Consider the following 72,089-nt stretch of genomic DNA (forward strand, 5'->3'; position numbering starts at 1 on the left):
TGCACAAATGGTTAGAATCCGACTCCATGAGGATGGTCTGAGTGCCCAATGTCCACAGATGGGGGTTGTGCTTACAGCCCAACACCGTGCAGGACGCTTGGCATTTGCCACAGAACACAAAGATTGGCAAATTTGCCACTGGCGCCCAGTGCTCCTCACACATGAAAGCAGGTTCACACTGAGCATATGTTACTGAGTCTGGAGACGCAGTGGAGAGCGATCTGCTGCCTGCAAGATCCTTCAGCATGACCACTTTGGCAGTGGGTCAGTAATGGTGTGGGGTGGCATTTCTTTGGAGGGTCGCACAGCCCTCCATGTGCTCACCAGAGGTATCCTGATTGCCATTAGGAACCGAGATGAGATCCTCAGACCCTTTGTAAGACCATATGCTGGTACGGTTGGCCCTGGGTTCCTCCTAATGCAGGACAATGCCAAACGTCATGTGGCTGGAGTGTATCAGCAGTTCCTGCAAGGTGAAGGCATTGAAGCTATGGACTGGCCCGCCCGTTCCCCAGACCTGAATCCGATTGAACACATCTGGGACATCATGTCTCGCACCATCCACCAATGTCACGTTGCACCACAGCCTGTCCAGGAATTGGCAGATGCTTTAGTCCAGGTCTGGGAGATCATTCAGGAGACCATCCGCCACCTCATCAGGAGCATGCCCAGGCGTTGTCGGGAGATTATACAGGCACATGGAGGCCACACACACTACTGAGCATCATTTCCTTGTCTTGAGGCATTTCCACTGAAGTTGGATCAGCCTGTAACTTCATTTTCCACTTTGATTTTGAATATCATTCCAAATCCAGACCTCCATGAGATATTAATTTTGATTTATATTGACAATTGTTATGTTTTATTCTTCTGAACACATTCCACTATGTAATGAATAAGGATTTACAACTGGAATATTTCATTCAGTGAAATCTAGGATGTGGGCTTTTAGTGTTTCCGTTATTTTTTTTGAGCAGTGTATATCTATTCTATTGTAACCTGTTAGTGTGATTTTAAACAGTAGTGGCATATGAATTGTCGATTTTTCAAAGGACACTGGTGCGTAAAAATCGGAGAGCACTCGTGCGGTGCGATTTTTTTCTCGCACCCATTGACTTGCATTGGCAAAAAAAAAAAAAAAAAACCTGATGTGAGTTACCCCATAGATTAATACTGGTCCGAGTGCTATGCGATGTTCTCGCATAGCACTCGTCCGTATTCCTCGCTAGTGTGACTCCGGCTTTAGGATTATTTAGTCTGGAAATAAGACGACTGAGGGGCGATCTAATAACCATGTATAAGTATATAAGATGACAATACAAATATCTCTCCGAGGATCTGTTTATACCAAGGAAAGTGACGATCTCAAGGGGGCATTCTCTGCGTCTAGAGGAGAGAAGGTTTTTTTTCACCAATATAGAAGATGATTATTTACTGTTAGGGCAGTGAGAATCTGGAATTCCTTGCCTTAGGAGGTGGTGATGGCGAACTCAGTCGGGGGTTCAAGAGAGGCCTGGATGTCTTCCTGGAGTGTAACAATATTGTATCTTACAGTTATTAGGTTTTTTGGAAGGACGTAGATCTGGGGATTTATTCTGACGGAATATAGGCTGAACTGGATGGACAAATGGCTTTTTTTCGGCCTTGCTAACTATGTTACTATGAAAAGCTGTATGACCTGGGTTAGAAGGAAACCATTACCGGCCCATCTGTTAAGATAGAAACAAGGGACCCAGGAGGCTCGTAGACAGAATGTAGAAAGAGTGGAAGGGAGAGAAGAAAGAGCGGGGAAAGTATCAGAAGGACTCAATGCCAACTTAATCAATAAGGCTGAGAAGGAGACTGTCTACAAGTATTCCAGCATTCCTTTCTCTCGCTTGTGTAGAAGACTTGAAGTGGCTCTTCATTTACCGTGTCTCAGGAATGGCAGTGTTCTCAAGGTTAGGAAGCATATAGCTACACAGCAGAATACGTTGGCGATAGAAAAAAGCAAGACAATCTAGTATTTGGCATTATTAATACAGTAATGCGGTTTTACTGCATTTCTACCACGGAATTTACTGCAAATTTATAGGGAAAATCCACACATGAAGTGCAGGACACCCGCAAGCGAAATGTACTTGTTGCAGGTTTAAAACCCGCATTGCATGTCAGATTACACATTTAAGCAAAAGTGGCCGAGAGATTTCTAGAAATCCCATCTACTTTGCTGGAATTGTAAGACGCTATGCAGCAAAAACATGCAGCGCCTAAAACTCACTGTGGGAACTTTCCCGACAGGAATAAGTATGGTAGACGTCTTTACACCAGAGCTCCAGCGATACGCCAACCGATATACTACAGTATAACTACGGGCATGAGACGGGCTGTAAAGAAAGCAGTCACTGCTATACACAAGAAGTGGATTACATGATGGACCATGTGACGCCAAGCAATGAGGGACACCTGGAAGTAGACAAATAGACTAACAATAGTAAGAGATATTTCACTATTTTATTATAAGAAATGGTTAACTTAAAAAAAAATATATATATATATATGAATAATGTAAGAGCATCACTTGGCAAATCTCCCTCGAACGATGCTTAGTAAACATCATATCCCCTTTAAATCACTCTGCCCAAAGGTCTTAAAAGGGATCCTGTCATGTCCCCCAATGCCATTAACCTGCAGATATATATGGTTAACATGCAGGTCAATAGCGCTACAAAACTGCCCAATAGCCTTTCATAAAGCACGGTTACTGGACTATCCCTTCCAGAAGCCGCCAGCTTTCAGTCATAGGGGCAGTGTAGAGTTCTGCCTCAATCACCACTAAGTGGTGCACGGGGCAGCTATAAGCACACCCCAGCATTTTCATTGACAGCTTGCTCTGCAGATCACTCAGAGTGCTGTGGTGTGCTTATGGCTGCCCCTTCACTGCTGTGAGTGGTGAGTGATGCGGATCTCTTCACCGCCCCTATAACTGAAAGCCAGCGGCTTTTATTTGCTCCTTTATCCATGTTTTCAGTGCAGTGGCCAGACAGTATTGTAACGCTATTCATTTCCAGATTGACCCCATATGTACAGGTTAATAGAGTTTGGGGGCACAACAGGTTCCTTTTAGGAGTTTATTAATGAATATGGACTGAAAGCACTTTTTCTGGAGAAGTAAACCAAGAAAGACAAGATAAATGCTTGATGAGCATCCGGATCAGACAGTGAAAATAGAACCACAGAAGAGCCAGCTTTATTAAATAACAAACCTCAAATAGTTGTATCGTCGCCTTCATGCACAAAGTGGCAATTATTAATCAAGTTCATTAAAATATGCAACAAATAAAATGACCGACGACTCTTCATGCTTCCGATGCAGCAGCACCTGATAAAAGGGTCTCTTCAGCAGAGCCAACACTTCACATTTATCTCCTTGCATATGGGGCATCGAGGTGAGAGAAGGATCAGCAGACTACACCCAGCCAGGTGCACATGAGGTTACATAAAACACAAAAACCACTACTGAGTGACGACGCTATAAAGGAACATGGCTAAACAGGTAGGAGACAGACTCCCCGTTGTGTGTCCGGCGAATGGCTTCGGCCAATATCATAGAGATATCAATAACCTGTTCATAAAAACACATAAAAGATGGTCGTTAGATATACGGACAATTCATGTAGTCACATCACTAAAACAACAAAAATCAAAGCATTAAGGAAGAGGAGTTACACAAGTGACAACGCAGCCACAGGGGAATTCTGCTATATCAGGTCTTTGTGAGAACCACTATACCAGGACAAAGCAGAAGAAAACAGCCAAGATGTCTGAAAATACTGCATATATGAAATTTCAGCCGTATTACTAATATACTGAATATACTTAGAAAATGAAGGTTCATGGCGGACCAATTGGACAATTCAAGAGTGCCCATCAGCCACAACAAGGCAAGTACTCAGCAGTAGTGGCGTTTTATCAATCATACGTGCCTCTCAGGGCTAAAACCTATAACTGTAAACGGCTTTTATTCCAGGAGAGACACGTATAATGAATATTGGGCTTGGACAGTGATCGTCTTGGAACAGCGGATTAACCACTGCACTGCTGGTAAATATTACAGAAGTGTGGGGATGGTAAATCTTGAAGTTTACATTTTCTACACATTTCAAATTGTATGGACCTTTTCATCAGGAAAAGCTATAAGTGATCACACATTCAGGTATTAAATTTATATATAAAAAAGTTCTAATCACGACACTCTCCCCAAATGGGAGATAGAGAAATTACAATTATACACGTGGCATCGTCGCTTTCACAAAAGCCGGATCAAAATCTCAAATAAATTAACCTCAGTCATAAATTCTTTAGAAGAAAAACTAAATACAAGGGTCTTTTGGTTACTAAAAACCTACAACTTGTCCAGCAAAAAACAAGCAATAAGGCAAGGAGAAAAAGAACTACGCAATAGATGTGCACAATATAGGAAAGAATGACACGGATTAATGTGGATACAACACACAAGTAATCTTATAAAGTAAAAGAACATTGGTGTCCTAGGCCCGGGTAGTCTTGATTCATTTCCTATGTGGAGGCTTTGATCCATTTCCTAATTTCCTATGTGCGAGGCCTCGATCCATTTCCTATGTGCGAGGCCCTGAACCATTTACTATCTGCGAGGCCTTGATTCATTTCCTATCTGCGAGGCCTCGATCCATTTCCTATGTGCGAGGCCTTGAACCATTTACTATGTGCGAGGCCTTGAACCATTTACTATCTGCGAGGCTTCGATACATTTCCTATGTGCGAGGCCTCGATTCATTTCCTATGTGCGAGGCCTCGATCCATTTCCTATGTGCGAGGCCTCGATCCATTTTCTATGTGCGAGGCCTTGAACCATTTACTATCTGCGAGGCTTCTATACATTTCCTATGTGTGAGGCCTCGATCCATTTCCTATGTGCGAGGCCTCGATAAATTTACTATCTGCGAGGCTTCAATCCATTTCCTATGTGCGAGGCCTCAGTCCATTTCCTATCTGCGAGGCCTTGATACATTTAATTATTGGACTTTAGCAGGATTTCGGTACCTAAGACTATGTTGTCTGATGCAATGTTCTGCTGCTATACTGTAAATTGATCTTATTACCTGGCACTGCTTCATTGCATTAGATCGCCTTCTTTGCACCTTATTTTGTAAGTGTAATACTTTCCAGATACCCAGGCCTGGGACACCATTGTTCTTGTTACTTTATATATTCACTTGTGTGCTGTGTCTCTTACATTGTGCACATCTATAGTTATTTTTCTCCTTGCCTTCATTGATTATTACCACTGCCCTTGTGGTAAACAAGCAGTCATACAGATTCGTTAATTAAAAAAAAATGTTTACGGCTTATGAAGAAAGGGGAAGAAATAAAAGTGCAAAAATTAGCTTTGTAGGGAGGTTAGGGGAAAAAAAAAAAAAAAAAAAAAAACACTTTGCAAAAAATGTGTAAGAATTACAAGTAATGAAAAACCTGATAAAACAGTAGGTCTCTTTATGATGATAGTGTCCCATTAAAGGCAATGCTATTGTGGTGCTCTCAAGTACTTACACACCAGATCCCTGCACTTCAACCTCATCAAAAACCTTTGGCTTGATCTTTAGGGCTTGTTCACACGATGCGGTTTTCGCTGCGGATCCGCAGCGGATTTGCAGCTGCGGATCCGCATCCTTTTTCCATGCAGGGTACAGTACAATGTTACCCTATGGAAAAAGAAAACCGCTGTTCCCACGTTCCTTTTTTCCGCTGGAAAATCCGCGCTGATTTTCTGCAGAAAAAAAGAAGTACCATGTCAATTCTTTCTGCGGATTCCGCTGCGGGTTTCCACCTGCACCAATAGGAAAATGCAGCTGGAAACCCGCAGTGGAATCCGCAGTAGAAAAAGGACTGAAAACCGCAGTGAAAACCACCGCAGGTTTTGCACTGCGGTTTTCCCAAATCAGGACCTGAAAATTCCGCAGCGAAAAAAGGATCATGTGAACATAGCCTTAATGGAGCTCATGAGCCAGCATCTCCTCCATCAGGGTATGACTCACAAATGCTCTTGTGGAGGAACGGACAAAGTCCCACAGACACAGCCAAAGTCTTGTAAAAAGCCTTCATAGAAGAAACGTTCTATCTGCAGAGCGGCTGTACACCATAAATAATGGGATGTCATGAAAACACCTGTAGAGGTCATACTAGAAGCACAAAAGTACTGGGACAGCCACACACAATGATGGCAAATCCCAGGGACAGGCCAGAAATGTAGAAAATGTGACAACCCATGTGTAAAGGGGAGGACTAGTCAAGATGGTCTGTTTTCTGTACAATGGGATTACAAACTTTGTTCTGAGTACCTGGATTTTCTGACAATGCCTGATCTTCTCCTCTTGAGGTATAGTATTCGTCACTACCACAGCTTCAAAACATGCGTTATTAATCCGAGAAATGGCCGGACCAGAGAAGATCCCGTGTGTCAGGATAGCATACACTTTGACGGCTCCAGCAGATAGAAGTCTACAAAGAAAAAGTCAACCACAAATGCCTGAGTAATAAAGAAAACAAATTAGAGGAAAAAAAAAAAAAAAGTCCATCCCCACAGCAAGAAATAAAGAAGAGCTCATTCATCACGATGGCAGCTTGTATGTGGAGAGCAGCATATCGACCTATGGCTGCTCTAAGTAACGCTAGACCAAGGGCCATAATTCAACCTGGAACCACAGAAGAGCACACCATTCATGTATATGAGGAGGAGGAGAGGAGACCCCTCCAAGCACATTATATGACTAACGTAGGTAAGAAAGGGTCCATTAGAAGAGTAACATCTCCTCAGCCTGGGATCTGGTCTCCCGTATTATATACAAAAGCCCACAAAGACAAAATGAAACTGGAAGAAAAATAAAAGAAAGATACACTAACGGTGCAGGTAATGCAAATTGGGAAAGTAAGTTACTTACGGGATTTTTTGGAACCCATGACCTCACCACGAGTCATCGGGAAGTTAATGAGACTTTATTCAATCACAGATGACAACACCACAACAGAATTACAGAGATCAGAAAATAATCTAGGGAGGGACCACAGCTTGGAGCACCCTTCTATTAAAGGGGAGATCGGCAGAAGCACCGATATCTAGTCTATTGGGACTAGACTGAGACTGAGAACGTAGACTAAGGCTACTTTCACACTAGCGTTAACTGCATTCCGTCACAATGCGTCGTTTTGCCGAAAAAACGCATCCTGCAAAAGTGTTTGCAGGATGCGTTTTTTCCCCATAGACTAACATTAGACGACGCATTGTGACGGATTGCCACACGTCGCACCCGTCGTGCGACGGATGCGTCGTGCAGTGGCGGACCGTCGGGAGCAAAAAACGTTGCTTGCAACGTTTTTTGCTCCGTCGTAAACGTCTTTTCCGACCGCGCATGCGCGGCCAGAACTCCGCCCCCACCTCCCCGCACCTCACAATGGAGCAGCGGATGCGCTGGAAAAATGCATCCGCTGCCCCCGTTGTGCGGCGGAGACAATGCTAGCGTCGGGAACGTCGGCCCGACGCACAGCGACGGGCCGAGCCCGACGCTAGTGTGAAAGTAGCCTAAGAAGACCAGGTAGCAGCCTTACAAATCTCTTCTATTAAAGACACTAGCTTTCTCCGCCCAGGAGGTTGCAGGGCCTGAGTGGAGAGAGTCTTTAAACCTTCCAGCAGTTCCTTGCTGCTTGATGAGTAGCAGAAGTACAGAAATGGTGTCCTTAACGCATCTAGCAATAGTAGGTTTTGAGGCTGTGCATCCCATTCTAGAGCCCTGGAAGGATACGAAAAAAACCAAAACAAAAAAAAAAAAAAAAACATCCTTTCTACACTCCTGTTAGCTGAAAGGTACCCAACTACTTATCTCCTAACGTCTAAAGTATACGATCTCTCCTTCTGGTGCTTCAGATTGGGACTAAAGGAGGGAACAATGGCTTTCTGTAGCTTATGGAACAGACTCACCACCTTAGGAAGGTAGGCTGATCTGGCTTAAAGACTACCCTATCATCTAGGATCTGGGTAAATGGTGTGGCTTTAGAAAAGGCCTGAATATCATTAACTCTCTCGGCAGAACGTAATGCTACTAGAAGGCTGTTTTGAAGGAAAGAAACTTAAGGGTTGTGGACTATGGGTTCAAACAGTGCGTTAGTTAAGGCTGTCAGGACCAAATTCAAATCCCATGGTACCAAATTTACTTTAAAAATGGGTCTAGATCTTAAAGAAGCTTTAATGAATCTTGATACCCAAATAGTTACCTGCCAAGTCACAACTTTACAGGGCCACGAGAGCTGACACCTGTACCTTTAAGGTACTGATGGATAACCCCAATTCAAGGCCACCTGCAGAAACTCCAAAATCTTTCCTATTAGAGTCCCCTTCTCTACTCTAGAACCTGAGAAGGATAAAAAGTTATTCCAAGTTCTAGCATATATCCAAGTAGTGACTGGTTTTCTACTCTGAAGCAAAGTGGACATGACATTGGTGGAAAAACCCTCTCTTTTCTAAGTGTCCTTTGAAGTTCCACACAGTCAAATGGAGGCTGGTTACTTGTAGATGGAAGATCAGCCCTTGCACAAGGAGGTTCATTATTTCCGGTAAAACCCACGAATCGGACATTGACATCCTGCTCAGACATGAGAACCAAGATATATCTTTGACCAGAAAGGGAAAAACAAGATGATCCTCACCTTGTCCTCTCCGATTATTCTTACAACCAGGGGAATCAGTGAAACTGGAGGGAAGGCTTACACCAGTATGAAATCCCAGGGAATCAGGAGAGCACCTACCACCAAGGGATTCTCCCTGAGGTACAGGGAACAGAACTTCCTCACTTTCCAGTTTAGTTTTGTGACAAACAGATCTACCACCGGAAGGCCCAACATTAAAACTATCTCTGCGAAGATATCGATCAAGCTCCTACTCCCCTTGTCTCAAGAGGGTTGGGAATTAGAAATCCGCCTTGGTATTTTCCTTCCCCCTTATATGTAGGGCTGTCAGTGAAAGGAGATGCTTCTCCACTATTCGAAATAGACAGTATGTCACTCTCGTCATTGTTTTTGACAGACTGTCCGAAAGAATCTTGACACTTTGGCCCAGTAGGGGGTGTCCCTCTTCCTTCTGAGAAGAAAGACACCGAAACGCGAGTCAAGTGATTACACTGGGACCTCCGAAACTCTGGGTAATTATTCATCCCCCTAGCTCCTCATTATATGTTTATGATTGATTTTTCAATTCTGCACATCAAGCCATGGTATGCATTTTTCTTTTGTCTCTGGCTTTCCCTATAAGATGTTTACTTACTGCAATTTTTTTTCATAAACCCTCTGTTAGCCTCTTTAGGGGCAGCCAGGGACATAACCCCAGTAGGGTCCAGGTATATCAATTTATTTACTTATTTTGTATTCTATTGTTGCACTTTAACTTTCTGCGTTTTGCAATTTATGTATTTTCACAAATAATTATTACTTATTTATTATATGTGCACTTTATAACTAGAGTCTATTATGCAGGTATTTGCAAATTGCATATAATCATGGTTGCAATATAATTACTTTTTTGGGTACTATCCATCCATTTTTGAGGTCAGTGTTTGCTTGCTTTTTTCTGTATGGTCTGTATAAATCTCCTAAACACTTCCTTTTAATATTTTTAAGTGTATGTTTCAATAAAAATTATTTATGCATTATTATGTTTGGAGGACTCTTTTCTGATCTGCATAAGTGTCTGGGACTTCTACAAGGACAGCTTTCTGGAATAAGTCCAGAAAATGACTGCTCTCTCAGGGAAGAACGAGAAGGGGTCACAACAAACTTTTCATGAGGAATCAATTGGAAGTCTAAAGTCAGACCTGATCTAATAAAGTTGAGGATTCAGTGACTGGCTGCAATGCTTTCCCAGACAGGCGAGAAGTAGGAAAGTCTTCCCCCTACCTGGGCTGGGAGTCATTGACTCGATTTTCAGGGCCCGAGAGGATGACCCAAATAAGAGCGATCTACCCATTGGTCCTGATACTTAGAAGGCTTTCTTCTGACATTTTTTTTCTCCAGAAAGATCGCCTATAGGTAGACTAGGAAATAGTGATGAGCGAGTATACTCGTTGTTCGGGTTTTCCAGAGCACACTCGGGTGGTCTCCAAGTATTTGTGACTGCTCGGAGATTTAGTTTTCGTCTCTGCAGCTGCATGATTTACGGCTGCTAGACTGGCTGAATACATGTGAGGAATGCCTGTTTGTTAGGGAATTCCCACATGTATTCAAGCTGTCCAGCCGCCGTAAATCATGCAGCTGAGGTGAAAAAAAAACTAAATCTCCGAGCACTAACAAAATACTCAGATCACCCAAGCATGCTCAGGGAGACCCGAACAACAATGCTATTCGCTCATCACTGCTAGGGAATCTTTTCGCAGGAACAATATCTATCAACGCAGCCAGTCGCTGCAAAGACTCCCAACTGTGAAATAGCGTAATTCATTTCAGAGGACGTGACCGTACATTATAGAGCAAGGAGAGATAAGCTAGTAATTTTATATTTTACTCAAAAAGATAGGCAGTGTTTACAGAGGTATAAAAAGATTAAAAGACAATTATCGCATATACAATACAATTACAAATAAAATAGGATTAAAAGTTGAAAAACACTAACATTTCTTTTTGTCATATTTCATGGCTGACCGTGGGCTGCGGGGGATGAGCGAGCATATATCCAGATGCATCACACCCCTGTCTGTCAGCTAGACCCCAGAAAAAAAAACACATGAAGACTGCTGCTTCACTCACTAATTTCCTAGCCTAAAACCAAGCCACTCCCCCTGTGGTGACCTCACTTAGAGGTTGAATCCTCTCCTTTTCTTAGAGTTATGGAACCCAGTTTTTATGCCTAGCTCGCTGTACAAACCTCGTATATGAAAGACACAATGATCAGGAGGTGTACCACGTCGGGGCGATTCTTTTAAGTGTAAACACGGCATAGTTACACAACCCGCTTACAGAGAAACCCGCTCTTTGCACTCATTGGGTTTAACTACTAGTGATTTCAGGGAGTTATAGATCTGTCGATGGACATCTGGGATATATAATTCTTATATCTCTAGCCCTGATCGGTGGCACTATATAGAATATTAAAAGAACAATAGAAACTCATGGTTTACATACCAGTTTTAACCAGTACCAGGTGGGAGTAGGGTAGGGAGACTTGTCTGCCCACAGCATTGAGCAATATAAATTCTTGAGGGAGGGGGAAAAAGAGGGGTTTAGAATTACATACACAAGCAGAGGGAGAAAGAGTGGCTCAGAATTCCAGCCAGCCTTGTGTTGGCAGAGGAATCAGCAGCTGTGAGCTCTGTATGTGTAACTGAAGTGGTCAGAACTTCTTCCTATTTCCTGACAGTCATGAACCACAGGGGGGATATTTTTATCATCCCCACCGATGACACCAATATGTCATGAACCGGGGTTGTTTCGCTGCCCCCAGTTCTTTTCTGTAGGGGATTAATCTATATCCCACTTCCCAGTTCCGGCTTGAAACTTGCAGGTCTCTTGGGCCCCCCTTACCTACAGGTCAGTCAGGGAACTGCACCTAGAATAATTAGTCACCAGAAAGGCTGCCTGCTATGTACTGGCTATTGGGCACACACTGCAATGAGGGCGATATAATAATTCCCAGATGCAGCTGAGCAATACACTTATATACCCGTTCTGTCACTGCTAGCTTTACCCAACAAGCTCAGTACGGTCCGCTGCCACCAGCTCCTATTTCTTAATCAATAATGGGTCAGGAGCCAACCCAATCAGTAGTGTAATTTACTTCAGAGGACGTGAAAGTACGTTATAGAGCAAGGAAAAATGAAGCTAGTAATTTTATATTTTAATCCAAAAGGTAGGCAGTGTTTACAAAAGTATAACAAGATATTATAAAATGAGACAATTATATATGTACAGAACGATTACAAATAAAAAGGGATACTAGCTGAAGAGCCCGGCGTTGCCTGGGCATAGTAAATATCTGTGGTTAGTTATAGCACCTCACTTCTCTTATTTTCCCATCACGCCTCTCATTTTCCCCATCACATCTCTCATTTTCCCCCTCACATCTCTCATTTTCCCCCTCACACCTCTCATTTTCCCCCTCACTCCTCTCATTCCCCCCTAACACTTGTCATTTCGACCTCACATCTGTCATTTTCCGATCACTCCACTATTTTCCCTCACTCCTCATTTTGCACTCACACCTTTTCATTTTCACCTCACACCTCTCATTTTCACCTCAGTATATACATGTTTGTCATCTCCCTTATATATAGTATACACCTGTATGTCATCTCCTGTATATAGTATATACCTAGTATGTCATCTCCCCTGTATATAGTATATACCTGCTGTGTGTCATGTCCCCTGTATATAGTATATACCTGTATGTCATCTCCTCCTATATATAGTATATACCTGTATGTAATCTCCTCCTGTATATAGTATATACCTGTGTGTCATCTCACCTATATATAGTATATATCTGTGTCATCTCCTCCTGTATATAGTATATACCTGTATGTCATCTCCTCCTATACATAGCATATACCTGTATGTCATCTCCTCCTGTATATACTATATACCTGTAGGTAATCTGCTCCTGTATATAGTATATACCTGTATGTCATCTCCTCCTGTATATAGTATATACCTGTGTGTCATCTCCCCTGTAAATAGTATATACCTGTGTCATCTCCTCCTGTATATAGTATATATCTGTATGTCATCTCCTCCTGTATTAGACCTCGTTCACACGTTATTTGGTCAGTATTTTTACATCAGTATTTGTAAGCTAAATTGGCAGCCTGATAAATCCCCAGCCAACAGTAAGCCCACCCCCTGGCAGTATATATTAGCTCACACATACACATAATAGACTGGTCATGTGACTGACAGCTGCCGGATTCCTATATAGTACATTTGTTGCTCTTGTAGTTTGTCTGCTTATTAATCAGATTTTTATTTTTGAAGGATAATACCAGACTTGTGTGTGTTTTAGGGCGAGTTTCGTTTGTCAAGTTGTGTGTGTTGAGTTGCGTGTGGCGACATGCATGTAGGGACTTTTGTGAGATGAGTTTTGTGTGGCGACATGCGTGTAGCAACTTTTTGTGTGTCGAGTTGCATGTGACAGGTTAGTGTAGCAAGTTGTGTGCAGCAAGTTTTGCGCATGGCGAGTTTTGCGCGTGGCGAGTTTTATGTGTGGTGCCTTTTGAGTATTTGAGTATGTGCAAGTTTTGTGTGAGGCAACTTTTGCATGTGTTGCAACTTTTGTGCATGTGGCAATTTTTCCGCGCATGCAAGTTTTGCATGTGTGGCGAATTTTGCATGTGGAGAGTTTTGCGCGGCGACTTTTGTGTTTCGACTTTTATGTGGCGAGGTTGGTGTATGTGTGGTGAAATGTGCGCTGAGGGTGGTATGTGTGTTCGAGCACGTGGTAGTGTGTGGCGCATTTTGTGTGTGTGTTCATATCCCCGTGTTGGTGTGGTGATTATCCCATGTCGGGGCCCCACCTTAGCAACTGTACAGTATATACTGTTTGGCGCCATCGCTCTCATTCTTTAAGTCCCCCTTGTTCACATCTGGCAGCTGTCAATTTGCCTCCAACACTTTTCCTTTCATTTTTTTCCCCATTATGTAGATAGGGGCAAAATTGTTTGGTGAATTGGAAAGCGCGGGGTTAAAGGGAACCTGTCACCACGTTTTTGGAAGATGGGATAAAAATAGCGTTAAATAGTGGCAGAGGTGGGCGTTACATTAGTGTGTGTGTTATGCGTTTATTACCCACCTAAGTTGCCGAAATAACTTTGCAAAGTCTCCGTTTTCGCCTGTCAATCAGGCTGGTCAGGTCGCATGGGCGTGGTGTCTTCCCCCAGATTTGGCGTAGTTTTCCGTTGGTGGCGTAGTGGTGTGCGCATGCCCAAAGTCCGGAATCCTCTTCCAGGGGATTTAAAATAGCGCGGTGTTCGTTATTGCATTGGTGATCGGTGGGCGCGGCCATCTTCCTTTGGCCGCGCGTGCGCAGAAGCGGCGCTCTGCTGGCCGCGGCTTCAGGAAAATGGCCGCCGCGATATCCATCTGCGCACGCGCGGCATCCCGCGGCCATTTTCCTGAAGCCGCGGCCAGCAGAGCGCCGCTTCTGCGCACGCGCGGCCAAAGGAAGATGGCCGCGCCCACCGATCACCAATGCAATAACGAACACCGCGCTATTTTAAATCCCCTGGAAGAGGATTCCGGACTTTGGGCATGCGCACACCACTACGCCACCAACGGAAAACTACGCCAAATCTGGGTGAAGACACCACGCCCATGTGACCTGACCAGCCTGATTGACAGGCGAAAACGGAGACTTTGCAAAGTTATTTCGGCAACTTAGGTGGGTAATAAACGCATAACACACACACTAATGTAACGCCCACCTCTGCCCCTATTTAACGCTATTTTTATCCCATCTTCCAAAAACGTGGTGACAGGTTCCCTTTAAAATTTCACCTCACAACATAGCCTATGAAGCTCTCGGGGTCCAAACGTGTGACTGTGCAAAATTTTGTGGCTGTAGCTGCGACGGTTCAGATGCCAATCCCGGACATACACACACACCTTTATATATACACATATACATACATATATAATCTCTATCAGGGAGACATTATATATATATATATATAGTATTAAGCTTACCGTTAATTATGTTTCCAGGAGTCCATCCTGACAGCACTATGGAGGACGTCCTCCTCCCCCTTGCTGGGACAGGAAACACACGAGAGTTCAAAAGGTCCGGTCCCACCCCCATTCCTCAGTGTTGTAACAAGAACCGCCTCAAGGGTGATGCAAACAAAAATAATATTTAATGGTAAAGAACATAACACCATATATTAGGAACATATTACATCATATGTTAGGAACATAATACAGACATGTCAGGTTCATATTACAAAAGCATAGTTATATTAACAGGGAGGGAATTACCCGTGCTGTCAGGATGGACTCCTGGAAACATAATTAACGGTAAGCTTAATACCTATTTTCCAGGACGTCATCCTGACAGCACTATGGAGAGTACCAAAGCACCTCCTCAGGGCGGGATTACCGCTTGGAGAACTTTTCTCCTGAATGCAGTATGCTGGCCGGACAACACATCAAGCTTATGTTTGCAAAAGGTATTCGCACTAGCCCATGTAGCGGCCTTACAAATCTGCTCTAGAGAGGCGCCTGCCCTCTCGGCCCAAGAAGTAGCCATCCCTCTAGTAGAGTGTGCATGAAGACCTTTTGGAGGAGGGATGCCCTCTGACTGATAGGCCTCGGAGATCACAGATGTGATCCATCGAGCAATGGAGGCCTTAGAGGCCTTCTTTCCCCTATTTTTACCGCCGAACAAAATAAACAGATTTGGGTCGATGCGCCATGGGTTGGTGGCTGACAGGTAGTCGATGACCGCCTGTCTGACAACCAAGGAATGCAGAGCTTCCTCTTTAGAATTGGAAGGGTTACAGCAAAAGGATGGTAACACTATCTCCTGATTCCTATTTTTTAGAGTTCCCACTTTTGGAACGAACGAGGGATCTAGTTTAAGGACCGCACTATCGTCTCTAATCTGGAGGTACGGGTCCCGTGTGCACAGGGCTTGGATTTCCCCCACCCTCTTAGCCGTGGTGATCGCCACTAGGAATGCAGTTTTACGTGTCAGGGCTGAAATGGACATGTTATCTGCCGAGGCGTAATTATTTTTGCAGAGGAATTTCAGGACAAGGTTAAGATCCCAAGGAGGAGATAACTGTCTAATGGTGGGGCGCAACCTTTGGGTGGCTCTGATAAATCTAACTATCCAGGGGTGTGTTGCCAGGGGATAGTCTAGAAAGGAGCTAAGTGCCGAGATCTGCACCTTCAAGGTGCTCGGCCTAAGCCCCTTATCGAACCCAGCCTGCAGAAAATCCAGAATTCTGGGTAAGTCGGGAGTGCCTGCCGCAACCTCAGACCTGCCACCCTCCAGACAGAAGCGCCTCCAGATCTTCAAGTAGATTGTTGACGTGACCGGCTTCCTACTAGCCTTGATAGTGGATATGACCTGGTCGGACAGGCCTCTTGCCTTCAGGATGTTCCTTTCAGGATCCAGGCTGAGAGATGTAGCTTCTCTGGGTCCGGATGGTACACTGGGCCCTGGTGGATTACATCTGGTCTGTGAGGGAGCTCCACTGGACTCTCTATCGCCAGGTCTACCAGCAGGGAGAACCAACACCTTCTTGGCCAGTATGGAACTACCAAAATTACTCGAGCCTGTTCTTCCTTGATCTTCCTGAGAACAGCCGGGATTAGTGCTAGAGGAGGGAAAGCATATGAGAGGGGCTCCGTCCAACTCTGACTTAGACCATCTATCCCTTCCGGCAGATCCCGAGGGTTCAGCGAGAAGAACCTTGATACCTTCGAGTTTCTCCTGTTTGCGAAGAGGTCTATACTGGGAGTGCCCCAACGCCGGCACAGCTCCTGGAAGATGTCCTGGTTGAGTTCCCACTCTGTTGCAAACACTCTTCTTCTGCTCAAGTAGTCCGCTATGACGTTTTGGGAGCCTTCTAAGTGGATTGCCGAGATGGAGAGGATCGACCTTTCTGCCCAGCGAAATATTCTCCCCGCCAGCTCCTGGAGAAGATGGTGTCTTGGGCCACCTTGGTGTTTTAAAAAGGAAACGGTTGTCACGTTGTCGGACAATACCCTGACGTGACGATTCTCCAGAGTGCGACGATTCCTTCTCAGGGCTTCCCAGACAGCATACAGCTCTCTGAAGTTGGATGAGTTGCGAGCGACGTCTGGAGGCCATCGTCCCTGGAGGATCCTCCCTTCTAAGTGAGCTCCCCAGCCCCAGGCGCTGGCGTCTGTAGTAACTACTACATAGGGATCGGTAGTCCATAGTACTCCAGTTCTTAGTTTCTCTGGGTCTGTCCACCACAGGAGAGATCTTCGTACTGGATCTGGTAGATACAAAGTACTGTCCAGAGAAGACTGACTACGGTCCCACTTGGAGAGGATTAAGCTCTGTAGTGGTCTTGAATGGAACTGTGCCCATCTTACGCATGGTATGCATGCCGTCATTAGGCCTAGCACTCTCATGGCCATCCTTATTGAGACTCTGCGTTCTAGTAGGAGTCTGATCTGAATCTGTATTGCCTCCAGCTTGGATTCGGGTAGTAGGGATATTCTGTTTGCAGAATCCAGACAGACACCCAGGAAGACCTTTTTGTGCTCCGGAATCAGGTCTGATTTCTGCCAGTTTATGATCCATCCCAGGTGTTCCATTATCGCGACGGTTCGGGTTCTGTGAACCGATAAGATCTCTGGTGTTCTTGCTATCAGGAGAAAGTCGTCGCGATATGGGACTATTATAATCCCCTGGTTTCTTAGGAAAGCCACTATCTCCGACACCAGCTTTGTAAATACGCGAGGTGCTGAGGCAAGTCCAAACGGCAGGCACTGGAACTGGTAGTAACAGGTCCCGGACGGCAGAACTACCGCGAACCTCAGAAGCCTCTGATAGGTGGTGGACAGGGACCTGATAATAGGCACTCTTCAAGTCGAGAGTGCACATTACCGCATTCTGATCTATTAGAAGGATTGCAGAACGGATGGACTCCATACGAAACCTCTTGTACCTGACCCAGGCATTCAGAGGTTTCAAATTTACGATTGTGCGAGAGTCGCCTGACGGTTTTGTTATGGAGAACAGGGAGGAGTAGTGACCCTGGCCTACCTCTAGCGGTGGTACTGGTATTATGACTTCTGAGGAAAGCATGTCCATTAAGTCTTTTAACATGGGAGAGTCATGCATAACCACCGTAGGTACGATGTACCTGTCTGGTGGAGGGGAGTAGATCTCTATACTGTATCCTTCGGAGATAGTACGAAGGACCCATCGGTTCTGAGTGACTCTGCTCCAGTTTACCGCGAAATGGCGATGCCTTCCCCCTATAAGAGTGGCGTCATTGCTATTTGGATTTAGAGGAGGGGCTGAAGAAGAAACTTCTGTTCTTACTACCGTGGCCACAGGAACCCCTATTAAAACCTCTATTGGACCTTCCCTCTCTGAAGTCGGACCTGTAGTCAGACTGTCTTCTAAAGGGAAACCCTCTCCGAAAGGACTGAGGCCTCTTATGTTTGTCCTCTGGGACCCCTTTTTTCTTGTCTGAAGCCGACTCTAGGATAGTATCGAGGGAAGGACCAAACACCCTTGCACCTGAGAAGGGGATTGAACACAACTTTGTCTTGGACGCATTATCCCCCGACCAAGACCTTAGCCAGACCGCCCTTCTAGCCGCATTAGACAATGATCCGTTTCTGGCTGAGAATCTGACTGACTCAGCCGTCATGTCAGATAGAAAAGCAGTAGCGGATTTCATTATGGGGAGAGAGTTTAGGATCTCAGACCTTGGGGTCTTATTAGAGAGATGCTCCTCTAATTGACCCATCCAAAAGGTAAATAGACCGGGCTACCGAGGTAGCTGCAATGTTGGTCTTAATTAGAGCCGCCGAAGACTCCCAGGCTCTCTTTAGCAATATGTCCGCCTTTCTATCCATCGGATCGCGCAAACTTGATGAGTCCTCGAATGGAATAGCTGTCTTTTTTGCGACCTTCGCCACCGGGAAATCCACCTTGGGTATCTCGTCCCATAGTTTTACGTCATCCAGCTCAAAGGGTATGCGCGCCTTAAAATCTTTAGACAGAGTCAGCCGACGTTCTGCCTCCTTCCACTCTTCAAGCACCATAGCCTTGATATGTTCGCTAACTGGGAAGACGGTCTGCCGACGCGACATAAGTCCCCCAAACATCAGGTCCTGCCTGGATTGCGGTTTAGATGCCTCCTCTACTTGCATGGTGCATCGCACTGCCTGCACCAGTTCGTTCGTGTCCTCCGCCTGGAAAAGGTACTTCCTTTGATGGTCCTGGCTTCCAGATGGAAGCTCGCCCTCTTCCTCAGAGACAAGATCTTCAGAGTCAGACTTGTCGTCAGAACTATAATCCAGCTCCCGTCTGGCCCTTTTTCGGCTGGGCATAGGGCTGGACTTTTCCACCATGGTGGCCAGAGAAGCTTGGACCTCTTCTCTTATTAAGGACCTCATCTCAGACAATAGGGAGGGCTGCTCGTCTCTCATAACCTTTGATGTGCAATCTGCACATAAGGTCTTGCCATGAGTGTCCGGGAGCTTTGCGCTGCATATCGGACATCTACTGGACTTCCAAGAAGCCTTTCCAGATTTCTTAACTTGACCAGGGGGGGACCGCTGGAGTTCCCTTATCCTTAAACAATATAAGATAGGGAAAGTAACAGGGTGGCTCTTACTACCAGGGTGCAGGGGGAGTTTGCGCTCTGCGCACTTACCCCATCCTCAGGTGGCATGCTTTCCATGGCTCCGGAGTATCGGTGCTCCTTGCGGTTGTCAGCGTCTGAGCGCTGTAATTCCTGAGTTCTCGCTGGAGCGCACGCCTCCCCTGTATCTCCAGCGTTACCGGAAGTGCCGGCAACGAATGGCGCAAACCGGAAGTGACACGGTCCCCGGAACTTCAGCCGGAAGAGTCAGAGCCCGGCGTTCCACGCCGCATAGAGGCTGCCGACCTCGGGGACCGCGTCCGCAGCCGAGAGCCCCCCCACCGGGAGGAGCGGCCGCTGGTCTTTGGAGCAGAGGGACCCCCCTCTGGAGGGTTTCTGCCCTGAGCCTCTTGACAGGGGGAAGGATCTGGCAAGCCGCACGATCCCCCTGAGCTCCGGTAAGCTGCGCAGCTTCTCTCATGTGTCCCTTGCAGGGACAGGAAAAAACACAGAGGAATAGGGGTGGGACCGGACCTTTTGAACTCTCGTGTGTTTCCTGTCCCAGCAAGGGGGAGGAGGACGTCCTCCATAGTGCTGTCAGGATGACGTCCTGGAAATTTATATATATATATATATATATATATATATATATATATATATTATTTTAATAATTCAGCGCAAGTTAGCATAAAAAGCCGGTAATTCAATTGCCGGCTTTTGCTCTCTCCTTCACAAACCCGACAGGATATGAGACATGATTTACATACAGTAAACCATCTCTTATCCCTTTTCTATTACATATTCCTCTTTAGTAATGTAACAAGTGTCTGTGTGTAAAATTTTGAAGCTCTAGCTATTAAAGGGGTTGTCCACTACTTTCAATTAACCCCCCAATGTATCCCCACGGGGCCCCTAATGAATTGTGCAAACACCTTCCGTTGCCGTTTTCGCCTGCGAGCGGCGCTATTCCAATGGCTGAGTCCGGGTCACGTGACCCCCTAGCTGCAGCCGCCGCTTATTTCCGCCGACATCACGTCAATTTTCAGACTCTGGAAATTGACGTGATGTCAGGAGCAGGCGTGACCCAGCCTCCACAGGAAGCAGTCACTCAAGAGTGACTGGGCTGTGGACGGGGCTGTGCTGGGGGCGGGCGGGGCTAGGCAGGGATGATTGTGCGGGCGTCGGGGGTCTGCGTGCCCGCGCCCGTATGTGCGGGCGCCGGTACAAGTCCCATCAGGCTCTGCCTGCTACAATGGCAGTGAGTGACACATTAGCCAATGATGGGACAGTAGTAGTCCCATCATCCGGCTAATGTGTTGAATGTAAAAAAAAAACAACAATAAAAAAAAACACACACACACACACACATATATATATATAATACATACATACATACAACACACCATGTCACATGCAACATGTGACATCATGCAGCATGCGACATCATGCAGCATGCGACATCATGCAGCATGCGACATCATGCAGCATGCGACATCATGCAGCATGCGACGACATGCAGCATGCGACATCATGCAGCATGCGACGACATGCAGCATGCGACGACATGCAGCATGCGACGACATGCAGCATGCGACGACATGCAGCATGCGACGACATGCAGCATGCGACGACATGCAGCATGCGACGACATGCAGCATGCGACGACATGCAGCATGCGACGACATGCAGCATGCGACGACATGCAGCATGCGACGACATGCAGCATGCGACGACATGCAGCATGCGACGACATGCAGCATGCGACGACATGCAGCATGCGACGACATGCAGCATGCGACGACATGCAGCATGCGACGACATGCAGCATGCGACGACATGCAGCATGCGACGACATGCAGCATGCGACGACATGCAGCATGCGACGACATGCAGCATGCGACGACATGCAGCATGCGACGACATGCAGCATGCGACGACATGCAGCATGCGACGACATGCAGCATGCGACGACATGCAGCATGCGACGACATGCAGCATGCGACGACATGCAGCATGCGACGACATGCAGCATGCGACGACATGCAGCATGCGACGACATGCAGCATGCGACGACATGCAGCATGCGACGACATGCAGCATGCGACGACATGCAGCATGCGACGACATGCAGCATGCGACGACATGCAGCATGCGACGACATGCAGCATGCGACGACATGCAGCATGCGACGACATGCAGCATGCGACGACATGCAGCATGTGACATGCAACGACATGCAACATGCGATGACATGCGACGACATGCACCATGCGACGACACGCACCATGCGACACGCACCATGCAATGACATGCAGCATGCACCATGCGACGACATGCAACATATAACATGCGATGACATGCAGCATGCAACGACATGCAACATGTGACATGCAACATACGACGACATGCAACATGCGATGACATGCAGCATGCGACGACATGCAATATGCAACATACAGTACATACAACATACATATAGACATATACAGTACATATAACAGATTACATACTCCCCATCACTTGTCACCTTGATCCCCGAAGCCAGTGTTATCTGTAAAAAAATTTAAAATAATAAACAAACACTATACTCCCTGATCCGCACAAATCCAATTAAAACGAGTGTCCCTCGACGATCTCCCGTGGAGAGCAGGAGCATCAGCTGATGCGACCGCTCTCCAGGGGCTCCAGGAATACAATGATGGAAGGTATCCTTCCACAATGTATTCCTCACTAGGGTTGAGCGAAACGGGTCGTTCATTTTCAAAAGTCGCCGACTTTTGGCAAAGTCGGCGTCTCATGAAACCCGACCCCTGTGGGGGTCGGCCATGCGGTACGCGATCTTGGCGCCAAAGTCGCGTTTCGCGCCATTTTTTCAGCCAATGAATGAGCGTGGGCAGAGTGATGACATAGGTGTTAGGGGAGTGAACGCCTATCGTCATGTTATCGCTTGTGCGCAGTAGCGATTTGGAATGTGCAAATCGAAATTTTCGAGAGAGAGAGAGAGAGAGAGAGAGAGAGAGAGAGAGAGAGAGAGAGAGAGAGAGAGAGAGAGAGAGAGAGAGAGAGAGAGAGAGAGAGAAAATATAAAAATATAATAATAATATCTTCACTGTGTTTCGTGTTTCGGCCGAAACCCGACTTTTCACTGTGGTCGTCCGATTTCACTCGACTTTTAAGACAGTTGGGTTTCACAAAACCCGACTCGACCCTAAAAAACTAAAGGTCGCTCAACCCTATTCCTCACAATGTATTCCTACGGCCCTGTGAGAAAATAGTCCCTAGTCTCACTTATGGCATTGCTGTGTGAGAAATTTTCCCAGGCAGCAATTGCCATAAAGTGAGACTTTGTCCTAAGGTAACCTCTCAGTGATGCACTACAGGAGCCATTGTCTGTCAGTGTGTCACTGAGGGTCCTATAGAGCAGTAACATCACCCGATGTCACTGTTCTATAGGGGAGATCGTCGTGGGACACTCGTCATTAATTGGACTACGGCGGACAGGTAGTATACGGTTTATCATTTTACGTTTTTTGCAGGCGCTGAAGTATGGCAAGTATGGTTAAATGAAGATTATTAAAATACTTTTTTCCTAATGTGTGTGTTTTATTAACCCTTTATTAGTATTGAATTAATAATGGATAGGCGTCTTATTGACGCCTCTCCATTTTTAACCTGGCTTAATGTCACCTTACAATAGCAAGGTGACATTAACCCCTTATTACCCCATATCCCACCGCTACACGGGAGTGGGAAGAGAGGGGCTAAGTGCGGGAATTGGCGTCATTTCTGGGGCGGCTGCGGACTGGTACTTGTAGCGGGGGGGGGGGGGGGACCAATGTCCATGGCCCCTCTCTAGGGTATGAATATCAGCACGCAGCTGTCTGCGTAGCCTTCCTGGCTATAAAATATAGGGGGACCCCACATCATTTTTTTTTTGGGGGGGGGGTCGCCCTATTTTAAAAGCCAGTAAAGGCTACGCAGACAGCTGCGGGCTGATATTCATAGCAGGCTACAAATATTGGCCCCTGGCAGTCGGCTTTCCCCCTCTGGCGCAGAAAATTGCGCGGGAGCCCACGCCTTTTTTTTCAGTTTTTTTAATTAAATTAAACGCTCATTAAGGCCTATTTCACACTTGCGTCGGTACGGGTCCGTCGCTATGCATCGGGCCGACGCACGTTGTGAAATTTGTGCACGAAGTGGGCAGCGCATGCAGTTTTTCAACGCATCCGCTGCCCATTCTGAAGTCCGGGGAGGAGGGAGCGGAGTTTTGGCCGCGCATGCTCTGTAGAAAATGACGGACAAAAAAAACATTCACTTGAACGTTTTTTCGTGCCGACGGTTCGCCAAAACACGACGGATCCGTTGCACGACTGACGCAACGTGTGGCCATCCATCGCGATCCGTCGCCAATTCAAGTCTATGGGTAAAAAAAAGCATCCTGCAAGCACATTTGAAGGATCCGTTTTTTTTTCCTAAAAAGACTGATTGCGACGGATTGCTAAAAACGCAAGTGTGAAAGTAGCCTTAGAAACATCGGCCTTTCTATTATATACCTATGGATATATCTATCTATAGATATATTTATAGATAGATATATCTATAGATACATAGATTTATCTATCCATATATCTGGCTGCTTTCACACATCAGATTTTTGCCGTGAGGCACAATCTGGCGAGTTTTGAAAAAAACTGATCTTTTTTTTTTCCGCCGGATCCGTTTTTTTCTCAGAGTTGTATAAGCGCTGGATTGTGCCTGATGGCCACACGTTTCATCCGTTTTTTGCCGGATCCGCCGGACGGAAAAACCCACAGCGATGGATCCGGCGAAAAACGTATGAAACAGATGTGAAATGATGATTCCGGCCTCCGAATCAGTTTTTTCATGCATGTTTCCATTCAAATCATGAACATTATCCGTTTATTTCCAAAAACTGCATAAAAACCGCGCAAAAAACTCACCAAAAACAGCATCAAAACTGCACCAAGAACTGCATCAAAACCTGGTGCAGTTTTGATGCTGTTTTTGGTGCGAATTTTGTGCGTTTTTCATGCAGGTTTTGGTGTGTTTTTTGCAAGATTTTGATGCATTTTTTAATTCGCTTTTGGTGCGGTTTTTATGCATTTTGGTGAGTTTTTGAAAGCTAAATAAAGATGTATTATTGAACAAAAAAAAAAAGATTTGTGATGTCATTGTCCAACCTCCTCTTTTACATTTGTCCAACCCACACTCCATTACACACACAGATAGATGATAGATGAAATGGATAGACAGATCTACATATAGATAGATATATGAATAGAGAGATGTATGCATCTATAGATCTATCTATAGATATATCTGGATAGGTATATCTATTGATAGATGTATGGATAGCGTAGGGTGTGTCCACTGTCCAGATTAAATCCGAATTAGCTGCAGATTGGATGCTGCGTACTTGTAGTCCCATTGGATGATGCCTGCACACACACCCCAAAAGACCCCCCCGCACACACTCGAACAGTCCCGCACACACCCGAACAGCCAGGCACCCACCCAAAAAGCCCCGCACACACCCGAACAGCCCTGCACACCAGGGCTGTGGAGTCGGTAAGCCACAGTTGCGACTCCGACTCCTGGATTTTATCAGGTTCCGACTCCACCTCCGACTCCTTCATAAATGGCCAATTCGTAACAATAAAATTTACTGTTGTAAAATATTAACATCGTGCTTATTCAGTTTCTCACCATCATATAAGTAATCAGACCACTTAGAGCAAAAACTATATTTATTAGAATACAATTAGAATATAGCAAATAACTTTTATAAACTTTTCTAAACTCGTGTAAGTAAATATGCAATAAACACTTATGCAGTTAACAAGAAGAAATCTATAAATTTGCCCTCAGAAAAAGTATTGCCTCTGTCAGATCCTCCTTCATGGATGCCCTCAAATCTGATCTAATTATTTTGAGAGCAGAGAACAACCTCTCTACACTAACTTGGGTTGGTGGCAAAGCAGTAACCACTCGGGCAACATCTCTGACAATGTCAGGATACAGAGGAATCGCTTGTTGCACTGTTATTTTTGATGAACGGTCAAATTTCTCAATTTCTTTTAGTGCACATGAAAAATTCTGCTGCAATGTACTGGCTGTGTTCTTTGATGGGGATGACTCCTCTTCTATGCGGGAACGCTTTGCACGGTCCTTGTGATCCAAATATTTTTCAAAACTAAATTCTTCATCAGTTGATGGTGAAGTTGTGGCAGGACGACCAAATTCTTCTTGTTCCTCCTGACTGTTCTGCAACCCTTTCATCCCTACTGCTATTTCAAACAGAGCTTCTTTTCCTTTAGTTAGCTGTTGATCATCTAGAAGAATCCGATGCATTGGGTCTACATAAATAGCTGCCAAAAGAATGTTATTTTGTAATAGTAGCTCCTCTCTCCGTTTCATTGATGTAGCAATGCCACTTGCAATTAACCCTCCTCTTTGGGACAGGCGAAACATCAGGTTCTTCCACTCCTTTAAGAAAATACCTGGAGTTAAGTCCTCTGCTTGTAATTTTTTAGTCACTGTAAATGGGTGCTCTAGCAATTTTTCCAGCTCAGTCACCTGATTCCACTGACTTTCATTTAGCGTCAGTTGAGGGTTAGCCATGTCTACAAGAAAGGTTTTCAGTTCAACCAAGCGCTGAATCATTAAGTACTGCCCCATAGTGTGGCTTGATCAATAATTGCCCCTTTTCCAGCACGTCTCTTCAAAATTGAGTCAACTTTAGGGGTTCTAGCAACAGTAGCCAATTTTCTCACCTTGCCAATCAGTGCAGCAGCATGTCCTTCTTGCAGACTGTCTCTTATAGCCAGCTGTAGGGTATGCACAACACAGCGCATGTGATGAATGAAAGAACGCATTGACAGTTTCAACAAAATCATCTAAACTATCATGTTGCTGTTCATCTGAAGCAACTTCAGTTTGCTCCTCAGTTACAATACTGTGTTCCTCTATTTCAAACATTTCTGTGTCTGTGGACCCAGAATGTTCTTCTAGCTGCTGGTCACCATCATTACGCTCATTCATTAGCTTAATAGTACTTATCATATTTGAAGCATTGTCAGTTACGACAGAAAGAACTTGCTCTTTAAGTTCATAGTTCATCGGACATTGATGGCAAAATAGTTCACTCTGACGTGTGCAGGCATCCATTTTAAAGGAACAGAAAGCGTCCCTTGAAAGTTTTTTTTTTTTTTTTTTAAGTTCTTCCTTTTGTTTAAAAGCTTCTTCGATTACTAATTTTCTAATACTCTCTCTCTCTCCAGAGAAACACCAAGCTTGCGGGCCATTTCCACATTCAGACACATAAAAGTTGGTCGTGAAAATAATGAAATAGGCACACTATCCTTTACAACAAGCTCTATGATCTGTTTTTTAAATGTACAGTCATGGCCAAAAGTATTCACACCCCTGCAATTCTGTCAGATAATACTCAGTTTCTTCCTGAAAATGATTGCAAACACAAATTTGGTATTATCTTCATTTAATTTTTTAATTTGTCTTAAATGAAAAAAAAAACAAAAAGAACTGTTCTAAAGCCAAATTGGATATAATTCCACACCAAACATAAAAAAGGGGGTGGACAAAAGTATTGGCACTGTTCGAAAAATCATGTGATGCGTCTCTAATTTCTGTAATTAACAGCACCTGTAACTTACCTGTGGCACCTAACAGGTGTTGGCAATAACTAAATCACACTTGCAGCCAGTTGACATGGATTAAAGTTGACTCCACCTCTGTCCTGTGTCCTTGTGTGTACCACATGGAGCATGGAGAAAAGAAATACCACCAAAGAACTGTCTGAGGACTTGAGAAACCAAATTGTGAGGAAGCATGAGCAATCTCAAGGCTACAAGTCCATCTCCAAAGACCTGAATGTTCCTGTGTCTACCGTGCGCAGTGTCATCAAGAAGTTTAAAGCCCATGGCACTGTGGCTAACCTCCCTAGATGTGGACGGAAAAGAAAAATTGACAAGAGATTTCAACGCAAGATTGTGCGGATGCTGGATAAAGAACCTCGACTAACATCCAAACAAGTTCAAGCTGCCCTGCAGTCCGAGGGTACAACAGTGTCAACCCGTACTATCCGTCGGCATCTGAATGAAAAGGGACTGTATGGTAGGAGACACAGGAAGACCCCACTTCTTACCCCGAGACATAAAGCCAGGCTGGAGTTTGCCAAAACTTACCTGAAAAAGCCTAAAATGTTTTGGAAGAATGTTCTCTGGTCAGATGAGACAAAAGTAGAGCTTTTTGGGCTAAGGCATCAACATAGAGTTTACAGGAGAAAAAAAAAAAAGGCATTCAAAGAAAAGAACACGGTCCCTACAGTCAAACATGGCGGAGGTTCCCTGATGTTTTGGGGTTGCTTTGCTGCCTCTGGCACTGGACTGCTTGACCGTGTGCATGGCATTATGAAGTCTGAAGACTACCAACAAATTTTGCAGCATAATGTAGGGCCCAGTGTGAGAAAGCTGGGTCTCCCTCAGAGGTCATAGGTCTTCCAGCAGGACAATGACCCAAAACACACTTCAAAAAGCACTAGAATATGGTTTGAGAGACAGCACTGGAGACTTCTAAGGTGGCCAGCAATGAGTCCAGACCTGAATCCCATAGAACACCTGTGGAAAGATCTAAAAATGGCAGTTTGGAGAAGGCACCCTTCAAATATCAGGGACCAGGAGCAGTTTGCCAAAGAAGAATGGTCTAAATTTCCAGCAGAGCATTGTAAGAAACTCATTGATGGTTACCGGAAGCAGTTGGTCGCAGTTATTTTGGCTAAAGGTTGTGCAACCAAGTATTAGGCTGAGGGTGCCAATACTTTTGTCTGGCCCATTTTTGGAGTTTTGTGTGAAATGATCATTCTCTTTTGTGTTTTTTCATTTAAGACAAATTAAATGAAGGTAATACCAAAGAATTTGTGTTTGCAATCATTTTCAAGAAGAAACTGAGTATTATCTGACAGAATTGCAGGGGTGTGAATACTTTTGGCCATGACTATCTACTGTCATTGTCACAGTAACTTTGTCACTGACAAAATATCTTGCAACTGATGGCTGCAAAGTTCTCTGCTCCTTTGTTTGGCTGGAAGAGCTGGGCACTGGTTCATTGGTTTGGATGCAGTCTCTCATCCACTGCTTTCAGTACTTCTGGATGAAAGCGCTGTAAATGTCTCTTTAGATTAGAAGCTCTGGTAGGAGCATTTTTATCTTTGCCTGAATATGCACTGATCTTGGCTTCACAGCATTTGTTTTCGTCTGGATCATTTGTCATACACTGACAGACATAATGTTTTCTATCTTGAGTGATGGTGAAATGTTCAAATACAGCTGATTTAATGTGACGCTTCTTTGACATTCTCAGGTTTTTAATTCTGCATTCACAATCCAAATGACAATTGTTTTTCCTAAAAACAATTGTACAAAATTGCCAGGTCGTACAACTAATATAGTGGTCAGTAATACGGTTATTCCTCATGTACTCACAGTTAACTGATGAAAAGTTTGTTGAAAGGATAATACTTCTTACAGTCTTCCTCTTCTGAGTAGCAGCTGTGAGCTGCTTGGAAGATGCACACCTAGTAAACATCTAGTCTAGAGGAGGAGCTTTACTACTAAGAATTTCCAACACATTTTCACTTTCAGTTTTATACATTGTAAGTAGGGGGGTTGGGGCAGCATGAGGTTAACCAAGTATAAGATTAGATAAGGGCAGTGGAGAACAGTGACACACAAGAAGTAAGAAATGTCTCTATCTCCATCCAGCAGAGGACGCATCACCGCGACTCGAGGTAATTATAGGACATTCCCCTGCATTCCATTCATTCACCAAATTTTACAGACAGGAGCACAGCTGCATTAGCAGAGCTCCTGGGTGTAAAATGATTTAACCCCTTCAGATGGATTTACAGCATGGGACATGACTGATAGACGGAAGGTATGGAATATTGTTGTTTGGTTTGTTTAACTTTATTTCAGATGACAAGGGTCTTCAGGTGGATTGAGAGTATAATAAAATATTAAAACCCCTGTCTTTATTTCATTAAAATACTTTTTAATAATGTGTGTGTGTGTTTTATTAACCATTTCATACTATTGGATTAATAATGGATAGGTGTCATAATTGATGCCTCTCCATTATTAACCTGGCTTAATGTCACCTTACAATAGCTAGGTGACATTAACCCTTCATTACCCCATATCCCACCGCTACACGGGAGTGGGAAGAGAGAGGCTAAGTGCCAGAATAGGCGCATCTTCCAGATGTGCCTTTTCTGGGGTGGCTGGGGGCAGATGTTTTTAGCCAGGGGGGGGGGTCCTATAACCATGGTCCCTCTCTAGGCTATTAATATCTGCCCTCAGTCACTGGCTTTCCCACTCTGGCGGAGAAAATTGCGCGGGAGCCCACGCAAATTTTTTCCAGGATTTAACCCTTTAATTTAATAGCTAGAGCTTCAAAATTTTACACACAGACACTTGTTACACTAGTAAAGAGGAGTATGTAATAAAAAAGGGATATGAGATGGTTTACTGTATGTAAACCATGTCTCATATCCTGTCGGGTTTGTGAAGGAGAGAGCAAAAGCCGGCAATTGAATTACCGGCTTTTATGCTATCTTGCGCTGAATTAAAAATAAATAAATAAAAAAAAAAATTATATATATATATATACTGAGTATTTCTCGCAAGTCACACGCATGATCCGTGTGTAATCTGTAATTTTCTCGCCACCATAGACTTTCATTGGCGGATTTTTTGCGCAATACGCTGACAAACGCAGCATGCTGCGATTTTCTACGGCCGTACAATACGGATCAGTAAAATACGGCAGATAGGAGCAGGGCCATAGAGAATCATGGTACCGTATCCAATCTGTATTTTCTGCGCCTCATATACGTCTGTAAAACATGCCAGTGTGACGCCGGCCTTATACTTGTGCCCAAAACCAAGGCACTCCCCCTGTGGTGACCTCACTAGGAGGATGAATACTCCCATTTTCCACAGTTATGGAAAACCATCTCAAACTATATCTCACCCTATGAACCTCGTAGATGAGCAACAATTATTATGGTCAGCGTAACATGGGGGTTCATTTAAGTATAAACACACAGTGGATACATGACCTGCTTACAGAGAAATCCGTTCCTTTACTTTCGTTGGGTTTTAATCCTAGCGATTTCAGTGGGGTATAGATCCCTCGGTGGGCACTCGGAATATGTAGCTTTTATATCTCTGCCTCTAATTGGGGTCAAGTTATGCCTTACTATTAAGTTTTTCCAGGACCAAAAGAGCAAGTTACTACAGCTGCCTTTAGCCAGCGTAAAGTCATAAACCACTCAGTGGGGGCGGCTACACATTGGTTTCAGGATGCACAGAGTGTGTAGTGAGAAAAAGTTTCCTATGCAGCTGAAGAAGGGATGAGGGGTGGGGTCAGAGCCCACAGCATGTCTGGAAAGCCATGGCGTATTTATATTATCGTGGCAGGCATTATTGGAAGGGGCCGCTGATTTTTCCCGCCAGCCTCACAGTCTGCTGAGGCATCTGCCAAATGGTGGAACAGACATCATTTCTTGCCACCCTGTCTCAGCTAGGATTCCAGTTGTTCCAGCCAGATCATCAATGATCTTGCAGTGCATGTTGCTGCTACAGCAGACATCAGGGCACGTGCTGATGTCTCCCAAGTGCCATTGAGAAAGGCGTCAGCTTTTCTGTCAAGTGGGTCCCTCAAAGCCCCTATATCAAAGGGCAGAGAGGCGCTCCTGGACGATTTAGTAATCACATCGAGTCTGGGGCTTCTTCCCAATAAGACAGAAGGTTCCACAAAGGGGGATTTACTTTTGAGCGAAGGGGGAAGAGCATTTCCTTTCAGACTTATTCCATTCTTTTTGTACCAGCTGCAGGATTTTCTCATTTAATGGGAAACACCTTTTCTTCCTTTGATCTAGGCCACAGAACATCAAATCCTGCACTGACCTCTCAGGCCTAGCATCCAAAATGCCCATGGTAAGTCGAATCTCTTTAATCAGTCCATCAACCTCAATTAACGGGTAACAATGGCGCCCAGCGCCACCATCCAAGGATGAGGCAGACTATGAGGAACCAGCTTAACTACGCTCATAATCGGATGTCAGGGAGGCATCAGAAACCAGGAGACATCCCTATCCTACGCCCTCTTCTGTTTCCCTTTCTTAGAGAGAGCCTTGCCGATTTCTGTTTTAAAGATAGCTTTCACACTGGTAGCTAGTTCTTTCCCTGGCGGAAATAGACAAGAAAGAAGTGGACACCCAATTACAAAGTGAACTACCACAAAGATCACTTACTATGTCGTCTCAGTCAAATGGTAATTGCTTTGAAGGAAGGACCCTTCTCAGCCGGGAGATCATCACTGGAAGCTGCGGATTCATCCATCCTGCTGAAGCGTCAAAGACTTGACCTACTTGCAGATTCATGCCTTTCTGTGGTCCCGCTTCCTCTGTTGACCTGAAAATGGCAATGCTCCACACGCTCTTGCTGTTCATGCTGCAACTCCATACACTAACAAGGGACAGTTGGGATAGGAACCCTGAGCAGTGATGCCGGCCCACTATATATCAGCTCCTTCTATCGATACATAATTACATCCAGGTCCTGCGCAGCTTCTGGCACTCAATTTTTTTTTTTTTAAACACACCCCTTGGAAGGGCCCGCCTACTAGTGCTTTCATCATGCCTATGGAGCGAACCATATGCAACAGTCCCTGAGGCACGTCATGGTGGCTCCCAATGATGTCATCAGGCACGCCTCCAGGCATAGAATACCTGCCACCTGAGACATACTAGAGCTGCTATCCGCAGGCAGGGTACGCTGCTCACCATACCATTACATCCATGTGCCAGCCACCTTGAGCGCCGTGTGATGCCTCCGGGAGCCCTGTGATGGCCGAGACCGAAAAGGGATCCCTGCCTAAATCAGCCAGCTGGAGTAGGAAAGCAAATCCTCTGTCAAATCTTCAACAGGTAAGTCTGTCACAGGTTCCCCCATCAAGGGCAGGAAACCAACTTTGTGGGATAGAGGTGCCACCCTTTTTAGGCTGTAGGTTTCCTGTCCTTAGTGGGCAGATATCCTCTCTCGTGATGCGGACATGGATGACCAAATAAAAAAAGTTATAAAAACTGCAGACAGAAGCATGGATCCCGCGTAAAAAAAAAAAAATTGGACAATTTGTCTACATACAATAAAACGCAAAAATTCCATTGCACTACTCACTATACATAATCATAAATAGTAATGAAAGTCTAAAATAAATGTACCCATTGCCATAGGAAGGAAGACTTAAAGCTTCAGAAAGTGAATGATACAATAATATTTAAAATGATATAACATCATAGTTCACAATAACTAGCCTTTAGGAATAGTCATGTTATTAATAAGTAAAACCGTATAATCCACAGTAAATGGTGTTGTGGCACCTCAGACCACAGCTGGTTAAGAAAAAAGATCGGCTTGTTTGGATAAATAATTACAACGATGATTGCGCCTAGTACCTTAAGTTACTAGATGTCATGTGCCATACGGTCTCTGGCACTGTGAACCGGTTACTCACTAGACTTCATGTGCCATAAGGAAACTGGCACTGGGAATCGGTTACTCACTAGACATCTTGTGCCATACGGTCTCTGGCACCGTGAACCGGTTACTCACTATACGTCATGTGCCATACGGTCTCTGGCACCGTGAATCGGTTACTCACTAGATATTTGTCATACGGTCTCTGGCACAGTGATTTGGCCCCCATTTCTGCGTATGCAGCCTTTTCTTGCCCAGTTTGTTTCCGCGCCTCTGGATCTATAGAAGCATAACATAATATAATATACCCTATAACAGAAGCTACAGACATAACATAATATACCCCATAATAGAGGGTACAGAGGTATAATATACCCCATAACAGAAGGTACGCCTATGCAGCCTCAATAGTAAAAACATCTAATGTTAAAAATAACTAAAAAAAAACCAAAACAAATTATATACTCACCTTCCGCCGCCTTTCCGACGCTCCGGTGACCGGTCCATGCAAGCGGCAGGTTCCAGTGCTAAGGTTGGTGTGCGACAAGGACCTGCCATGACGTCACGGTCATGTGACTGCGACGTCATCACACCCTCGGACCGGAAGCTGCCACCTGAACCGAACACAGGCGACACCTACAAGGGGCCCCTCGGAAGGTGAGTATATGTTTATTTTTTAACCTGTGACATACGTGGCTGGGCAATATACTACGGCACTGGGCAATATACTATGGCACTGGGCAATATACTACGGCACTGGGCAATATACTACGTGGACATGCATATTCTAGAATACCCGATGCGTTAGAATCGGGCCACCATCTAGTACGGTAGTAATAATAATAATAATAATAATAATAATACCCCATAACAGAAGATACAGAGGTATAACATAGTATACCCCATAACAGACGGTACAGAGGTATAACATAATATACCTCATAACAGATGGTACAGAGGCATCTACTATATAATTGTCTAAGGGTCACTTCCGTCTTTCGGTCCTTCTGTCTTTCAGTCTGTCACGGATATTCATTGGTCGCGGCCTCTGTCTGTCATGGAATCCAAGTCGCTGGTTGGTCTCGCCAGCTGCCTGTCATGGCTGCCGCGACCAATCAGCGACGGCCACAGTCCGATTAGTCCCTCCCTACTCCCCTACAGCCAGTGCCCGCCGCCTGCTCCATACTCCCCGCAGTCACCACTCGCACAGGGTTAATGTCAGCGGTAACGGACCGCGTTATGCCGCGGGTAACTCACTCCGTTACCGCCGCTATTAACCCTGTGTCTCCAAGTTTTTACTATTGATGCTGCCTATGCAGCGTCAATAGTAAAAAGATCTAATGTTAAAAATAATAATAAAAAAAAATTATATACTCACCTTCCGCCTCCTTTCCCGCTCCTTGCGACGCTCCGGTGACCGATCCATGCAAGCGGCAGGTTCCGGTGGCAAGGATGGTATGCGAGAAGGACCTGCCATGACGTCACGGTCATGTGACCACGACGTCATCACAGGTCCTGCGCGAGAAGGACCTGCCATGACGTCACGGTCATGTGACCGCGACGTCATCACAGGTCCACCGCTCATACCAACCCTGGGACCGGAAGCTGCCGCGTGCACCGCACACAGGCAACAGGACTACAAGGAGCCCTCGGAAGGGGAGTATATGTTTATTTTTTAACCTGTGACATACGTGGCTGGGCAATACACTACGTGGGCATGCATATTCTAGAATACCTGATGCGTTAGAATCGGGCCACCATCTAGTAACATAATATACCCCATAAAAGAAAGGTACAGACCTAACATAACATAATCGTCCGCAGAAGGTCGGACATTACTGAGCTGCAAAGAAAAACGATGGAGTGAGCTGTGCCGGTGAAGAAAAATCAATGTGTAGAGGAAAACTTTGGCGCTGTTCAAAAGGCAACCCGGCATGTCCTTTATGACTCCGAAAATAACCCCAGTACTGTCCAAGTCATTAAGCTTGCATCCCCAAGATGGAGCTGATATCCCCAGCGCTACACAGGTTGGGGAGGAGGACAAGATAAACCCCCTACTTTTAAAAACTTTTGTCAGTCCGGGCTGCGGATTCAAGGACAGTGACCCTCAGCAGGTGTGGCCAGGCCCACAGGGGCTGGACTGATGGACCACTACTGATCAGATCAGATCTGATGTCCGGGTCCTGTCCACCTATCAGTCCCGGGTGGGTGCGATTACAAGCTGGAGTGGTCCAGGATCACATTGCATATAAGCATTTCTTCCTGCAATATGCTTGGGGATGCAGTCGATTCATGACTTCTCATACTAGGGATGGTTAGAGGGGCATAAAGGGCGGCACAAGTTCTCTTCACTGACCATAGATCTTTTTCCGTTCTTTGTACCAAAAGCCTGTAATTGAGCACTACATATATCGAGCAACAGGGTGTTACCAGGAGAAATAAAGGGGTTGTCCCCTATAAAAAGGATAAGCAGCTATGACCACCAGAGCCTCCACCCAGATCAGAGTATGACTCCCCTTACGAATAGATAACCTCTACCCTTGATTCAGTGGACAAAAAAGACAAGTGCTAAAAGAAACAAAACCCCTTTAAACCAGTTGAAGCGCCGTGCAGCGCGAAACGGCCTTCGTCAGCACTGGCTCGCACACCTTGTTAACCTGTTCTCCAATCCATGATGTTTTAAGTATCTGAATAAAGCATGAAGTTTTAAGGACCGGTGAGTGCTATCTAAATCTTTTTTTGCACATGGAATGTCTTGCTTTTCTGGATGAGCTCCCGGAGTCTAGAACTGCAGTATAACAGAAATCCAACGAAGAGGGTAACAAATATATATTATATATATATATATATATATATATATATATATATATATATATATATATATATATATATATATATATATATATATATATATATATATATATATATATATATATATACATACATACATACATACACACACACGCACACACATACATACTCCCGGCGTTGCCTGGGCATAGTAAATAAATACCTGTGGTTACTTATAGCACCTCACTTCTCTTATTTTCCCCCTCACATCTCTCATTTTCCCCCTCACTCCTCTCATTCCCCCCCCAACACTTGTCATTTCGACCTCACATCTGTCATTTTCCGATCACTCCACTATTTTCCCTCACTCCTCATTTTGCACTCACACCTTTTCATTTTCACCTCACACCTCTCATTTTCACCTCAGTATATACATGTTTGTCATCTCCCTTATATATAGTATACACCTGTATGTCATCTCCTGTATATAGTATATACCTGTATGTCATCTCCCCTGTAAATAGTATATACCTGCTGTATGTCATCTCCTCCTGTATATACCTATGTGTCATCTCCTCCTGTATATAGTATATACCTGTATGTCATCTCCTCCTGTATATAGTATATACCTGTGTGTCATCTCCTCCTGTATATAGTATATACCTGTGTGTCATCTCCTCCTGTATATAGTATATACCTGTGTGTCATCTCCTCCTGTATATAGTATATACCTGTATGTCATCTCCTCCTGTATATAGTATATACCTGTGTGTCATCTCCTCCTGTATATAGTATATACCTGTGTGTCATCTCCTCCTGTATATAGTATATACCTGTGTGTCATCTCCTCCTGTATATAGTATATACCTGTGTGTCATCTCCTCCTGTATATAGTATATACCTGTGTGTCATCTCTCCTGTATTAGACCGCGTTCACACGTTATTTGGTCAGTATTTTTGCCTCAGTATTTGTAAGCTAAACTGGCAGCCTGATAAATCCCCAGCCAACAGGAAGCCCTCCCCCCTGGCAGTATATATTAGCTCACACATACACATAATAGACTGGTCATGTGACTGACAGCTGCCGTATTTCCTATACGGTACATTTGTTGCTCTTGTAGTTTGTCTGCTTATTAATCAGATTTTTATTTTTGAAGGATAATACCAGACTTGTGTGTTTCAGGGCGAGTTTCATGTGTCAAGTTGTGTGCGGAGTTGCGTGTGGCGACATGCATGTAGACACTTTTGTGAGATGAGTTGTGTGGCGACATGCGTGTAGCAACTTTTTGTGTGTCGAGTTGCATGTGACAGGTTAGTGTAGCAAGTTGTGTGCAGCAAGTTTTGCGCATGGCGAGTTTTATGTGTGGTGCGTTTTGAGTATGTGCAAGTTTTGTGTGAGGCAACTTTGTTTGTTGCAACTGTTGTGCATGTGACAATTTTTCCGCGTGTGCAAGTTTTGCATGTGGAGAGTTTACCATGAGGTGAGTTTTGCACGTGTGGCGAGTTTTGCGTGAGCCTAGTTTTGCATGTGGCGAATTTTGAGCGGCGACTTTTGTGTTTCGACTTATGTGGCGAGGTTGGTGTATGTGTGGTGAAATGTGTGCTGAGGGTGATATGTGTTCAAGCACGTGGTAGTGTGTGGCGCATTTTGTGTGTGTGTGTTCATATCCCCGTGTGTGGTGAGTATCCCATGTCGGGGGCCCCACCTTAGCAACTGTACAGTATATACTGTTTGGCGCCATCGCTCTCATTCTTTAAGTCCCCCTTGTTCACATCTGGCAGCTGTCAATTTGCCTCCAACACTTTTCCTTTCACTTTTTCCCCCATTATGTAGATAGGGGCAAAATTGTTTGGTGAATTGGAACGCATGGGGTTAAAATTTCACCTCACAACATAGCCTATGACGCTCTCGGGGTCCAGACGTGTGACTGTGCAAAATTTTGTGGCTGTAGCTGCAACGGTGCAGATGCCAATCCCGGACATACATACACACACACACACACACACACACACACTCAGCTTTATATATTAGATAATGCCTGGCCTTTGTACAGTAGCATGGGGACATCCTGTGTTTCTTAATACAAGGCTTTTCCACTCACTTATCTGCTGCATGACAAATGGTCCCGCAGGTATCGGCCATATCATCGACCAGAATGGCCACTTTATCCTTCACGTCTCCCACAAGGACCATTCGGTCCACCTCGTTGGCTTTTTTCCTTTCTTTGTGTATTAAAGCAAAGTCCACATTCAGTCTATCAGCAATTGACGTAACTCTAATCGGATAAAATGAAAAAAAATAAAAATAAAAAAATAATTGAGCATCAGCAAAAGTCCGCATACAAATGAGACATCGTCAGATTCATAGCTATTTCGTGTTAGGAGTCAAATTTATTACAGCCTTTAGAAGATGGTACACAGTTTTCCACTAATGTTAGGCAATTAGCATCTACCCAAGGGGTGTTTGCCTTCCCCTACATCAGTGCCCTCATTAACAATGTTTTCATGATTTCCTTGGTGCTGCCCCGGTGATTAAGTCGGGGAACTCTGTTCTCAATCACACTATGGGTTGATGGACTTTTGTCTGACACAAATCATTGATAGTAATCCAGCATCTCACCTCTTACCACCACTGGTTTCTGGGGACATCTGGCTTGCCTGACACAAACCACTAATAATGTCATCTATGTACAGGTATCTAGGACAGGCATCTCACCTCTTGGCACCACCAGTATCTGGGGACATCTGGCTTGCCTGACACAAACCACTGATAATGTTATCTATGTATAGGTATCTAGGATAGGCATCTCATTTCTTGGCACCACCAGTATCTGGGGACTTCTGGCTTGCCTGACACAAACCACCGATAATGTTATCTAGGACAGGCATCTCACCTCTTGGCACCACCGGCATCTGGGGACACTATGGTGCAAGTTTTCCATTCCGCTATGTTTTCTCTAATCCATTTCAAGACCGCAGGTTCAGCATATAAATTATCCACAGGAATATCAAAGAAACCCTGAAGAAGAAGTATTTAATCATCATTCACCAAGTATCATCGCAACTGGAGATGGGAATTACTAGAATACCTTTTGTAATTATGATTGTATTGAAGAAGTACATTAAGGAGACTGGATTTAACAAGGGTACTCCCCTTTTCTTTATAACCATCTCTACACCCACATTTATATTTTTGTCCCTCCGATTCTGGCTGGTAAATAGTTTGGCAATAGTTTCCAGTAATTTTTGGGGAAGGCAGCTCTAAAATGGTGACAATGTGGTTAAGAAACAGAACTGCTCCAGAGGTTCACTCTTTAATAGTATCAAGAATGATTGGTACAGGAGAGTCAAGAAGGCAGGTCACAAAGTTAGGGTTAAATTCAAGAAGATATTGGGAGGGGAGAGCACGGTGGCTGAATTCTCATGTACAGTTCACAAGCAGGAATTCAGCAGTTCTCTTTCTAGAAGTTCCCTAACATTACTCAGTGTCAACTGCAATGGGGAGGTGGGTGGAGAGGGATGTGGCACGCAGACAGGTGGGTGGAGAGGGATATGGCACGCAGACAGGTGGGTGGAGAGGGATATGGCACGCAGACAGGTGGGTGGAGAGGGATATGGCACGCAGACAGGTGGGTGGAGAGGGATATGGCACGCAGACAGGTGGGTGGAGAGGGATATGGCACGCAGACAGGTGGGTGGAGAGGGATATGGCACGCAGACAGGTGGGTGGAGAGGGATATGGCACGCAGACAGGTGGGTGGAGAGGGATATGGCACGCAGACAGGTGGGTGGAAAGGGATATGGCACGCAGACAGGTGCGTGGAGAGGGATATGGCACGCAGACAGGTGCGTGGAGAGGGATATGGCACGCAGACAGGTGCGTGGAGAGGGATATGGCACGCAGAGAGGTGGGTGGAGAGGGATATGGCACGCAGAGAGGTGGGTGGAGAGGGATATGGCACGCAGAGTGGAGGGGGATATGGCACGCAGAGACGTGGGTGGAGAGGGATATGGCATGCTCAGCTTATCAGATGGTTCAGATGCAGTACCCGAGTGTGGGGTAGGCTTGGGCACTCACTGTTTGGACGTTGTCGATAAACTAAACTAGTAGTTGGCTTGTGCAATACCTAGTGTTGATGTATTGCTTTCTACTGTGGCCATTTGTCCTCTCCTGTGTATAGTCTTTGTTGACGTTGGATAATTTAAGTTTGGATTTCTTGCTTGTCCTACATTGTGGGGGTTGGGATGGTAATTTCCCATAGCAGTCCTGGTTTCTTTTGTGGGTGAGGTATGAATACAGTGGGGGAAATAAGTATTTGATCCCTTGCTGATTTTGTAAGTTTGTCCACCGACAAAGACATGCACAGTCTATAATTTTAAGGGTAGGTTAATTTTAACATTGAGAGATAGAATATCAAAAATAAAATCCAGAAAATCACATTGTATAAATTATATACATTTATTTGTATTTTGCAGTGAGAAATAAGTATTTGATCCCACTGGCAAACAAGACTTAATACTTCGTGGCAAAACTTTTGTTGGCAAGCACAGCAGTCAGACAAAAACGAAAACATCTATAGAATGGGAGGAATAGAACTAAGCAACAGCACGCATGAAAAAGACTTGGGTATAATAATAGATCTGAGTGCACATGAGTCAACAGTGTGATTAAGCAGCAAAAAGGCAAACACAGTTCTAGGATGTATTAAGAGAAGAACAGACTCCACATCACGTGAAGTAATTACCCCCCCACCCCCCCTCTACTCCCTGGTCACACCTCATCTGGATACTGTGCCAAGTTCTTGGCACCACATTTTTAAAAAAAGACATTGAAAAATTGAAGCAAATTCAGAGAATGACCAGGATGGTGAAAGGACTGCAAAGTATGTCTTATGAGGAACGGTTGAAGCATCTGGCAAAGATTAACTTGCAAAAAAGAAGGCTAAGGGGAGACTTAATAGATGCCTACAAATACCTGAAGGACCTTCACAGTGTAGAGGGATCATCATTCTCAGTTACACGTGGAAACAAAGGGAGAAGATACAGATCAGATATTGGAAAAAAAAACGAGGACTATGAGGGTGATCAATGTGTGGCAAAAGCTGCCAGGAGAGGTGGCGAGTTCTCCTTCAATGGAAGTCTTTAGAGGCTGCACAGACCTCTGTCTGAGATGGTTTAGTGACTCCTGCATTGAGCAGGGGGTTGGACACGATGACCCTGGAGGTTCCTTCCATCTCTAACATTATAGGATTTTATGTTCCAAACCTAAGAATCAGAAAATCTATTTCTCTGACCAATGTAAGTACACTTTTGCTCCTTTATTCCAGAATACTTATTACTATCCATTGTGCTCCATCCTCTAACAATGAGATCTTACTTCTATGAGGATTGTATAACCACATAGCGGTCAGCAGTGAGATCAAGAGAGCAGACTGTCAGCTATTACATGTCTCACACTGGTAATGCCAGTCATTGACAAGCTCTGGAGGCAGATTCTAGGGGAGATCTTAACAGCCCATTTAGATTAAGAAAAATATGGATTTCTTCCAAATAAAAAAAATTGGATGACAGATATCCAGGTATTATGTTATTCAGCTTCCCCATGACCAACACCCATGTAGACTGCTTGGGATGGTGGATCCTACTGACAAAAGTCCTGTAGTTGGAAAAAGGGCTTTAAAACAAAAGCATGAAATACCTGGATCTGGGAGGCGTGAAGGTCCATGGTGATGATGTGGTCAGCGCCCGCCACAGACAGCATATTGGCGACAAGCTTAGCAGAGATTGGAGCTCGTGACTGGAAGAAATCAAGAGGTGAGGACATTCGCACCTTCCACCATGGCGCACAGTCCAATTATTACCTTACACAGGTGCAGCAGACAAAGCCACGTTACTTACTGAAAAGATGTGAATTGCATGCAAATAGTACAGTTGTAGTTGTGACGGTCAGGCCCTAACACTACAGTGTGCAGGCGGCCTAACCTCTTCCATCTTATCCTGGCGTGCATATGGGAAATGGGATAACGTGACAGATGGCCTTACCTTATCCTGGCGTGCATATGGAAAGCACGGGATGACGGTGGTGACGTGACAGGCGGCCTTACCTTATCCTTCTTATCGTGGCGTGCATATGGAAAGCAGGGGATGACAGTGGTGACGAGACAGGCGGCCTTACCTTATCCTGACGTGCATATGGAAAGCACGGGATGACGTGACAGGCGGCCTTACCTTATCCTGACGTGCATATGGAAAGCAGGGGATGACAATGGTGACGTGACAGGCGGCCTTACCTTATCCTGGCGTGCATATGGAAAGCACGGGATGACGGTGGTGACGTGACAGGCGGCCTTACCTTATCCTTCTTATCGTGGCGTGCATATGGAAAGCACGGGATGACAGTGGTGACGAGACAGGCGGCCTTACCTTATCCTTCTTATCGTGGCGTGCATATGGAAAGCACGGGATGACAGTGGTGACGAGACAGGCGGCCTTACCTTATCCTGGCGTGCATATGGAAAGCACGGGATGACAGTGGTGACGTGACAGGCGGCCTTACCTTATCCTGGCGTGCATATGGAAAGCACGGGATGACAGTGGTGACGTGACAGGCGGCCTTACCTTATCCTGGCGTGCATATGGAAAGCACGGGATGACAGTGGTGACGAGACAGGCGGCCTTACCTTATCCTGGCGTGCATATGGAAAGCACGGGATGACGGTGGTGACGTGACAGGCGGCCTTACCTTATCCTGGCGTGCATATGGAAAGCACGGGATGACAGTGGTGACGAGACAGGCGGCCTTACCTTATCCTGGCGTGCATATGGAAAGCACGGGATGACAGTGGTGACGTGACAGGCGGCCTTACCTTATCCTGGCGTGCATATGGAAAGCACGGGATGACAGTGGTGACGAGACAGGCGGCCTTACCTTATCCTGGCGTGCATATGGAAAGCACGGGATGACAGTGGTGACGTGACAGGCGACCTTACCTTATCCTGGTGTGCATATGGAAAGCACAGGATGACAGTGGTGACGAGACAGGCGGCCTTACCTTATCCTGGCGTGCATATGGAAAGCACGGGATGACAGTGGTGACGTGACAGGCGACCTTACCTTATCCTGGTGTGCATATGGAAAGCACAGGATGACAGTGGTGACGAGACAGGCAGCCTTACCTTATCCTGGCGTGCATATGGAAAGCACGGGATGACAGTGGTGACGTGACAGGCGGCCTTACTTTATCCTGGCGCGCATATGGAAAGCACGGGATGTCAGTGGTGACATGACAGGCGGCCTTACCTTATCCTGGCGTGCATATGGAAAGCACGGGATGACAGTGGTGACGTGACAGGCGGCCTTACCTTATCCTGGCGTGCATATGGAAAGCACGGGATGACAGTGGTGACGTGACAGGCGGCCTTACCTTATCCTGGCGTGCATATGGAAAGCACGGAATGACGGTGGTGACATGACAGGCGGCCTTACCTTATCCTTCTTATCCTGGCGTGCATATGGAAAGCACGGGATGACGGCTGTGACTCGACAGGCGGATGCGATCTTGCAGGCATTTATCATGATCAGAAGTTCCATTAAGTTGTCATTTATCTCCCCGCAGCCGCTCTGGACAATATAGACGTCCTCTCCTCGCACGCTCTCCCCAATCTCAACACTGCAAAGAAAAAGATTGATGCATTAGTGCGAAAAACACAGTCTGGCCTTTATTACCAGTGCTGTGGAGTCAGTAAATCAAAGACGGACTCCTCAATCATCCTGACTGCCGACTCCACAGCCCCGGTCACTACTACTGAGCATGTATATAAAGTGCAGCACAGATTCATCTCCACTAACAGCCCAGATTGTGAGATCAGGATCAGAACAGACATTTGTAGGACATTTCATCACTTTCCAAAATTACCGTATATACTCGAGTATAAGCCGAGATTTTCAGCCCAAATTTTTGGGCTGAAAGTGCCCCCTCGGCTTATACTCGAGTCATGATCGGTGGTGGGGTCGGCGGGTGAGCACTGTCATATACTTACCTAGTTCCGGCGTTCCTGTCGCCCCCCTGCCTGTTACACTGTCTCCGGGTGCTGCAGCCTCTTCCCCTGAGCGGTCACGTGGGACCGCTCATTAGAGAAATGAATAGGCTGCTCCACCTCCCATAGGGGCGGAGCCGCATAATTCATTTCTCTAATCAGCGATGCCGGTGACCGCTGACAGAGGAAGAGGCTGCGGCACCGAAGACCAGCTGTCCGGGGGAAGGAGCGGGACGCCGGGAGCAGGTAAGTATCGCATATTCACCTATCCTGGTTCCACACGCCGGGCGTCGCGCCATCTTCCCGGCGTCTCTCTCTCCGCTCTGACTGTTCAGGCAGAGGGCGCGATGACGCATATAGTGTGCGCGCCGCCCTCTGCCTGATCAGTCAGTGCGGGGAGACGCCGGGAAGATGGCGCCGAGGAGCTGCAAGACAGGTGAGTATGTGTTTTATTTTTTTTTATTGCAGCAGCAGCTATGGGGCAATAATGGACGGTGCAGAGCACTATATGGCACAGCTATGGGGCAGAGCACTATATGGCACAGCTATGGGGCAGAGCACTATATGGCACAGCTATGGGGCAGAGCACTATATGGCACAGCTATGGGGCAGAGCACTATATGGCACAGCTATGGGGCAGAGCACTATATGGCACAGCTATGGGGCAGAGCACTATATGGCACAGCTATGGGGCAGAGCACTATATGGCACAGCTATGGGGCAGAGCACTATATGGCACAGCTATGGGGCAGAGCACTATATGGCACAGCTATGGGGCAGAGCACTATATGGCACAGCTATGGGGCAGAGCACTATATGGCACAGCTATGGGGCAGAGCACTATATGGCACAGCTATGGGGCAGAGCACTATATGGCACAGCTATGGGGCAGAGCACTATATGGCACAGCTATGGGGCAGAGCACTATATGGCACAGCTATGGGGCAGAGCACTATATGGCACAGCTATGGGGCAGAGCACTATATGGCACAGCTATGGGGCAATGGTGCAGAGCATTATATATATGGCACAGCTATGGGGCAATGGTGCAGAGCATTATATATGTGGCACAACTATGGGGCAACGGTGCAGAGCATTGTATATATGGCACAGCTTTATGTGGAGCATCTATGGGGCCATAATGAACGGTGCAGAGCATTATATGTGGCACAGCTTTATGTGGAGCATCTATGGGGCCATAATGAACGGTATGGAGCATCTATTTTTAATTTTGAAATTCACCGGTACCTGCTGCATTTTTCCCCCTAGTCTTATACTCGAGTCAATAAGTTTTCCCAGCTTTTTGTGGCAAAATTAGGGGGGTCGGCTTATACTCGGGTCGGCTTATACTCGAGTATATACGGTACTATGGAAACATTTACAGCACATCCTGCCATGTACTACAGCACCCAATGTGATATAGACGTTAGGAGTCGGAGTTGCTCCATTTTATACCGACTCCACCAAAATGGACACCACTTTCAACTCCATGACTCCAACTCCAAAGCCCTGTTTAATACTTTATCTTTAATGATCTCAACATGCACAGGGCCAAATGGCTACTGTGCGTGACCGCATGGTAGCCCAGTGACGAGTACACAGTCTCAAGGTACTCAAAACTAGAAATGAGCTAATCTGATCGGGTAACTGCTTATTCGACAAGCTATAGCGCTTACCGAATAAGCTGCAGAGGGAACCCGGATACATGGAGCGCGCCCGGCTGATCAGCTGTTCTGCTCCACAGAATCAGATCAGCCTCTCCATACATGTATTGTGTGTCACACAGCTGCGACACATACAGCTGTGGAGAACAGCTGATCAGCCTCTTTATACAGGTATTGTGCTTGTCACACAGCCACGACACATACAGCTGTGGAGGAGAACAGCTGATCAGCCTCTATATACATGTATTGTGCCTGTCACACAGCCTCGACACATACAGCTGCGGAGCAGAACAGCTGATCAGCCTCTATATACAGGTATTGTGCCTGTCACACAGCCACGACACATACAGCTGTGGAGGAGAACAGCTGATCAGCCTCTTTATACAGGTATTGTGCCTGTCACACAGCCACAACACATACAGCTGTGGAGCAGAACAGCCTCTCCATACATGTATTGTGCCTGTCACACAGCCGCGACACATACAGCTGTGGAGCAGAACAGCTGATCAGCCTCTCCATACATGTATTGTGCCTGTCACACAGCCGCGACACATACAGCTGTGGAGCAGAACAGCTGATCAGCCTCTATATACATGTACTGTGCCTGTCACACAGCCACGACACATACAGCTGTGGAGGAGAACAGCTGATCAGCCTCTTTATACAGGTATTGTGCCTGTCACACAGTCGGGACACATACAGCTGTGGAGCAGAACAGCTGATCAGCCTCTATATACATGTACTAGCTGTACTACCCGGCTTCGCCCGGGTTAATGACTGCTGTTAGCAAAATAGAATGTGTTAACAAAAATTTATTCTGCACACAAAAACCACAAAACAAATAGATAGAAATGTAATTATTAAAAGGCAAAAACTAAGCAAATAGAAGCATTTCACAACATATATTAGCTTTGTTATACTGAGAATGTCTTTGTTGCCTATATTAACCAATCAGAGCTCAGGTTAATTAACTGTAGCAAAATAGAAGCTGAGCTGTGATTGGTTGCTATTGGCAGCCTGATAAATCCCCAGCCAACAGGAAGCCCTCCCCCCTGGCAGTATATATTAGCTCACACATACACATAATAGACAGGTCATGTGACTGACAGCTGCCGTATTTCCTATATGGTACATTTGTTGCTCTTGTAGTTTGCTTATTAATCAGATTTTTATTTTTGAAGGACAATACCAGACTTGTGTGTGTTTTAGGGCGAGTTTTATGTGTCAAGTTGTGTGTGTTGAGTTGCGTGTGGCGACATGCATGTAGCGACTTTTGTGAGATGAGTTTTGTGTGGCGACATGCGTGTAGCAACATTTTGTGTGTTGAGTTGCATGTGACAGGTTAGTGTAGCAAGTTGTGTGCAGCAAGATTTGTGCATGGCGAGTTTTGCGCGTGGCGAGTTTTATGTGTGGTGCATTTTGAGTATGTGCAAGTTTTGTGTGAGGCAACTTTTGCATGTGGTGCAACTTTTGTACATGTGGCAATTTTTCTGTGTGTGCAAGTTTTGCATGAGGTGAGTTTTCCATGAGGTGAGTTTTGCACGTGTGGCGAGTTTTGCGTGAGCCTAGTTTTGCATATGGCGAGTTTTGCATGTAGCGAGTTTTGAGTGGTGACTTTTGTGTTTCGACTTTTATGTGGCGAGGTTGGTGTGTGTGTGTGTGGTGAAATGTGTGCTGAGGGTGGTATATGTGTTCAAGCACGTGGTAGTGTGTGGCGCATTTTGTGTTTGTGTTCATATCCCCGTGTGTGGTGAGTATCCCATGTCGGGGCCCCACCTTAGCAACTGTACGGTATATACTCTTTGTCGCCATCGCTCTCATTCTTTAAGTCCTCATTGTTCACATCTGGCAGCTGTCAATTTTCCTCCAACACTTTTCCCTTCACTTTTTCCCCATTATGTAGATAGGAGCAAAATTGTTTGGTGAATTGGAACGCGCGGGGTTAAAATTTCACCTCACAACATAGCCTATGACGCTCTCGGGGTCCAGACGTGTGACTGTGCAAAATTTTGTGGCTGTAGCTGCGACGGTACAGATGCCAATCCCGGACATACACACATACATACATACACACATTCAGCTTTATATATTAGATATACCTGTATGTAATCTCCTGTATATAGTATATACCTGTGTGTCATCTCACCTATATATAGTATATATCTGTGTGTCATCTCCTGTATATAGTATATACCTGTATGTCATCTCCTCCTATACATAGCATATACCTGTGTCATCTCCTCCTGTATATACTATATACCTGTAGGTAATCTGCTCCTGTATATAGTATATACCTGTGTGTCATCTCCTCCTGTATATAGTATATACCTGTATGTCATCTCCTCCTGTATGTAGTATGTACCTGTATGTCATCTCCTCCTCTATATAGTATATACCTGTGTGTCATCTCTCCTGTATATAGTATATATCTGTGTGTCATCTCCTCCTGTATATAGTATATACCTGTGTGTCATCTCCCCTGTAAATAGTATATACCTGTGTGTCATCTCCTGTATATAGTATATAGCTGTATGCCATCTCCTCCTGTATTAGCCCTCGTTCACACGTTATTTGGTCAGTATTTTTACCTCAGTATTTGTAAGCTAAAATGGCAGCCTGATAAATCCCCAGCCAACAGTAAGCCCACCCCCTGGCAGTATATATTAGCTCACACATACACATAATAGACTGGTCATGTGACTGACAGCTGCCGGATTCCTATATGGTACATTTGTTGCTCTTGTAGTTTGTCTGCTTATTAATCAGATTTTTATTTTTGAAGGATACCAGACTTGTGTGTGTTTTAGGGCGAGTTTCGTGTGTCAAGTTGTGTGTGTTGAGTTGCGTGTGGCGACATGCATGTAGGGACTTTTGTGAGATGAGTTTTGTGTGGCGACATGCGTGTAGCAACTTTTTGTGTGTCGAGTTGCATGTGACAGGTTAGTGTAGCAAGTTGTGTGCAGCAAGTTTTGCGCATGGCGAGTTTTGCGCGTGGCGAGTTTTATGTGTGGTGCCTTTTGAGTATGTGCAAGTTTTGTGTGAGGCAACTTTTGCATGTGTTGCAACTTTTGTGCATGTGGCAATTTTTCTGCGTGTGGCAATTTTTCTGCGTGTGCAAGTTTTGCGTGTGGCGAGTTTTGCACGTGTGGCGAGTTTTGCATGTGGAGAGTTTTGCGCGTGGCGAGTTTTGAGCGGCGACTTTTGTGTTTCTACTTTTATGTGGCGAGGTTGGTGTATGTGTGGTGAAATGTGCACTGAGGGTGGTATATGTGTTCGAGCACGTGGTAGTGTGTGGCGCATTTTGTGTGTGTGTTCATATCCCCGTGGTGGTGTGATTATCCCATGTTGGGGCCCCACCTTAGCAACTGTACAGTATATACTCTTTGGTGCCATCGCTGTCATTCTTTAAGTCCCCCTTGTTCACATCTGGCAGCTGTTAATTTGCCTCCAACACTTTTCCTTTCATTTTTTCCCCATTATGTAGATAGGGGCAAAATTGTTTGGTGACTTGGAAAGCGCGGGGTTAAAATTTCACCTCACAATATAGCTTTGACGCTCTCAGGGTCCAGACGTGTGACTGTGCAAAATTTTGTGCCTGTAGCTGCGACGCCTCCAACACTTTTCCTTTCACTTTTTCCCCATTATGTAGATAGGGGCAAAATTGTTTGGTGAATTGGAAAGCGCGGGGTTAAAATTTCACCTCACAACATAGCCTATGACGCTCTCGGGGTCCAGACGTGTGACTGTGCAAAATTTTGTGGCTGTAGCTGCTACGGTTCAGATGCCAATCCCGGACATACATACATACATACATACATACATACACACACACACACATTCAGCTTTATATATTAGATTGTGCCTGTCACACAGCCGCGACACATACAGCTGTGGAGGAGAACAGCTGATCAGCCTCTATATACATGTATTGTGCCTGTCACACAGCCGCGACACATACAGCTGTGGAGGAGAACAGCTGATCAGCCTCTCCATACATGTACTGTGCCTGTCACACAGCCGCGACACATACAGCTGTGGAGCAGAACAGCTGATCAGCCTCTATATACATGTATTGTGCCTGTCACACAGCCGCGACACATACAGCTGTGGAGGAAGAAAGCTGATCAGCCTCTATATACATGTATTGTGCCTGTCACACAGCCGTGACACATACAGCTGTGGGGGAGAACAGCTGATCAGGCTCTCCATACATGTATTGTGCAAAAGGAGACTGCAAAGTAAGGGGTCTAGCCCATCTTGGCTCTCACTGAAGAGCTGGAGGAAGGTGAGTTGAAATGCTCCCTTCATTTTTGTTGCTGGTGCTGTGTGGCGGCCATTGTTGCTGTGGCTTTGTGCCGGTGGGGCGGCGCGGTCTGAAGTCATGGGGGCTCAGTCTCGCAGCATGGGTGCTGTGGGGCAACAGGCCGTCCACCCTGCTGGTGCATGGCCGCTGCGGCGGTGGTCGCCGCACGGCTCCGCTCCTTTAGGGCGTTAGGACCCACTACTAGGTTTGCCGTGAAGTGGCAGTGGGCTTCATACAGTCTGATCAGAATGTTAACCCCTTCATGACCTTGCCGTTTTTTGCAATTCTGACCAGTGTCCCTTTATGAGGTAATAACTCAGGAACACTTCAACGGATCCTAGCGATTCTGAGATTGTTTTTTCGTGACATATTGGGATTTGTGAAAAAAACGGAAATTTGGCAAAAATTTAGAAAATTTCGCAATTTTCACATTTTGAATTTTTATTCTGTTAAACCAGAGAGTTATGTGACACAAAATAGTTAATAAATAACATTTCCCACATGTCTACTTTACATCAGCACAATTTTGGAAACAAATTTTTTTTTTGCTAGGAAGTTATAAGGGTTAAAATTTGACCAGTGATTTCTCATTTTTACAACAAAATTTACAAAACCATTTTTTTTAGGGACCACCTCACATTTGAAGTCAGTTTGAGGGTTCTATATGGCTGAAAATACCCAAAAGTGACACCATTCTAAAAACTGCACCCCTCAAGGTGCTCAAAACCACATTCAAGAAGTTTATTAACCCTTCAGGTGTTTCACAGCAGCAGAAGAAACATGGAAGTAAAAAATGAACATTTAACTTTTTAGTCACAAAAATGATCTTTTAGCAACAATTTTTTTATTTTCCCAAGGGTAAAAGGAGAAACTGGACCACGGACGTTGTTGTCCAATTTGTCCTGAGTACGCTGATACCTCATATGTGGGGGTAAACCACTGTTTGGGCGCACGGCAGGGCTCGGAAGGGAAGGAGCGCCATTTGACTTTTTCAATGAAAAATTGGCTCCAATCTTTAGCGGACACCATGTCGCGTTTGGAGAGCCCCCGTGTGCCTAAACATTGGAGCTCCCCCACAAGTGACCCCATTTTGGAAACTAGACCCCCCAAGGAACTTATCTAGAAGCATAGTGAGCACTTTAAACCCCCAGGTGCTTCACAAATTGATCCGTAAAAATGAAAAAGTACTTTTTTTCACAAACAAATTATTTTAGCCTCAATTTTTTCATTTTCACATGGGCAACAGGATAAAATGGATCCTAAATTTTGTTGGGCAATTTCTCCTGAGTACACCAATACCTCACATGTGGGGGTAAACCACTATTTGGGCACATGGTAAGGCTCGGAAGGGAAGGAGCGCCATTTGACTTTTTGAATAAAAAATTATCTCCATCGTTAGCGGACACCATGTCGCGTTTGGAAAGCCCCTGTGTGCCTAAACATTGGAGTTCCTCCACAAATGACCCCATTTTGGAAACTAGATCCCCCAAGGAACTCCTCTAGAGGCATAGTGAGCACTTTAAACCCCCAGGTGCTTCACAAATTGATCCGCAAAAATGAAAAAGTACTTTTTTTTCACACAAAATTTCTTTTAGCCTCAATTCTTTCATTTTCACATGGGCAACAGGATAAAATGGATCCTAAAATTAGTTGGGCAATTTCTCCTGAGTATGCCGATACCTCATATGTGGGGGTAAACCACTGTTTGGGTGCACGGCAAGGCTCGGAAGGGGAGGCGTGCCATTTGACTTTTTGAATGGAAAATTAGCTCCAATCGTTAGCGGACACCATGTCGCGTTTGGAGAGCCCCTGTGTGCCTAAACATTGGAGCTCCCCTACAAGTGACCCCATTTTGGAAGCTAGACCCCCCAAGGAACTTATCTAGATGCATAGTGAGCACTTATAACCCCCAGGTGCTTCACAGAAGTTTATAACGCAGAGCCATGAAAATAAAAAAATAATTTTTCTTTCCTCAAAAATGATTTTTAGCCCAGAATTTTTTATTTTCCCAAGGGTAATAGGAGAAATTGGACCCCAAATGTTGTTGTCCAGTTTGTCCTGAGTACGATGATACCCCAGATGTGGGGGTAAACCACTGTTTGGGCGCACGGCAGGGCTCGGAAGGGAAGGCACGCCATTTGGCTTTTTGAATGGAAAATTAGCTCCAATCATTAGCGGACACCATGTCGCGTTTGGAGAGCCCCTGTGTGCCTAAACATTGGAGCTCCCCTACAAGTGACCCCATTTTGGAAACTAGACCTCCCAAGGAACTAATCTAGATGTGTGGTGAGCACTTTGAACCCCCAAGTGCTTCACAGAAGTTTATAACGCAGAGCCATGAAAATAAAAAATAATTTTTCTTTTCTCAAAAATGATTTTTTAGCCCACAATTTTTTATTTTCTCAAGGGTAACAGGAGAAATTGGACCCCAAAAGTTGTTGTCCAGTTTCTCCTGAGTACGCTGATACCCCATATGTGGGGGTAAACCACTGTTTTGGCACACGTCGGGGTTCGGAAGGAAAGTAGTGACGTTTTGAAATGCAGACTTTGATGGAATGCTCTGCGGGCGTCACGTTGCGTTTGCAGAGCCCCTGATGTGCCTAAACAGTAGGAACTCCCCACAATTGACTCCATTTTGGAAACTAGACCCCCCCAAGGAACTTATCTAGATGTGTGGTGAGCACGTTCAACCCCCAAGTGCTTCACAGAAGTTTACAACGCAGAGCCGTGAAAATAAAAAATCATTTTTCTTTCCTCAAAAAAGATGTTTTAGCAAGCAATTTTTTATTTTCACAAGGGTAACAGGAGAATTTGGACCCCAATATTTGTTGCGAGTACGCTGATACCCCATATGTGGGGGTAAACCACTGTTTGGGCACACGTCAGTGCTCGGAAGGGAAGTAGTGACATTTGAAATGCAGACTTTGATGGAATGGTCTGCGGGCGTCACATTGCATTTGCAGAGCCCCTGATGTGCCTAAACAGTAGAAACACCCCACAAGTGACCCCATTTTGGAAACTAGACCCCCGAAGGAACTTATCTAGATGTGTGGTGAGCACTTTCAACCCCCAAGTGCTTCACAGAAGTTTATAACGCAGAGCCGTGAAAATAAAAAATAATTGTTCTTTCCTCAAAAATTGTTTTAGCAAGTAATTTTTTATTTTTGCAAGGGTAACAGGAGAAATTGGACCCCAACAGTTGTTGCCCAGTTTGTCCTGAGTACGCTGGTACCCCAAATGTGGGGGCAAACCACTGTTTGGGCGCACGTCGGGGCTTGGAAGGGCGGGAGCACCATTTGACTTTTTGAACGCAAGATTGGCTGGAATCAATGGTGGCGCCATGTTGCGTTTGGAGACCCCTGATGTGCCTAAACAGTGGAAACCCCTCAATTCTAACTTCAACACTAACCCCAACACACCCCTAATCCTAATCCCAACTGTAGCCATAACCCTAATCACAACCCTAACCCCAACACACCCCTAACCACAACCCTAACCGCAACACACCCGTAACCCTAATTCCAACCCTAATCCTAACCCTAATCCCAACCGTAACCCTAATCCCAACCCTAACCACAACTGTAACCCCAACACACCCCTAACCCTATCCGTAACCCTAACCACAAGCCTAATCTTAACCCTATTTCAAACCCTAGCCCTAATTCCAACCCTAACTCTAATTCCAACCCTAACCCTAAGGCTATGTGCCCACGTTGCGGATTCGTGTGAGATCTTTCCGCACGATTTTTGAAAAATCTGCAGGTAAAAGGCACTGCGTTTTACCTGCGGATTTACAGCAGATTTCCAGTGTTTTTTTGTGCGGATTTCACCTGCGGATTCCTATTGAGGAACAGGTGTAAAACGCTGCGGAATCCGCACAAAGAATTGACATGCTGCGGAAAATACAATGCAGCGTTTCTGCACGGAATTTTCCGCACCATGGGCACAGCGGATTTGGTTTTCCTTAGGTGTACATGGTACTGTAAACCTGATGGAAAACTGCTTCGAATTCGCAGCGGCCAATCCGCTGCGGATCCGCGGCCAATCCGCTGCGGATCCGCGGCCAATCCGCTGCCGATCCGCTGCGGATCCGCGGCCGATCCGCTGCGGATCCGCGGCCGATCCGCTGCGGATCCGCGGCCGATCCGCTACGGATCCGCGGCCGATCCGCTCTGTGTGCACATGCCATAACCCTACCCCTAACCCTACCCGTAACCCTAACCCTACCCCTAGTTCTAACCCTAGTTCTAACCCTAACCCTAGTGGAAAAAGAAAAAAAATATATTTTCTTTATTTTATTATTGTCCCTACCTATGGGGGTGATAAAGGGGGGGGGGTTTATTTATTATTTTTTTATTTTGATCGCTGTGTTAGAACCTACCACAGCGATCAAAATGTACCTGTAATGAATCAGCCAGCCGGCAGATTCGGCGGGCGCACTGAGCATGCGCCCGCCATTTTGGAAGATGGCGGCGCCCAGCGAGGAGACGGACCGACACCGGGAGCCTCGGTAAGTATAAGGGGGGGGGGGAGATCGGGGCACGGGGGGGGGGGCGTCGGAGCACCGGGGGGTGACATAGGAGCAGGGGGGGAGCGGGCAGGAGGACGGGGGAGCGGAGCACAGGACGGAGGGGACCGGACCCCATAACGGAGCACTGGGGGGGCGATCGGTGGGGTGGGGGGGGGGGTTCACTTCAGGTTTTCCAGCCATGGCCGATGGTATTGCAGCATCGGCCATGGCTGGATTGTAATATTTCACCAGTTTTTTAGGTGAAATATTACAAATCGCTCTGATTGGCAGTTTCACTTTCAACAGCCAATCAGAGCGATCGTAGCCACGGGGGGGTGAAGCCACCCCCCCCTGGGCTGAAGTACCACTCCCCCTCTCCCTGCAGATCGGGTAAAATAGGAGTTAACCCCTTCACCCGATCTGCAGGGACGCGATCATTCCATGACGCCACATAGGCGTCATGGGTCGGGAAGGGGTTAAACTGAAAACCTCATGTTCAGTATATAAATTTTTGCCTAGCGGCTTTAGATCAACGTATGATTTTGGGATGTGCGGTTCATGCTCTTTTTTTTCTTTTTGCACCATACATGTATTGTGCCTGTCACACAGCCGCGACACATACAGCTGTGGAGCTTTTCTCACCAGTGGTGAGTGCGCCCCCTGTGCTGCCTATCAGGGGCCAGTGCTTTTCCCACCAGTGGCGAATGCGCCCCCTGTACTTCCTGGGGGGGGGGGGGCAGTGCTTTTCCCACCAGTGGTGAGTGCGCCCCCTGTGCTGCCTATCAGGGGCAGTGCTTTACCCACCAGTGGTGAGTGCGCCCCCTGTGCTGCCTGGGGGGGGGGGCAGTGCTTTTCCCACCAGTGGTGAGTGCGCCCCCTGTACTTCCTGGGGGGGGGGCAGTGCTTTTCCCACCAGTGGTGAGTGCGCCCCCTGTGCTGCCTGGGGGGGGGGGCAGTGCCTTACCCACCAGTGGTGAGTGCGCCCCCTGTACTGCCTATCAGGGGCCAGTGCGTTTCCCACCAGTGGTGAGTGCGCCCCCTGTACTGCCTATCAGGGGCCAGTGCCTTACCCACCAGTGGCGAGTGCGCCCCCCATGCTGCCTATCAGGGGCCAGTGCTTTTCCCACCAGTGGTGAGTGCGCCCCCTGTGCTGCCTATCAGGGGCCAGTGCTTTTCCCACCAGTGGTGAGTGCGCCCCCTGTGCTGCCTATCAGGGGCCAGTGCTTTTCCCACCAGTGGTGAGTGCGCCCCCCGTGCTGCCTATCAGGGGCCAGTGCCTTACCCACCAGTGGCGAGTGCGCCCCCCATGCTGCCTATCAGGGGCCAGTGCTTTTCCCACCAGTGGTGAGTGCGCCCCCTGTGCTGCCTGGGGGGCAGTGCTTTTCCCACCAGTGGTGAGTGCGCCCCCCGTGCTGCCTATCAGGGGCCAGTGCCTTACCCACCAGTGGCGAGTGCGCCCCCTGTGCTGCCTATCAGGGGCAGTGCTTTTCCCACCAGTGGCGAGTGCGCCCCCCGTGCTGCCTATCAGGGGCCAGTGCTTTTCCCACCAGTGGTTAGTGCGCCCCCCGTGCTGCCTATCAGGGGCCAGTGCTTTTCCCACCAGTGGTGAGTGCGCCCCCCGTGCTGCCTATCAGGGGCCAGTGCTTTTCCCACCAGTGGCGAGTGCGCCCCCCGTGCTGCCTATCAGGGGCTAGTGCCTTACCCACCAGTGGCGAGTGCGCCCCCTGTGCTGCCTATCAGGGGCCAGTGCTTTTCCCACCAGTGGTGAGTGCGCCCCCTGTGCTGCCTATCAGGGGCCAGTGCTTTTCCCACCAGTGGTGAGTGCGCCCCCTGTGCTGCCTGGGGGGCAGTGCTTTTCCCACCAGTGGTGAGTGCCAAGCTGTGCTGCCTATCAGGGGCAGTGCTTTTCCCACCAGTGGCGAGTGCGCCCCCCATGCTGCCTATCAAGGACCAGTGCTTTTCCCACCAGTGGTGAGTGCGCCCCCTGTGCTGCCGGGCGGCAGTGCTTTTCCCACCAGCCCAGGACGCCATGTTTGCCTCCACACACCGTTGTGGACTCGGAGAATGTAACGCGCACGTGTCTATGGTTGGGTCTCCGCTATCTACGGCGGTGCATGCCGGGACTAGGAGTCTCCTTGGCCGCCTCCACATTTAGCCGGAGCTCAATGAAACTACAAGTCCCATGAAGCCGTGCGGCCGCTCTCCGCAGCTAGTGCTGTGGGTCTCCCCGTGCCGCGGACCCCCGAGTCTAGTCGCAAGCCGCACCGCCGGCCATTGTGCAGGCTCCGGCAGCTCTCGGCCATCTTACCACGTCTCCTGGTTGCTGAACTTCTTGGTGACCACTCGCCCCAGCTCCAGCCCCAGGCGGTCCGCGATCTTCTGAGACAAATCCTGGTGGGAACTCCCGCTGAAGATCTTGATGTTAGGCATGATGCGCGCTGCTCCTCGGAGAGATGCGTCACTCAACGCACAGAGGAGAGGCGGGACGAGGGCCTGTTGCTGAATGATAGCGTCTACCAAACCTATGCCCCGCCTACTCCTACCGGCAACCAATCAGAGACTACAAGACACACCCCCGTCTAGCGGCGATCTCACTATTGGATAGCTACTAAGTGACGCTGCGTCCGCCATATTTAGTTCTGGCACGGAACAACTGGTGTCATGGTCACCGTGTCAACACTCGCTCAGGCTGTAGTACTAGTAACTATGAGCGGACTCTGGAGGGAAGGACGGTGCGGGGAGAACGATGAGCGGACTCTGGAGGGAAGGACGGTGCGGGGAGAACGATGAGCGGACTCTGAAGGGGAGGACCGTGCGCAGAGGACAAAGAGCGAACTCTGGAGGTGAGGACGGTGCGCTGAGAACGATGAGCGGACTCTGGAGGGGAGGATGGTGTGCGGAGAACGATGAGCGGACTATAGAGGGGAGGACGGTGCGCGGAGAACGATGAGCGGACTCTGGAGGGAAGGACGGTGCGGGGAGAACGATGAGCGGACTCTGGAGGGAAGGACGGTGCGGGGAGAACGATGAGCGGACTCTAGAGGGGAGGACGGTGCGCGGAGAACGATGAGCGGACTCTGAAGGGGAGGACGGTGCGCAGAGGACAAAGAGCGAACTCTGGAGGTGAGGACGGTGCGCTGAGAACGATGAGCGGACTCTGGAGGGGAGGATGGTGTGCGGAGAACGATGAGCGGACTCTAGAGGGGAGGACGGTGCGCGGAGAACGATGAGCGGACTCTGGAGGGAAGGACGGTGCGGGGAGAACGATGAGCGGACTCTAGAGGGGAGGACGGTGCGCGGAGAACGATGAGCGGACTCTAGAGGGAAGGACGGTGCGGGGAGAACGATGAGTGGACTCTGGAGGGGAGGACGGTGCGCGGAGAACGATGAGCGGACTCTGGAGGGAAGGACGGTGCGCGGAGAACGATGAGCGGACTCTGGAGGGGAGGACGGTGCGCGGAGTACGATGAGCGGACTCTGGAGGGGAGGACGATCCGCGGAGGACAATGAACGGACTCTGGAGGGAAGGACGGTGCGTGGAGAACAATGAGCGGACTCTGGAGGGGAGGACGGTGCGAGGAGAATGATGAGCGGACTCTGGAGGGGAGGATGGTGTGCGGAGAAAAATGAGCGGACTCTGGAGGGAAGGACGGTGCACGGAGAACGATGAGCGGACTCTGGAGGGAAGGATGGTGCGTGGAGAACGATGAGCGGACTCTAGAGGGGAGGACTGCGCGGAGAACGATGAGCGGACTCTGGAGGGAAGGACGGTGCGGGGACTCTGGAGGGGAGGACGATGTGCAAAGAACGATGAGCGGACTCTGGAGGGGAGGACGGTGCGCGGAGAATGATGAACGGACTCTGGAGGGGAGGACGGTGCGCGGAGAACGATGAGCGGACTCTGGAGGGGAGGATGATGCGCGGAGAACGATGAACGGACTCTAGAGGGGAGGACAGTGCGTGGAGAACGATGAGCGGACTCTGGAGGGAAGGGCGGTGCGGGGAGAACGATGAGCGGACTCTGGAGGGGAGGACGGTGCGCGGAGAACGATGAGCGGACTCTGGAGGGGAGGACGGTGCGCGGAGAACGATGAGCGGACTCTGGAGGGGAGGACGATGCGCGGAGAACGATCAGCGGACTCTAGAGGGGAGGACGGTGCGCAGAGAACAATGATCGGACTCTGGAGGGGAGCATGGTGCGAGGAGAACGATGAGCGGACGCTGGAGGGGAGGATGGTGTGCGGAGAAAGATGAGCGGACTCTGGAGGGAAGGATGGTGCGCGGAGAATGATGAGCAGACTCTGGAGGGAAGGACTTTGCGCGGACTCTGGAGGGGAGGACGATGCGCAAAGAACGATGAGCGGACTCTGGAGGGAAGGACGGTGCACGGAGAACGATGAGCAGACTCTGGAGGGGAGGATGGTGTGCGGAGAACGATGAGCGGACTCTGGAGGGGAGGACTATGCACGGAGAACGATGAGCGGACTCTGGAGGGGAGGACGATGTGCGGAGAACGATGAGCGGACTCTGGAGGGAAGGATGGTGCGCGGAGAACGATGAGCGGACTCTGGAGGGGAGGACGGTGCGTGGAGAACGATGAGCGGACTCTGGAGGGGGAGGACGGTGTGCGGAGAACGATGAGCGGACTCTGGAGGGGTGGACGGTGCGCGGAGAACGATGAGCAGACTCTGGAGGGGAGGATGGTGCGCGGAGAATGATGAGCGGACTCTGGAGGGGAGGACGATGCGCGGAGAATGATGAGCGGACTCTGGAGGGGAGGACGATGCGCGGAGAACGATGAGCGGACTCTGGAGGGAAAGACGGTGCGCGGAGAACGATGAGCGGACTCTGGAGGAAAGAACGATGAGCGGAGAACGATGAGCGGACTCTGGATGGTGCGTGGAGAACGATGAGCCGACCCAGGAGGGGAGGATGGTGCGCGAAGAACGATGAGCGGACTCTGGAGGGGAGGACGGTGCGTGGAGAACGATGAGCGGACTCTGGAGGGGAGGATGGTGCGCAGAGGACAAAGAGCAAACTCTGGAAGTGAGGACGGTGCACTGAGGACGATGAGCGGACTATGTAGGGGCGGACAGTGCGCTGAAAACGATGAGCGGACTCTGGAGGGGAGGACTGTGCGTGGAGAACAATGAGGGGACTATGTAGGGGAGGATGATGCGCTGAGAACAATGTGCGGACTCTAGAGGGGAGAACGGTGCGTAGAGAACGATGAGCTGACTCTGGAGGGGAGGACGGTGCGTGGAGCCCGGAAAATGATGAATGGACTCTGTAGAGGAGGACGTTGCGCGGAGCTAGGAGGGGAGGATGATGCGTGAAGAGCAATGAGCACATTCTGGAGCGGAGGATGGTGCAGGCAGAACGATGAGCGATGTCTGGAGTAGAGGACAGTGTGCGAACCCTGGAGAACTATGAGTGGATTCGTGAGGGGAGGACAGTATGCAGACTCGGGAGGGGAAGATGCTGCGTGAACACGGGAAGGGAAGTTGCTTTGCAGGCACTGTGCTGACCCGGGAGGATGTGGACCTGCGAGAACACTACCCTCCTGAAAACTGCAAGAAATACACTAAAAAACACCTGTCCTGGCAGCAATGCTGCGATTGCCGCCTGGGGTCAGATTACTCCCAGTCCCTGCCTCACCCTGTGAGGGGCTGCCAGCGGTTGCCCTTATGTTGTACCCGCTGCCCCCTGGAGGAGGTTTTTTGGAACCCACCATATAATCCCGGATGCTCTCTTAGGCCTCCTTCACACGTCCTGCATGCTGTCCGTGTGACACTTATGTGATATTGGCGTGCTGTCTGCGGGATGCATATGTAACATCGGCGCACTGTCTGCGGGACACGTTCGTGACATCGGCGCTCGGTGTGACATTGTTGCGCTGTCCGCGGGATGCGTGAGTGACATCGGCGAACTGCGTGACGCGTGCGTGACATTGATGCGCTGTCTATGGGACAAGGGCGTGACCGGCATGCTGTCCGCTGGACGCTTGTGTGACATCGGCACACTATCCGTGTGACATGTATGCAACATCAGCGCACTGTCCATGGGTCGTGTATGGAATGAAATGCGGCGTAGAAAGTAAAGTGTATTATGTATTACAGATGTTCAGATAGAGACCGTGATGAGGAACATGATAGATAGAAATGTCCATGTGCCATACATCGTTGTTTTGTTGGGTTTTTTTCTGTACTTGTTTTTTTATTTTTAAATAAAGTTCTTTAATAAAATTGTGTTGGCTCCTGTGTAATTTTCACAACCTGCAAAGGGATATTAGTCTCCTTCCAGGCTACCAGCATCATCCTTCAGCTGTCCCAGAAAAGCTGCATCCATAAGATGCGCCAAATCTGGCGCTTATCCTCGCTCTTCCCACTTACCCTGGTGCTGTAGAGAGTGAGGTGATATTTGTGGGGATGATGTCAGCTGTTTTAAGGCCACTAACATAAAGCCCAGGGGTTAGTAATGGAGAGGCATCTGAAAGACTACACTGTGTTCCAAATTATTATGCAAATTGGATTTAAGTGTCATAAAGATTTAATTGATTTGTTTTTCAAATAAACTCGTGGATGGTATTGTGTCTCAGGGCTCAATGGATCACTGAAATCAATCTTAAACACATATGATAATTAGTTTTCCAGGTGATTCTAATTAAAGGAAAACTACTTAAAAATGATGTTCCACATTATTAAGCAGGTCACAGTCTTCAAGTAACATGGGAAAGAAAAAGTATCTCTCTGCTGCCGAAAAGCATCAAATAGTGCAATGCCTTGGTGAAGGGATGAAAACATTAGAAATTTCTCGAAAACTTATGCGTGATCATCGTAGTGTTAAGAGATTTGTGGCTGTATCTGAGCACAAATGTGTTTGTGCTGATAAAGGCATAATGAGCAAGATTTCTGCCAGGCAAGTGTCACGGGAAGTCTAGGTAGGCAAGAGCTAATAACCCAGGCCCCTGCGATTTCCCTCAGACTAGGGAAATCCTGACTGACCCTCTCCCAGAGTTTACACTGATGGTGTGCATGTCTGGGCCTCCATCCTCACCCTATCTCCTGTTTCAACCCTAGACTGAAACCACCACCCAGTGAAGAGACCACACACCAATACCCACAGTTAGTACAGACAAGGATAACGGAAAATATGAACCACGCCGCAGTCACACAGGAATACACTATAAATGCATAGGGCAAAATAAATACAAATATAGGAAGGAGAAAATAAGACAAAGGGAAATACACCACCAGATACGATACTCCTTCTCCTAGATCACCACTCCAGACCGAGATAACCAAGCACAAGACAGAAGCTATAATCGGCGACGCCCAATGTTAAGAAGAATTATATAAAGGCAGTGGGCGTGACCCAGCTTCAAATCCAAGCACCAGCTAAATTAACCCCGGACCAGCTAGATAAAATCTAGCCGACACCACTGAGCAAATAGTGGACAAAAGCGGAATTACCGCTGTCTGTCGAACGCCCTAGTATGAACAGCGTCCGACGTGACAGTACCCCGCCTTCTACGAGGGACCCCAGGGCCCTCACAACTTATAGGGCCCGGCTTGTCCGGATGGCGGCGGTGAAACATACTGACCAGCCGATCCGCATGAATGTCCGAGGCTGGTACCCAGGACCTCTCTTCAGGCCCATAACCACGCCAGTGTACTAAGTGCACACTACACGAGAGTCAACCACCTTGGAGACTTCAAATTCCAAATTACCATCCACCAAGACTGGAGAAGGCATCGGTGTCGCGTCCACAAGACCCACCATCTTTTTTAGCAATGACCTGTGGAACACGTTGTGTATCTTATACACTGCAGGAAGCTCCAAACGTTACGCTACAGGGTTAATGACGGCGGCGACCCTAAATGGACCAATAAACCTTGGACCCAATTTAAGGGATGGTATTTTGAGTCTTATGTTTTTTGTGGATAACCACACCCAGTCATCCACACTCAGGTCCGGACCTGGCACACGCCTACTGTCAGCCTCACGTTTATACCTAGCACCCACGCTCAACAGGCGCTTTTTAACTCTCCTCCAGACTGATGACAATTCTGCTCCTAACTGGTCTACCTCCGGGATGCCGGAAGAGCCCCCCTGACTCAAAGTACAAAATTGAGGATGTAGCCCGTAAACACAAAAAAACGGAGACTCCCCAGAAGACTCCTGGCGGTGATTATTGATGGCAAACTCAGCCAAAGGAAGAAATGTCGACCACTCCTCCTGATTGTCAGAAACAAAGCATCGTAAGTACTGTTCCAAATTTTGGTTCATACGCTCGGTCTGACCATTTGACTGAGGATGGAACGCCGAAGAATGAGACAACTTGATCCCCAGCTGTGAGCAAAATGCTTTCCAAAATTTTGCCACAAACTGAGACCCCCTATCAGAAACGATGTCAGACGGAACCCCATGAAGTCTGACCACCCCCTGCACAAATACCTGAGCCAGAGTCTTAGCATTAGGCAACGAAGGCAATGACATAAAGTGTGACATTTTTGAAAACCGATCAACAATCACCAAGATGACCGTGTTCCCAGCTGAAGAGGGCAAGTCCGTGATAAAATCCATGGAGATCTCCGTCCATGGCTTACTAGGTACCTAGAGAGGAAGTAGTGTGCCAACAGGACGGGAGCGGGGCGTCTTAGCCCTAGCGCACGTGGTGCAAGCAGACACGTATGAGACCACGTCCTGTCAGATTTTGGGCCACCAAAACCGACGTGACACCAACTCCAAGGTACCCCTAACCCCTGGGTGGCCAGCCAGGACAGCATCATGATGCTCCGCCAAAACCTTTAAGTGGAGATGAAGCGGTACAAATGATTTGTTGATGGGAAGCTCAGATGGTACCTCCTCCTGGGCCTCAGCAATCTCAGCCTCAACCTCAGTAGTGAGAGCCGAAACCACAACACCCTTTTGGAGGATGGGTACCGGATCTTCCCGAGGTTCTCCCCCCGGAAAACGACTGGACAGAGCATCCGCCTTAGTGTTTTTAGACCCAGGTCTGTAAGTAACAATAAAGTTGAACCGCGTGAAAAACAATGCCCAGCGAGCCTGCCTGGGAGATAGACGCTTGGCAGACTCCAAATAAAGCAAATTCTTATGGTCGGTAATAACAGTAACATGATGAACCGACCCCTCCAGGAAGTGTCGCCATTCCTCAAAGGCCAACTTGATTGCCAACAACTCCCTGATGCCGATATCGTAGTTACGTTTGGCGGGCGACAGTTTCTTGGAGAAATAGGCGCATGGACGCAAATCGCTCAAGGATGAGCCTTGTGACATCACCGCCCCTACACCAACCTCAGACGCATCGACTTTCATGACAAAAGGTTTCTATATGTCTGGTTGCACAAGAATGGGGGCCGAAACAAAACTGTTCTTAAGAAATTCAAATGCGCGCACAGCAGCCTCAGGCCACACAGAGAAATTGGTACTCTTTTTAGTCATGTCAATTAGCGGTTTAGCAATGATAGAAAAATCCTTGATAAACTTCCTATAGTATTTAGAAAACCCAAGGAACCGCTGAAGTGCTTTCAGGTTATCAGGCCGTTCCCAACGCAACACCGCTTGCACCTTAGCGGCGTCCTGTTATGATCCTAGTGGCTTAGGATCACAAATCTAACCAGCTAAGTAGAAGATAATAGGACGAGCTCTGGGGATGTGGTAACTGGACTGACCGCAAACCTGATCCTAACCGCAAACACTATAGGCAGCCGTGGAACGTTTCCTGAAATCCTAGACGTCTCTTCATGGCCTGAGAAACTGACTACCCCTAAGGAGAAAGTAAAGACCTCACTTGCCTCAGAGAAATAACCCCAGAGATATAGAAGCCCCCCACAAATAATAACGGTGAGTTAAGAGGAAAAGACAAACGCAGAGATGAAACAGGTTGAGCAAATGAGGCCCACTAACGCTAGATAGCAGAAAATAGCAAGGGATCTGTGCGGTCAGTAAAAAACCCTATGCAAAAATATCCACGCAGAGAATGCGAGAACCCCCACACCAACTAACGATGTGGGGGGAGCAACTCAGCACCCCAGAGCACCAGCAAGCAAGGAAATCACATATTAGCAAGCTGGACAAAACTCATCATATACTAGGAGACATCTTGAACACAGATGAGCAAAAATAAGCAAACAAAACTTAGCTTCTCTTGAGAGACTGATAACGGATGTAGACAGGAGCAATCAGAATAGCACTGAATACAACGACAACAGGCAAGGAATGAAGGACCAGGTGGATTAAATAGGAAACCTGACTAGCAGATGACGAGACAGCTGATCCCAGCCAGAAACCTGCAAACTAACAAAAAGAGCCACCAGGAGGAGCCCAAAGAGAGAACTCACACAGTACCACTCACGACCACAGGAGGGAGCCCGGAAACAGAGTTCACAACAGTACCCCCCCCCTTGAGGAGGGGTCACCGAACCCTCACCAGAACCCCCAGGGCGATCAGGGTGAGCCACATGGAAGGCACGAACCAAATCGGCCGCATGAACATCAGAGGCGACAACCCAGGAATTATCCTCCTGACCATAGCCCTTCCACTTAACCAAATACTGAAGCCTCCGTCCTGAAATACGAGAATCCAAGATCTTCACCACGTATTCCAATTCTCCCTCAACCAGCACCGGAGCAGGAGCCTCAACGGAAGGAACCACAGGCACCACATACCTCCGCAACAAAGACCTATGGAACACATTATGGATGGTAAATGATGCCGGGAGGTCCAAACGAAATGACACAGGGTTGAGGATTTCCAAAATTTTATAAGGACCGATAAAACGAGGTTTAAACTTAGGAGAAGAAACCTTCATAGGAACATAACGAGAAGACAACCACACCAAATCCCCAACACGAAGTCGGGGACCCACACAGCGACGACGATTAGCAAAGTGCTGAGCCTTCTCTTGTGACAACGTCAAATCGTCCACCACATGGTTCCAAATCTGCTGCAACCTATCCACCACAGAATCCACCCCAGGACAGTCAGAAGACTCAACCTGACCCGAGGAAAAACGAGGATGAAAACCAGAATTACAAAAAAAAGGCGAAACCAAAGTAGCCGAACTAGCCCGATTATTAAGGGCAAACTCGGCCAATGGCAAAAAAGTCACCCAATCATCCTGGTCAGCAGAAACAAAACATCTCAAATAAGTTTCCAAGGTCTGGTTAGTTCGCTCGGTTTGGCCATTCGTCTGAGGATGGAAGGCCGACGAAAAAGACAAATCAATGCCCATCTTAGCACAAAAGGACCCCCAAAATCTGGACACAAACTGGGATCCTCTGTCAGACACAATGTTTTCAGGGATGCCGTGCAGACGAACCACATTCTGAAAAAATAACGGAACCAAATCGGAGGAAGAAGGCAACTTAGGCAAGGGCACCAAATGGACCATTTTAGAAAAACGATCACAAACCACCCAGATGACAGACATTCTCTGAGAGACCGGAAGATCCGAAATAAAATCCATGGAAATATGCGTCCAAGGCCTCTTAGGAACCGGCAAAGGCAAAAGCAAACCACTGGCACGAGAACAACAAGGCTTAGCCCGAGCACAAATCCCACAAGACTGCACAAAGGAACGCACATCCCGCGACAAAGAAGGCCACCAGAAGGATGTAGCCACCAAATCTCTGGTACCAAAAATCCCAGGATGACCCGCCAACACTGAAGAATGGACCTCGGAAATAACTCTGCTGGTCCATCTATCTGGGACAAACAGTCTCTCTGATGGACAACGGTCAGGTCTATCCGCCTGAAATTCCTGTAACACCCGTCGCAAATCTGGGGAAATGGCAGACAAAATTACCCCCTCTTTGAGGATACCAGCCGGCTCAGAAACTCCAGGGGAGTCAGGCACAAAACTCCTAGAATGAGCATCAGCCTTCACGTTCTTCGAACCAGGAAGGTACGAGACCACGAAATCGAAACGTGAGAAAAACAACGACCAACGAGCCTGTCTAGGATTCAACCGCTTGGCCGACTCAAGATAAATCAAATTTTTATGATCAGTCAAGACCACCACACGATGCTTAGCTCCCTCTAGCCAGTGTCGCCACTCCTCAAATGCCCACTTCATTGCCAACAACTCCCGATTACCAACATCATAATTTCGCTCAGCTGGCGAAAATTTTCTTGAAAAGAAGGCACATGGCTTCATCACAGAGCAATCAGAGCTTCTCTGTGACAAAACAGCCCCTGCTCCAATTTCAGAAGCATCAACCTCGACCTGGAAGGGAAGAGAGACATCTGGCTGACATAAAACTGGAGCCGAAGAAAACCGGCGCTTCAGCTCCTGAAAGGCCTCAACGGCCGCAGGAGACCAGTTAGTCACATCAGAATCCTTCTTGGTCAAATCCGTCAAAGGTTTAACCACACCAGAAAAATTAGCAATGAAGCGACGGTAAAAAATTAGCAAAACCCAAGAACTTCTGAAGACTCTTAACCGATGTAGGTTGGGTCCAATCATGAATAGCCTGGACCTTGACTGGGTCCATCTCAATAGAAGAAGGAGAAAAAATAAAGCCCAAAAAGGAAACTTTCTGGACTCCGAAGAGACATTTGGAACCCTTCACAAATAAGGCATTGGCACGCAGGACCTGAAATACCATCCTGACCTGCTTCACATGGGATTCCCAATCATCTGAAAAGACCAAAATATCATCCAGATACACAATCATAAATTTATCCAGATATTCTCGGAAGATATCGTGCATGAAGGACTGAAACACAGAAGGGGCATTAGAAAGTGCAAAAGGCATCACCAAGTACTCAAAATGGCCTTCGGGCGTATTAAATGCTGTTTTCCATTCATCGCCCTGTTTTATACGCACAAGATTATACGCACCGCGAAGATCTATCTTGGTGAACCAACTAGACCCCCTAATCCGAGCAAACAGATCAGACAACAATGGTAAGGGATACTGGAATTTGACCGTGATTTTATTTAGAAGGCGATAATCTATACAGGGTCTCAACGAACCATCCTTCTAGGCCACAAAAAAGAATCCCGCACCAAGAGGGGACGAGGAGGGGCGAATATGTCCCTTCTCCAAAGACTCTTTTACATAGCTCCGCATAGCGGCATGCTCTGGTACAGACAAATTAAACAGTCGTCCCTTAGGGAACTTACTACCAGGAATCAAATTTATAGCACAATCACAATCCCTATGAGGAGGTAGGGCACTGGATTTGGGCTCATCAAATACATCCTGGTAGTCCGACAAAAACTCAGGGACTTCAGAAGGAGTAGAGGAAGCAATTGATACCAATGGAGCATCGCCATGAATTCCCTGGCAACCCCAACTCAACACAGACATTGCTTTCCAATTCAGGACTGGATTATGAGCCTGCAACCATGGCAGACCCAACACGACAACGTCATGCAAATTATATAACACAAGAAAGCGAATCACCTCCTGATGTGCAGGAGTCATACACATGGTCACCTGAGTCCAGTATTGAGGTTTATTCTTGGCCAATGGTGTAGCATCAATTCCCTTCAATGGAATAGGGAACTGTAATGGCTCAAGAATAAAACCACAGCGCTTGGCAAATGACAAATCCATCAGATTCAGCGCGGCACCTGAATCTACAAAAGCCATAACTGAGTAGGATGACAGAGAGCAAATCAAAGTAACAGACAAAATGAATTTAGGCTGTACAGTACCAATGGTGACAGATTTAGCGAAGTTTTTTGTACGCTTAGAGCATGCTGAGATAACATGAGCTGAATCACCACAGTAAAAGCACAACCCATTCTGACGTCTATGATTTTGCCGTTCAATTCTGGTCAGAGTCCTATCACATTGCATAGACTCAGGTTTCTGTTCAGAAAACACCGCCAGATGGTGCACAGGTTTGCGCTCCCGCAAACGCCGATCAATCTGAATGGCCAAAGCCATTGACTCATTCAGAGTCGCAGGCGTGGGGAACCCCACCATAACATTCTTAATGGCTTCGGAAAGACCTTCTCTGAAATTTGCAGCCAGGGCACACTCATTCCATTGAGTAAGCACCGACCATTTCCGAAATTTGACAATACACCTCAGCTTCCTCCTGACCCTGAGAGAGAGCCAGCAAGGCCTTTTCTGCCTGGTTCTCAAGATTAGGTTCCTCATAAAGCAATCCAAGCCCCAGAAAAAACGCATCCACATTCAGCAATGCAGGATCTCCTGGCGCCAGGGAGAAGGCCCAATCTTGAGGGTCGCCACGTAACAGGGAGATAACAATTCTAACTTGCTGAGCGGAATCACCAGAGGAACGAGGTCTCAAAGAAAGAAATAATTTACAATTATTCTTAAAATTCAGAAACCTAGGTCTATCTCCAGAAAACAACTCAGGAATAGGTACATTTGGCTCAGACATAGGACTGTGAACAATAAAATCCTGTATGCTTTGCACCCTTTCAGCAAGATGATCCACACTAGAAGTCAGACTCTGAATATCCATGTCTGCAGCTGAACTCAAAGCCACCCAGAGATTAAGGGGATGAGAGAAGCTGGACAGACTGCAGCAAAGGGAGAGGGAAAAAAAGAAAAAAATTGTACTCAGGACTTCTCTTATCCCACTTCTGCGATGCATTAAACACTTTTAGGCCTGTTGTACTGTTATGATCCTAGTGGCTTAGGATCACAAATCTAACCAGCTAAGTAGAAGATAATAGGACGAGCTCTGGGGATGTGGTAACTGGACTGACCGCAAACCTGATCCTAACCGCAAACACTATAGGCAGCCGTGGAACGTTTCCTGAAATCCTAGACATCTCTTCACGGCCTGAGAAACTGACTACCCCTAAAGAGAAAGTAAAGACCTCACTTGCCTCAGAGAAATAACCCCAGAGATATAGAAGCCCCCCACAAATAATAACGGTGAGTTAAGAGGAAAAGACAAACGCAGAGATGAAACAGGTTGAGCAAATGAGGCCCACTAACGCTAGATAGCAGAAAATAGCAAGGGATCTGTGCGGTCAGTAAAAAACCCTATGCAAAAATATCCACGCAGAGAATGCGAGAACCCCCACACCAACTAACGATGTGGGGGGAGCAACTCAGCACCCCAGAGCACCAGCAAGCAAGGAAATCACATATTAGCAAGCTGGACAAAACTCATCATATACTAGGAGACATCTTGAACACAGATGAGCAAAAATAAGCAAACAAAACTTAGCTTCTCTTGAGAGACTGATAACGGATGTAGACAGGAGCAATCAGAATAGCACTGAATACAACGACAACAGGCAAGGAATGAAGGACCAGGTGGATTAAATAGGAAACCTGACTAGCAGATGACGAGACAGCTGATCCCAGCCAGAAACCTGCAAACTAACAAAAAGAGCCACCAGGAGGAGCCCAAAGAGAGAACTCACACAGTACCACTCACGACCACAGGAGGGAGCCCGGAAACAGAGTTCACAACAGCGTCCATTTTAAAACCAGAAGCAGACACAATATAACCCAAGAAAGGCAACTCCTGAACCGAAAATACACATTTCTCAAGTTTTGCATAGAGCTTATTCTCTCTGAGAAGCTGTAACACCTGCCTGACATGATCCAAATGAGTATCACGGTCGCAAGTATATATGAGAATATCATCAAGGTACACAATAACGAATTTTCCCAAAACATGCGAGAACACATCATTTATGAAATGTTGAAACACTGCAGGCGTGTTTGTCAACCCAAAAGGCATCACCAGATTTTCAAAATGACCCTCCGGAGTTTTAAAAGCCGTCTTCCACTCATCACCTTGAAGGACTCTTATGAGGTTGTACGCCCCCCCCTGAGGTCAAGCTTGGTAAACCACTTAGCACCTGCCACCTGGTTGAACAAATCCGGTATCAATGGCATAGGGTATGGATCACGAACCGTAATCTGGTTTAACTCCCTGAAATCCAGACACAGGCATAGTCTGCCATCTGTCTTCTTTACGAAGAAGAACCCCGCTGCCACAGGCGAGGATGAAGGCCTGATGTGCCCTTTGCTCAAACTTTCAGCAATGTAATCCTTTAACCCTTGTCTCTCCGGACCGGAGATGTTAAATTTCCTTGCTTTAGGCAATTTGGCCCCTGGTTTAAACCTGATAGTACAGTCATAGGGGCGATGTGGTGGCAACTCTGAACAACCCTTCTCAGAGAAAACATCCGCAAAATCCAGAAGTGACTCAGGAACGCTTGAAGTCACAGCAGACACACATGTGGCCAGGCAATTCTCCTGGCAGAATTCGCTCCACTGAATTATGTCCTGAGTTTTCCAGTCAATAACCGGGTTGTGCATAGACAACCATGGAAAACCCCAAAACACCTGTGCAGGAAGATTCTTGAGCACCTTACATGTAACCTGCTCGAAATGTAGAACCCCAATGTGGAGTTTCACCTCAGCCACAAACTCAGTAATCTCCCCCTGTGAGAGAGGAGCAGCATTGATGGTAACCACGCGGATAGGATGAGGCAGTTTTTCGATCCTAAAACCGGCAGTGCACGCAAACTCCTCATCAATGAGATTTGTGGCAGAACCACTATCCACAAAAACATTGATTGGCAGCTCTCTGCCAGCGATAATAACTTTAGCAGGAAGCATGCATTGAGAAACCTCCATGGAGGATATACATAAGCTCAGATTGGTCTCCTCCACACCCTCTGAGCTTAATAACTTTAGCAGGAAGCATGCATTGAGAAACCTCCATGGAGGATATACATAAGCTCAGATTGGTCTCCTCCACACCCTCTGAGCTTAGAAGTTTTCCGCCGTTGCATTTTTCTTAGACAGCAGAGGACAAATGTTAACAAAATGACCAGTTTTACTGCAGTAAAAACAGGCTCCCTGCTTCCTGAGCACAGGGGCTCGACGCTTAACATGTGACACCCCTGCGATTTGCATAGGCTCCGTGGGCTCACCTGCAGCAACCTCAGGTGAACCTAAACCCTCTCCCATAGGCGGCGTCTCATGCTCCCCCTGACACAAACGGCGATCAATGCGGACAACCAGACTCATAGCGGAATCTAGAGAAGCAGGAGTCTCGTACATCAGGAGGGCTTTTTTAACCCTTCCAGAAACCCCATGAATAAACTGACTCCGCAGCGCGGGATCATTCCACTGTGTGTCGACCGCCCAGCGGCGAAATTCAGAACAGTAATCCTCTGCAACACGCTCCCCCTGGCGAATAGTGCGTATCTTAGATTCTGCTAGAGCCATTCTGTCACGATCATCGTAAATGTGTGCAAGAACAGAAAAAAAACTCTCCACAGAGTCAAATGCAGCAGAATCAGATGGCAAAGAAAACGCCCATGCTTGGGGGTCCCCGTTTAATAATGACAACACCAGGCCCACTCGCTGAGCCTCATTACCCGAGGAAATCGGGCGCATACGGAAATATAGTTTGCAAGCTTCACAAAAAGAAACAAATTTACTGCGTTCCCCAGCAAACTTTTCAGGCAAAGGAAACTTAGGCTCAGCAACTCTACCTGTCGCTCCAGCCTGCACATTAGATACTGCTAGTCCCTGTTGCTGTACTGCCCCCCTCAACTCAGTGACCTGTAGGGACAGCGCCTCCAACTGGCAGGTTATGGAAGTCATGGGATCCATGGAATTCAAATAATGTTGGCCGATTATAATGTCACGGGAAGTCTAGGTAGGCAAGAGCTAATAACCCGGGCCCCTGCGATTTCCCTCAGACTAGAGAAATCCTGACTGACCCTCTCCCAGAGTTTACACTGATGGTGTGCATGTCTGTGCCTCCATCCTCACCCTATCTCCTGTTTCAACCCTAGGCTGAAACCACCACCCACCACCCAGTGAAGAGACCACACACCAATACCCACAGTTAGCACAGACAAGGATAAC

The 72,089-nt window shown here is 47.0% G+C and overlaps 1 protein-coding gene across 1 annotated transcript; it reads right to left on the reverse strand.

Annotated features, from left to right (window-relative positions):
• Positions 1–2,479: 2,479 nt before the first annotated feature.
• LOC143806305 (ribose-phosphate pyrophosphokinase 1) lies at positions 2,480–56,767 on the reverse strand. Its single transcript, XM_077286545.1, has 7 exons — positions 56,536–56,767; positions 43,200–43,383; positions 41,412–41,510; positions 38,608–38,732; positions 37,816–37,989; positions 6,357–6,516; positions 2,480–3,604 (listed from the first exon to the last, which is right to left on the reverse strand). Exons 1-7 carry the CDS (start codon positions 56,655–56,657, stop codon positions 3,512–3,514), a joined length of 957 nt encoding a protein of 318 aa, XP_077142660.1. The 5' UTR covers positions 56,658–56,767; the 3' UTR covers positions 2,480–3,511.
• Positions 56,768–72,089: the final 15,322 nt, after the last annotated feature.

Source organism: Ranitomeya variabilis, chromosome 2 (assembly GCF_051348905.1).
Source record: "Ranitomeya variabilis isolate aRanVar5 chromosome 2, aRanVar5.hap1, whole genome shotgun sequence".
In the NCBI taxonomy this organism is placed as follows: domain Eukaryota; kingdom Metazoa; phylum Chordata; class Amphibia; order Anura; family Dendrobatidae; genus Ranitomeya; species Ranitomeya variabilis.

Coding starts and splice junctions, on each gene's coding strand:
- LOC143806305 (XM_077286545.1), bottom strand. CDS start 56,657: ATGCCTAACATCAAGATCTTCAGCGGGAGTTCCCACCAGGATTTGTCT. Junction 37,990..38,607: donor GATGCCGGTGGTGCCAAGAG/GTGAGATGCCTG, acceptor TTATCCGATTAG/AGTTACGTCAATTGCTGATA. Junction 3,605..6,356: donor GGCATTGTCAGAAAATCCAG/GTACTCAGAACA, acceptor TTTTATGAACAG/GTTATTGATATCTCTATGAT.